This window comes from Semicossyphus pulcher, unplaced genomic scaffold (genome assembly GCF_022749685.1).
Source record: "Semicossyphus pulcher isolate SPU_LCO1_2020_fin unplaced genomic scaffold, fSemPul1.0.p SCAF_12, whole genome shotgun sequence".
Lineage (NCBI taxonomy): Eukaryota > Metazoa > Chordata > Actinopteri > Labriformes > Labridae > Semicossyphus > Semicossyphus pulcher.
In genome coordinates, this window is record NW_027211626.1 from 31,950,731 (window position 1) to 32,022,819 (window position 72,089).

Genomic DNA, 72,089 nt, shown 5'->3' on the forward strand with positions numbered 1-72,089 from the left:
TGTGCACTCAAAAGTGTTGGGTACATGAAATTGATTTGCTTTGCATTTTAATTGGGTAAATGTGTCTATAGCAACGTATATACTGTTGGCTTTGTAAATCTCAAGATCCAACTTGTAGTGGGAACAGTCCAGCACAGGGGTTGGGATTGCGTGGAACAACAGTAAAATATCCTTTTTCTTAATCCTGGGTTTCTCTTGGTCTAGAGTTCTTCCTGGTTTCACCGTGCCTCAAATGGGAGGACAGACTGGGAGACCGGTGTACCAAATAACCCAAAAGCAGCTGCAGATGTTGTTGTCATTTAACTTCTCTGCAAAACAGATTGCCAACATATTAGGTGTGTCAAGAAGCACAGTGAAGCGACGCTTAAGGTACGTGTCTATTGTTTGATTTATTTACAAAGTGTTTTATCATATGAGGGTCAAGAAACATTGCTGAATTGCCCTGTCTATGAATCAGATATAAAGAAAACAAAACTATTGTGTATTTGAAATCGCAAATCTGGAATGAAAAATAACTGTGATGCTCATTATACTGTATACCACATAGCAGACCTTGCCTATCTTTTTTTCCATAACTAAACTAAGTTTTGTTAAGCAAGCTCTGTAAAGCAATCATTATTGTGGTTTGTTGTTTATTACCACTAGGGATGTCCTGATCAAGTGTTTTCACCCCGAATCTGAGTCATTTAATATTGAATATCTGCTGATGCCGAGTCCTGGTTGTATTTCTCAAGGTGTTATAGCTGCACAGTGCACACTTCAAGCATATAAACCTGAGTAAAACCAATCCAATGTAGGTAAGATATGATTGGTAATCGAATAGCTCTGCTTAAAGAAAAAGTGTCAGAATTTGATTGGGAGTTATATGGCTGATACCCATCAATTGCTGTGATCAGCTCAGATTCTGATCAGGACATCCCTAATTACCACAAAGTTGATCTCAATTCTTATTTTTTATTTATTGTCTTCTATAGACAGTACAATCTTTCACTTAGGGGTCGCTACACAGATCTAACCAATGACGCACTTGATAACCTCTTGATGGAGATCGTCTCTGGCAATGACAATGCTTCGGGCTAGGTCCCACAGGCTTCGCAGGAGAACCTATCAAGTAGCAGGGCCAAATTCACTGTGGCATCTTGATGGCAACCACAAGCTCATTAGGTAAGTGGCAATTGAAGATGTTTTACTCTGCTCTATTTACTTGCCCTAACAGTGATCAGTGGGTCACCCTTGGGGGGTTGATAATAACAATGACAAGGTTTGTCTTCGTTGATTTTCAGTACATTAGACTGATAGAGTGCATTGTTTTATTTTTTGTCTTTTTTTAAAAAGAGGTGGGAAATCACTTGACTGGACAGTGATTAGGACTTTTTTTTGCTACGAAAGCCCAACATGTAGCACAGAAAAATATACAAATCACTGTAGCTGCATTCAAGCCATTTGTGTTCTTAGTGGATACCTTTAAAATGTAATTGAAATGTGTTTATTTTCTCTCCCTCCTTCACCCTCCCCCCCCCCCCCCCCTTCTTCTACTCCCTTTATTCATCTTTTTTTAGGTGGAGGATTGTGATCCATGGAGGAGTCGATGGTTACAGTCGACTTGTGGTATTTCTTCAAGCTTCTAACAACAACAGAAGTAACACTGTAATGGACCTGTTTGTGGAAGCTATCAGCCAGTATGGTGTCCCATCCAGAGTCAGATGTGACCATGGAGGGGAAAACAATGCTTGTCTCTTTATGGATGTGTTCCACGGCTCAACCCGGGGGAGTGCTTTAAGAGGGAGGAGCACTCATAACCAACGCATCGAGAGGCTGTGGGGCGATGTCTGGAGAGGTGTTACAAACGTCTACCATTTCTTGTTCACATACCTGGAGAGCGAAGGAAAAATTTACTTGGGCAACAAAATGCACTTCTGGGCTCTTCACTTTGTTTACCTGCCCCGGATAAACCGTGACCTGAGATTATTTCTCAATGGAACCACCACGGGCTAAGGACCGCCAGACACATGTCATCACATCAGATTTTTGTGCATGGTTGCCTTGCACAACAGTTGCAACATCACACCGGTCAATTTGGAGCGGATGAGCAGCCAATTCCAGGGGGAGATCAGGGTGCAGCTGCAGTGGAGGACCAAGGGGCGGCTGCAGCCGTTGGCTTGGTGGCGGCTGCAGTGGAGGACCAGGGTGCGGCTGCAGTGAGGGACAAGAGTACCTGCCTTTGACTGGTTTCAAACAGTTCAGGTTCCTGTCAACCAATTTCTACCCAGTGATGAATAGTTGCAGTTCAGACAGCACATAAATCCTTTTGGTGTTTTAAAACTCTTAGAGCAAGTCAACAACTTGTTGTGCGTCTTTTAAATGTTGTCTTGTGTGGATATTTTTTGAGTGCAGCTCTGTTGTTATGTGAGCAGATACCTTTTAATACAAAATAAAGTATAAATACAAATCTAATGTGCTGTGTTTTCATGTTTAAACTTAACGATGCATTATCCTATGAGTAATACTTTTAATTAGGCCATAAATCAATTACTCTATATAGCATATGAATTCTTATGTTTTAAGTTATGGCCAAAGTGTCTAAGTAGTGTGAATAAGAATGAGATGGACATCAGGTTTGAGGTTTTGATATTGATGACTTTAATATTGTTTTATTATCCCTGTCCAAACTGATGAGCTGAGCCTATTCCGAGCTCCATGTTTTCTTTGAAGTCAGTATAAGTCTGGCCCAAAGGTAGGTGGAGCACCAGCACACAAGTGTTTGCCCTGGGAAACTAGGCCAGTCCATCTTCAGGGTGCAAAAATGCCAGCTTCGATTCGGTGCTGGCCTGTGGCAAAAATGAGGACATGCTCAAGGGTCACTGGATGGGCAAGTCCACCTGTATAAAAAGGGACAAGGAAGCAAATTACATTACTAGGGCTACCGATCACACTTCAAGTACACTCAAGTTATTAAAATCAATCCATTGTATATGCTTGGCAACTGAATAGCTCTGCAATGAATTGGGGGGAAAGTTGCCTGCATCCAAGCTGTTCCTTAATTTTATTTTATCCTTATTCTAAACAAAATAAAATATTAAATAACAAACCCTCTCTGTGATCTTTTTGGCCATTTTGCTGTCTCAAGGAAATTTTTCTACCTTTTAAGAAGTATCCTCAAATGGTTGTTATCCAAATACATTTACCATTTAACTTGTAGAATAATACACAGACATTTTGTAACAATTGGCATAGGAACCCATACCTTCTACCTCCAGGAGAAAATCTTTCCAAAAGGCAATCGTCCTGGCTTCCAACCGCCTCCTATTTGATGCTGGCAGTGATCTACATTTGGCCTGGAAAAGCCCCACGGTGTCACTGGCCTTCAGGGATTTTGTGTCCTGGAGGAAGATTCCCTGGAAAGCTTGAGGGTGTGAGGTGACCTCCTCTAGGACACCAAGAGTGCCAAGTCCTTCTTTGAATCTGTCACAAAAAAGACAAACAGAAAAAAATCACAATGTGAATCAATAATGCCTGTACTGTTACTCTAAGACGGTCACGGTGTTCTTCAATCAGTGGAAGAAATAATAATTGGCATCATCAAGCATCTCTGCACAGTTTATCTGACATTATATAAAGAAAGAATTGCCAAGTAGACTGAAAATAATGGGTAAGAAGTGATTTCTTTTTATGCCAGTTACAGCATATCTTAACCTATATCAAATACTTAAAGTTCAGATTTGCTGATTTTCAACCTTATATCTATCTATCCACATTAGGGATATAGCGTGATGCATGCTGCAGTTGTTGCTGATGTTCTCCGTGTCTCTGGGGTGCATTTGACGTCCGGGTACAGGAGAACAACAGATTTGACATCTGTGCTAAACTGCACCTCAGAAAACATCAGCAACAACTGCAGTGTGTGTCACACTATATAACTAATGCAGATAAATACAGATAAGGTTGAAAGTCAGTAAAGCAATAATTACCACAAGACAGGTCTATACTGTAATTATGGGGATGTGACGTTTCCAGGGCCTCTCACCATTGATATTACTGAAGTAGCCATAATCGCAGTAAAAAAAGGTATTATAGCTATTATAATATTAACCTTAACGTATGCTAAATGTGTTTTTATTTTTGATATAGTAAGAATAAACTCCACAAGGAAGCAAGAACAATGTTAGATAGCTCCCTGGTAGTTAGCAAACAAGATACTTTTTCTAAATGCCCAGTTAAATGTCGATCATTGTATCACCATTTCACCAATCAAGAACTTAGATCTTCTATGCCAAAACTTTGACACTCTGTGTATTTAAAAACAAAAGATAACATGCTAGAGCTGTGTAAGGATTTCTAAACTTGCTTTCTCCAGTTTAGTCCTTAGACCATGGTTTCCTACTTCCTCAATGGTTGCTGGGCCAGATGGTATACCAGAGACTTGGCTGAAAAGCCTTTGTGAGAAAAAGGTAGGTGACACCCCCCCTTGGATCAGACAAACAGCCAACATTTGGCCCACAATTTTGTAGGTGGTATTGTGAAGGGCTACAATTGGAAAAGAAAAAATAAATTTGATAAGTGATCATAGTAATGTCAAAATCATGCTGTGAATAAATTCAACAAGCATCTTTTCTGACATTGTTGAAAAAAATAATCTTATTTGTACAGATTGTTTAATGAATAACACGTCAATTACAGTACTGTGCAAAAGTTTAAGGCAGGTGTGAAAAAATGCTGTACTAACTAAGAATGCTTTTAAAAATGGAAGTGTTAATTGTTTATTTTCATCAATGAACAAAATGCAGTGAATGAACAGAAGAGAAATCTAAATCAAATATCTATGGTCCACGTGTTTAAACATACCAATACTGTCAACAGCCAGGCTGCGTGCTTCTTCAGGACCTTCAAATATTTGATGCCTTTGGAGCTGTCCGATCAGGAGTCCAGCTTTGACTCTGGGTTAAAGGCTGGCCGTCTGAAGGCTCTTGAAGCACAATCAAACTCTTCACCACAAAGAACATTGATCTGGTTGGCTGTGAGAGCAAGATGGTGAACCCTTGACCTCAGAGTCTTCAGTTTGACAGTAATGTCTATAGGTCTGTATGGCGAGAGGAGGGAAAAAGGGAGGAGTAACTTTTTACCGTCATATGCACAAACACAAAGTTCTGCAATGTCAGGTTTTTGCACATGCTCCTGTAGGCTGTCATGTTTTTGCTATATTTAGATTTATTTTCAATCAACTAGGATTAACATTTAATTATGTTATAATTAAAGGATCTTAATTCGAGATTTTGAACATTAATATATTATTACTATTCTATTGATATCCTGGCACTCTGTTCTAAGGGCACTGGTTTTAAAGCCATACTTATAGAGCTTACAGAGAGAACACACTCAAACTTTTAGATTATGCGTTTTTTATGAAAAATGAGCCCGGATTCAGGAACTACATAGCTTATTTCTTACCTGAAATGCGTTGAATATCAGATTTCATTCTGCCATTGAGGAGAAAAGTTTACAAACCATCCATTTCCTCATTAAAAACTGGTGACAGAAGCTCTCCCTAAACAGTCTGCTGAAATCTGATTCTAAATGCATTTCAGGTGAAAAATAGGCGATGCAGTTGCCGAATCTTGACTCATTGTAGATCTAAAAGGCCAAATTGATCTTGTATTGTATTTGTATTTTTTGGTCTAAGGCAAGTGAAATAGTGACATCTAGTGGCTGAAAATCTCAAATTGAGCAGCCTTAATGTTTAATATATATTTTTACTACAGTTAGTTCCGACCAAGTAATCTGATTGGACAAGAGGCATTCCATGAGTGACAATATGACGAACAACATCAATGGAACTTTTCACTGTGTATCACTCCGCCTCAGCCAGCTGTTCTGAATACTGTTAATTAGCATTACAGCAGACCATGTATGTTTACATTAATCAAGCTGGTACCTTTGAATCACACAGCAGACTCTTATTTCACTGCTTGATGATAAATTAAAACAAACAGATAAATGAACATGACAAAAATAGCTGATCTGTAGTAACCTGTAGACACAGAGTGCAGGAGAATGTTTGGGTTGCTTGGAAACAAAAGTTCAGTTTCAGTTAAGTTGATGAACTTGTTCAGTTGGGGGAACAAAAATGATCTGTTGTTTACTGTTAATGTTTATTACTATTTGCTGCTTGTATAACTGTTGTATAAAAGCAATATCACACTCAAGGTTGCGATGTTGTACTGAATATCATCACGGCTGTGATTATCTACGACCAAATCACAGCTGTGATGATATTCAGTACAACATCACTCCCTCTCATGTGATATTACTTAAAAGTTGGATATTATTTGTATAATACAACTACAATGTCCCAAATAATGGCCTCGTCATAGATAATGTGTGCAGGTACTTGCCCTTCAATATCCTCCTGCTCTGGGCTTAATGGAATGGAGATATATGAGGGGCTGTGGGTTGGAGAGGGAGCAGGCGAAAAGGTGGGGATTGTTGTAGGTGGTTCAGCTGGAGTTTGGTCATCTACTATGGAGGAGTTTGACATAATATCCTGAAATTAATTGATAAACAATGTTAACATGCATGTGAAATCTCATTCAACTCCATCCACAATTTTACATCCAAATTGATGGCAAGATTTTGCCAAAGCAATTTTGAGGAAGTCAAGCCAAATTGACTAACCATCCCAGGGAAATGGCAAATTGTTTTCCTTGAGAAGCCTAACCAACTGAAAGCAACTTTCAAAGTTTCTTGGGTCACAGTGCAGAGCATATTTATACAATATTACAGTAATGATGCCCTCACAGAACAGCGCTGACACACACCAAAATCACTCACCTCCACTGCATCCCCGGACATCCAGTTAATGTACAGAGTACATGGTTCAGTGATGCCATTGTCGGCCAGTGAACTTCCTCGAGTGCTAAGGTGTGCAGTAGGGGACATAGCCTTTTGCAGTGAAAATATTTCACTGGCCATTTCTTCGCTGCCTGCAAAGGCAACTATATCCTAAAAAAGTGAAATGTAGATCAATACCTTAAAAAAGTGCAGATATCTGTGAACACTGATGAGAAGAAGAAGGTGGTACAGAAGTAACCTGGAAAGGTTGACTGGGCAAGAAGCATCTCCTTTTCAAGCCACCATCGGGATATTTGAAATTCAAGTCTACCCTATTTTCAGGTTCTGGCATAGATTTGACAACTTCCTTCCTTGTATTTATGACCTATAAACAAATCAAAATTGTCTCTTATGTGATTACAAAAGATTAAATTAAACTTTATTGTCATTGGTTTGCACCCAAATACAGTTAGGGGTCTAACCAGAAGTCAGAATCAAGTGCAGTGCAATGTATAAGGGTATATAAATAATTAAAATAGATTACTAAATCTTCTGGGGTGTCATCTTAGCAGCATATAAAACAAACACAAAAATATTCTTTATGCTTCCGACAATTGGTTCTCTATTTGGACTTTTGGACTTTTTTTTGTATAAAGCAATAAGTAAAGCCTGGGTGACTAACTAACTCCTGGACTTGCTTTTGTCTTCTCTCCTGATGTCACATGAAACATAATTTTAAGACATATTCAATTGATCAATCAGAACAACCAGAACAATAATGAGTTTAAAATTGAATCTTTTCTGCAAAGCAATATTTTGCTCAGTTAGTAGAGTGTGAGATGGCCATATGATATGTCTGCATTTTCTTACCCTTTCTCTGTCTATTGCCAGTGAACGCTCAAACTCCTCATACTGCTGGCTGCGTAGGGTTCGCCATTCCAGCAAGCCGGTCTCTCTTTCCGATGGTTGCACATCAGCCTGTTCAGCAAAAATGTCCTGAAATCACAGAAGCAGTGTTGGAAAGTAATACCTGCAACACGCAGGTGATCTTGTGTTGTGATCAACCATGGCGGGCAGAAAGATTTGTGATTTGTGACCTAATTTTCAGTTAAAATGGAATTGCGAGTCTGTATTATTTTTTTCCTACTGCATGCCCTACTCTGCCTCCGACTGGCCAGTCGTTGCCTTCGTTGGTTAGGTTGAGGCATGAAGAGTGAGATGGATATGTATGACTATGGGGCTGTTTCAGCCACGGTGGCAGGTGGCCATTTACATACTGACACTAAAGGTACAGCAGAAATATAGATATTAAGTTTAGTTAGTTTTAATGACTACCGATGGTCTCTGAATAAAAGAGAAATTACATTTTTAAAAGCCACTGTCATTGGTTGATGGAATCAGCATTGCCAGTGATGCCCAATAATCATTGTATTAATAAGAATTTGGATAGTGAAACCAATCTTGGCTTTCATTCAGTAAGCCACCTACTAGAACTTATTAAGGCAGTAGTAATTTTGAGAATCCTGACGAAGATAGCAAATATGCCTGGATAAGAGCATCCATAAGACACTTGAAACTTATAAATCATTATATTTCACATTTATTATCTTTTAAGACTGTTGATATAGGGCATCAGAAAGTATTATGTGTGTTTATGAGTGTAGTCATGAAGCATTATAAATTCATTATAATTAAAAATAAGTATAACATACAGGCATACAGGTTATTAGAGAGAGATTTCTGTTACTATGTATAAAGACACTCAACACCAAGAGAAATAAATCTCATTACCGTATGTTATTGACAAGCTAATGTGGAACAGTAATTAAGCTTGTCCCATGTTATATGAATCATTGGATCATTGTAACCCATTAAACAAGAATCAGGGCATTATCTTGTTTGTCTTTCTTCCAACAGCACAGCCTATAACCATTGTAATCCACTTTTAAACACTAAATACAAGACTCTACTTCAATTTTAATATAGTGCTATGAAGGCATACATTACCCAATATCTTACTAGCTTCTTTATTCTCAACTAGCTATATAGACTACGAGTTTCCATCTTTCAAACATAACTATTGATTTAAAACAGTGATTGATAGATTGAACAGTGGAAACATGGAAACTAGCGATTCCAACAAAAGTGTGATACAATGAGGATTTTGCACTAACCTGTCAACCAAAGTGCCAGAACTCGAAGGGTTGTCTCCGTTGCCTTTATTTTGGGTTGAGTTCTGACGATTGACAAGGTGCTGAAATCTACCAGCCAAAGCTTGCAGCCTCTGTTGCCGGTCCATAGCCTACGTAGTGAATATGCACATAGAGGTATTTGATAGAATAGTACTCTGATGAAAGTCAATGGCCCTCATTTATCAATCTAACATAGAAACCAGCGCAGATCCGAGCTAACATTTAGTTAGATATATCGGCCATAACAACATAATCGAGGTAACTAACCTACCGTACCAAAGTTAACGTTAAGTTAACTTAGCTAACATAACAATAAGTTCGGTGGGAATGGCGCCATAGCGTTGCATTCACTTAAACATCATATTGTATCCTCCAACAACAGTTAACATTTATAGCCAAGTCCCACACAAAAAAGTAATTGTGCAACACAACCGTGGCCCCAAAATAACAGTTTAATTTTCTGCTTTCAATAAGAATAGCTGTCTGTCTCTCCTCTTCATTTGCGATAGGCGGAATGTCACAGCATTTGAGACAATATACTCCATATCCATCCGCAGCAAGCTGAGAGCAAAGCAGTTTAATTTCTAATATTTTCTATAAAACGTTTTGTAGTGTGTCTGACGGTTATCGTGCAAGTGTAAAAAGAACTATTTTTTGCCGTGGAGGAATTTAGTTGTGAGGCCAGAATTTACCCGGTAACACGACTGGTTAGAGATGATTATTAAACCTCGCTACAGTAAGAGCCTTGCTTACTAGGCAAGTGACAATGCCCCTGAAAATTTTTAGATTTAAGTAATGCATTGATCCTTTGCAGAAAATGATTGGACACAATTGCAAAATGAGTGTTGGCGTTATTCTATTTAGATTACATTAAAGTGGCTTAAATTTGCCAGCTAGTATGAAATGAGTTGCTCTAATTGTGACTATCACCACAAATGTTATTGTAGCGTGGTATCAGGAAAGGCCTGATCCAGGCCTGACCTGGTCATTTGACCCCACCAGGAAGAGAGCTAGACCACTAGCTCTGCTCTGGGGACCAATAAATTAAAGATGTTATCCACAGGGGAAACTTTACTACTCTTCGTCTGCAGGACCAACATCCCACAGACACCAGATGAAGGACATCATCTGATAAATCATGGTATTACGGTCATTTAATGTTTGTCTCACAAGATTAGCTGTGGGGAAATAAGGAACCACATGCTTTGATCCAGGGACGGTGGATCAACAGAAACGACTCACACCCCAGAGCCCTGGGGAGAAGAAAGAGTTTTGGAGCATCCATTTGTTCTCCCCCCCCCCCCCAACACCCAACACCCAACACCCCTCTCTCTGCCAGACCTGCAGACAGGCAGGGGAAGGGGGGGTGAGACTGAGACAAAGGAATGTTAATTCAGTCAGGACATCTGTTAATGAATTTAGCAAGGTTGTGTGTCTGTGAATACATATATGCCCTACAAGTATATATGTATATATATATCTATATAGATCCAGGTATCACATTCACATGGAAGTGCATAAAGAGTGTGGAAGGTTGCTATGTGTTGATCTGGACATTCATCATTAATTTGTACTTTTATCCTCAGGAATCTGCCATGTAACCTCATTCTGTGTATTTTCATCCAGTGGTGTTTGGAGTCTATGAGCAGCTGAGAATCCAGAGGTATTACATGTGGGGAGGTTATATGGATTAGGATAACTACTTTGGGGTAGAAATAAATATTTTAATAAGTAGAGAAAGTCTCGGATATGAGGAGTGGTCAAACTCGCGCCGTTGCAGGGGACAGACTCCCGGTGCTCAAGCCCCGGTGCTCGGACAAAATCTCAGTCCCGAGCCCAGAAGACGAACTCAGCCTCCATCCGGCTCAGGCCGCAACGCGGGACTGACCGGGACGTCATCATCCAGAGAGACCGAACCGGCCGTGCGGCGCCGCTCCGAGGGATGCTACCCGGGTTAAAGCCCAGGGCACCTGAAGCTCCATGCCATGCCGACCTGACGCGCTCCACACGCCTCATCTGCAACGCGGTTGACCCTCCTCACCCTCCGAGTAGGTCTAACTTTGGTTTACTGTATAATGGGGTTGATGCTTTAGTCACAGATTTGTTAGGAAGGTTAGTATAAGGTTTTGGGCGATATACCTCCTAATATCTCAGCTGCTACACTTCACTCCTTTGAACAGGTTTCAATCCATCTTTCATCATATTCATCCTGTTATTAATCGTTTCACGTTCATCACCATATTTAGTTATCTCATGTATGTTTAGTTGTATTAGTCAATAAATTCTTCATTTATAAAGAACTGATTCAAGTGTCTTTGTGTGTGTGAAGAACTAAGCCTCTGTACACCGCGAAACGAACTCAATTTTAGACTGTAGCAACCTTCAGGTTATGAGACTGAATTAAAATAATTAGGTAACTAATTATATGTTTTCCCTGTTTTGTCAAAATAGGGTGGTGCCCCGTTAAATACCTATGATAGGTTAAGTGTTTTAATTAACGTTAAAGTTAACTTCTCGTCAATATAGAGTGCAGGCATTCTATGACGAGTCTAATTAATTATTAAATAATTAATCGACCGATTTACGCTACATTATCAAATATTGATTTATACAAAAAACTTGATAACTGAATGCTGAAAGAATGTAATTTTAAGAAAGCGGTAACTTAATCATTGTGGATGACCTAAATATAGATGAGGATAAACTTAATAAGAAAAACCTGAAATGGATTACAGACATACTAGACTTAGAACAGTTCATTCATTATTTTAGCAACAGATTTTTTTTTGAATAATTTAATATGCTAACAGTACTATGATCGCGACCCAATCGACAATTGGACAATTGACAATTTGAAAACTTCATTCCAACAGCTAAACTGGAATGAGTCAGGAGAATCTGGAACAGGATTATGCAATAGGTAGAAGCATAGCGCTTACACTGCCAGGAGTAGGGGTTCAACTCCCACTGTGGCCAACCACATTAAAAATGAATTGTACCATAAGGCACTTTGGATTAAAGCGTTTACCAAATGACATATTAAATGGCAAAGAAATGAATTCCACAAAATGTTATATATTAAAAATAAATTTGTATGAGTAATGCAATACAATTAGAATAAGTAATTGTATAAGTAACTTACTGCATGCACATTCAAACCTCTGCAGATGAATCAGGACGCAGCAGCGCGACTGGTCTTCAATCAACCCAAAACAGCACGTCACTCCACTGCTCATATCCTTACACTGGCCCCCAGTCGCTGCTCGCATCAAATTCGACCCTGTTGCTTGCTTACAAAACAGCGACAAAACCGGCTCCTAACTACCTGACCCAGCTCCTTCATGAACACTTCTGCACTTAATGATATTGATGCTGCTGTTCCTGCTGACTTTAAGGATCTGGATTATGTGGATTAGGATATTCACGATGATGATGACTATACTGACCTTGTTGATGTTGCTGACGATGATTATTATAAAAACAAACAAACAAAATAACGTACTTTGCTCTGCCTGTCGGCACCAGTGTCCGATCGCACTTGAAGCTGTTTGTTGGCACTAACTGACTTCGTTCCCTCCTGTCTGCACTGTCGCTTGTGTTCGATTAACTCTCAGATGTATGTCGCTCTGGACAAAAGCGTCTGCTAAATGAAATTGTAACATTGTAATAATTGACAATAACAAATCTAGTATAAATAAAATGTTTAATCCTTGATGTATTCTTTTTTATGAACTGATTGAAACCATTATCAAAAACAAAAACAAAAGTGCCATCGACACATCGTAGAAAATATAGTTTTATATGCATGTTATGACTGTAAATTAAAACAAGCATTACAGCCAAATATCTAATCAACTATAGGGCTGTAGAAAAAGTTCGAGGACAAAATAAAGCTCAAATGTGAAATGTTCCCTTAAAAAACTAAACTAAAACGGTATAGTAAAAAGGTATAGCGAACTGCTGGAGAAAATAACTAATTTATGCTCAATATATTACTCATTTCATTTTCTACGGATTTTTCAAATAGGCTAATAGAGAGTATTATGTCTATCATTTTGGACAACAAGCCATGGGTGGCTATAGGTCCACAGCTTCCAGTCTCCCTTGGATGGCTGCTGCTGCTATGGCCCTCCTCCGGTGGGACTTGTAATGAATACATACAATACATTTCCTCTGCCATTAAACTACTTTACAGCAGTGATACTATGTTCTCTGAGAATGCCCCATTACTTTCTGAAAGGCAGAAAAAGCTTCGACTTGGTTAATATTCTAATTAAGGCAAAAATTGCAGTGATAGACACTGTACTCCACATATTCTCCTATTTCTCATTCTGATCCAGAAGGTTAACAAGGTCTTTCTAAACACAAATGTGATGTCTGACACAAGAAAGCTGATACCTAATTAACAGTCAAAGATAAAAGTTAAATTAGATTATGTTTTACATAATAGTCACAATGTATCATTCACACGACCATAACATTAAAAACATACCCATTGGCTATACTTAAAATGTCGCCATTAATCAGAAAAGATCTTAACAAAGTGTACATCGGGCATGCAGAACATCAACCGCCTTCCAATGTATTTAATTCAACAGGTTGCCATTTGTGCTCCAATACTGCCATCTAGTGGGCGTGTAGGCGAGCACACCACATTAAATGAAAGTACACAAGCTACAGTTTTTCCTCGATAAGTAACCAGTACAAAAATGGCGATTTTAATAACTTCACTGTAAATACATATAATTTCTATACCCTAATTCAATAAATATTGTATCCTGACCTCAATTCATACCAAGTTTATTGAGCGGGGAACTGTTTTCTGTCTTCCAACGAGTATATGTAGGGATTCCCCTCAGAAACGGATGAAGTGGTATCACCCAATATTATACCTCTTAACAAGTTAAAAACGTACATGTTAACAGGTCATTTTCTAACGTCTTAAGGCGATTTTAGCGTGTTATGACGTCATATTCTTTCGTGTTAAGACATCAATATTTGACATATTAATGCAAACGGCGGGCTAGATGTTTTGACCCTTGTGGCTTTCTGTTAATAAGTGAGTTCTTAACTTGTTAACACGTATAATATTGGGTAATACCACTAATACCACTACCATCCGTTTCTGAGGGAAATCCCTACATGCTGTCGGTGGAAGACAGAAAGCAGTTCCCCGCTCAATAAACCTTGTATGGATTGAGGTCAGGATACAATATTTATTGAACTGGGGTTTAGAAATGATGTGAATTTACAGTGACGTTATTAAAAACACAATTTTTGTACTGGTTACCTATCGAGGAAAAATGTAGCTTGCGAACATTCATTTAATGTGGTGTGCTCGCCTACACGCCCACTAGATGGCAGTATTGGAGCACAATTGGCAACGTGTTGAATTTCGATACACAGGAATGGAGTTGATGTTCTGCATGCCTGATGTACACTTGTTAAGATCTTTTCTGATTAATGGTGACATTTTTAGTGCAGCCAATGGGTATGTTTTTAATGTAATGGTCGTGTGAATTATACATTGTGACTATTATTTAAAAAATAATCTAATTTAACTTTTATCTTTTCATGAAAGACTGTTAATTAGGAATCAGCTTTCTTGTGTCAGACATCACATTTGTGTTTACAAAGAAATTCTTGTATATTGGAGACTGGATGAAAATGTGTGCTGTTCACCTTCTGGATCAGAAGGAGAACCAGCAGAAAATGTGGAGTACAGTGTCTATCACAGCAATTTTTGCTTTAATCAGAATGTTAACCAAGTCAAAGCTTTTTCTGCCTTTCAGAAAGTAATGGGGCATTCTCAGAGAACATAGTATCACTGCTGTAAAGTAGTTTAATGGCAGAGGAAATGTATTGTATGTATTCATTACAGGTCCCACCTGAGGAGGGCCATAGCAGCAGCCATCAAAGGGAGACTGGAAGCTGTGGACCTAGCCACCCATGGCTTCTTGTCCAAAATGTTAGACATAATATCAATCAATCAATCAATCAAATTTTATTTGTAAAGAGCCAAATCATAACCAGAGTTATCTCGAGACACTTTACAAAAAGAGCAGGTCTAAACCGACTCTTTGTTATGTTATTTAAAGAGAGGCCCAACATGAATCACCATGAGTAGCACTTATCAATATTCGGCACATTGGCAAGGAAAAACTTCCTTTTAACAGGCAGAAACCTTGAGCAGAACCAGACTCATATTGAGCAGCCATCTGCCTCGACAGGATGGGCCTAAAATGGGATAGAAGGAGATGCAGGATAGAGACAGGCAAAGACAGCAACAACATGTGTTCTTGTTACAACAACAACAACATATGTCCTTGTTACATCAACAACAACAGGTAATACATACTTATGGTTACAATGCCAATAATAGTGGTACACTAGTGTGAAAATTAGCAAAAAATAAATTAGCGTGAGAAGCAGAGTAATGATAAAGGTTGTAGTAATCGTAATTGTAACAGTTGAAGTCAACAGGTCTACTATTAGCATTAGCAGCAACAATAATGATACTATGGAGGAGACTGATGTTAGTAGTTGTTGCAGTCGAGCAGGTCCACAGCAGCAGCAGCAGGTGGTCTGCAGCAACGATCCCCAGGAACCTACAAGACAAGGGAGCACAAGAACTCCCAGGAAGATATATGGTTAGTAACGTTAATGGGACCAGAAGATACAGAGTTAATGAGCTGCATTAAAAGGGACTTCGAAGCCTCGCGCAGTCGGGTTTTCAGAGCAAGTTGGACAAAAACCCGACTGTGCAAGGCTTTGAAGTCCAGCGGGAGTGAGGGGGCCACAGTTTTCAGGGCCAGGCAGTGCAGCTGCTCCCCACCGACTGCACAACTCCATGCATGATGGGAAAGGATTTGTTCTGGTTTGAATGAAGCGCCTATTGGCTGAAAAAAGCCTTGACACCCCCCCACAAGGAAGTGATGAGACTTCTATCTTATTCATCATTATTCATTAAACTTCATGAAGTGTCAGACAGACACCGAACGGTTTTCTCAAAGTACTGTCATTCACAATGTGATGCTTTACTCATTCCTCATTAACACTGTCTTAATAAACATAACTGCAATGACGTTTATATCGAAATACTCACTTGTTAACAGGTCATTTTCTTATGGAAAGCCACAAGGGTCAAAACGTGTAGTCCGACGTACGCATTTATATGTCAAATATGGACGTCTTAGCATGGAAAAATACTACGTCGTAACACGCCAAAAACGCTTTAAGACGTTAGAAAATGACCTGTGAACAAGTGAGTTTTTAACTTAAGCGGTTTGGACCATAAAGGCTTCCATGCTATTGGTTGGCTTCAAAATACCCACCCCTTTTTGATTTAGGTGCTGCGTTGGGCTGTACGGATGTCTACATTGTGGTCACGTGGGCTCTTGCTGGTGGGTACGTTTGGGCTACGTAGCTATCATGTGACTTACACGCAACTGTGCCATAGTATGTGGAACAGTCCATTGTGTGCGGGGTGGATCAGTTTGTGAAATAAGTAGTGTCTATTCCAACCAGTGTGACGCAGCAATGCGCTAAACGAGCCTAGTCTGCCACTCTGGTGGTTTAGAGAGCAAAGAATGGCGTCTAGAAACTTCGTCAGGAACTGTGGCAGGACATTTGCAGAATGTACCCAACGTTTATTATCTGATGACCATGATGATGATTTTTCAAATAGGCCTATAGAGAGTATTATGTCAAACATTTTGGACAAGAAGCCATGGGTGGCTAGGTCCACAGCTTCCAGTCTCCCTTTGATGGCTGCTGCTATGGCCCTCCTCAGGTGGGACCTGTAATGAATACATACAATACATTTCCTCTGCCATTAAACTACTTTACAGCAGTGATACTATGTTCTCTGAGAATGCCCCATTACTTTCTGAAAGGCAGAAAAAGCTTTGACTTGGTTAACATTCTGATTAAAGCAAAAATTGCTGTGATAGACACTGTACTCCACATTTTCTGCTGGTTCTCCTTCTGATCCAGAAGGTGAACAGCACACATTTTCATCCAGTCTCCAATATACAAGAATTTCTTTGTAAACACAAATGTGATGTCTGACACAAGAAAGCTGATTCCTAATTAACAGTCTGTTCATGAAAAGATAAAAGTTAAATTAGATTATTTTTTAAATAATAGTCACAATGTATAATTCACACGACCATTTCATTAAAAACATACCCATTGGCTGCACTAAAAATGTCACCATTAATCAGAAAAGATCTTAACAAGTGTACATCAGGCATGCAGAACATCAACCGCCTTCCAATACATTAAATTCAACAGGTTGCCACTTGTGCTCCAATACTGCTATCTAGTGGGCGTGTAGGCGAGCACACCACATTAAATGAAAGTACACAAGCTACATTTTTCCTCGATAGGTAACCAGTACAAAAAGGGCGATTTTAATAACATCACTGTAAATTCATATCATTTTCTAAAACCCAGTTCAATAAATATTGTATCCTGACCTCAATTCATACAAGGTTTATTGAGTGGGGAACTGCTTTCTGTCTTCCAATGGCAAGGGATATCCCTAAGAAACGGATGAAGTGGTATCACCCAACACACACATAATATAACACCAACATAACCACAACAATTAAATCACACTCATTAAACACACTAAAATAATGTGAACATCAACAGTCCCATAATGCTTTGTGCCTCACGCAACGGCCCCCCCTGGTCGCTACAATATTTTTTAACCGGCCATAAAAACTTTCTTAGATATAAGGTCAATAATAAACTGTGGTAGAAATAAACTAAGACATTTCCTTTAGTACTGAAGTTACAATGTATCTATACTTTTCACTGAATTTAGAGAAAAATATAAAGTACTTAAAAACAGCTCCATATTTAAAAAGTGGTGTAGGCCTACGCAGTAATGCTTTAATAATAATCCACTGATATTAAACATATTACTCTGCAATAGGCGCTCCTGCATAATGAGTAGGCTACCTTAAGTTATTGTACTGTAAGAATATCGGGATTAATACAGGTTTATCTTATTGCAGGGCTTTTGCTTGTAATGAGTATGTATACACTGATATTATTTTTTTCTTTAGTACATTTTTAATCACTGAAACAAAATAAACTTTTCATTATGGCAGCTCATTAATCCACTGCACAATGAAACTTGCAGTAGTTCTGATCAAGCACTCCGCTCTCTCCTTCATCGCTCATCCGGCTGTCATTTACAAGCTCTTCAGTTCCGCTAGTGACCATACTGTAGCTCAGCTGCTAGCGATAGCCTCTACAGTTTCCTGCTAGGTGTCTCAGGTGTTTAGCTTCTCCTCAGCCTCCCGTAGTGACAGTGGTACATGTATACTGTAGTTTATATGCAGTGAGTTGGAAATACATCTCCACAACATGGAAACTCAATAATTAGCTGCTGTAGCAAGTCCTCATTAGCCGGCTAATGTAGCGTCAGTTCCCCGTCCAGCAGCCCCTGAAGAGCCGACAACACTGGGTTGCTGGGGTGGCTATGTGACTGTCCAAAGGACGCATAGAAGTAAACAGAGAACGCCCACGGTCCCAGTGTTGCCAAATCCTCAGTAAGGAAAGTAGATGTTGGCTGCCCTAAAAGTCGCTAGAAGTTCCTAAATGACGTCATCGCCTAATTTGCATAACTGTCTATTTGCATGTCATTGTAATGGACGCTGTAGGAGAGAGGAATAACGTCGTGGGAGAGACAGAAAGTGAGTAAAAAACACCCTAAATATGTTTAGAACTATAAATGAACTTTCTTCTTTTGATTCTTAGTTTGTTTTTTTTTTTTATTATGCCATTGCACTAGGCCATCACTTCTCAAAATAACTTTATGACTCATGCTTTGTCTCGATCCACATTACATATATCGATTTTGTCATGTATTGTTAAATGTTAGAATACCAAATTTATAAAAAAAATCATTTACTCTTGCATCCCGCTCTGTAAGCCAGGGCGGGATCAGCGGCGGCTTTGCGCATGCGCGATTCATTGCAGTGTGGACGCGAAGCGGTGTGGGTCTCCTCTCCACTCTGACTGCAGCTGGGACTGCTGCATGCGCCAGGCTACTGTGAGACTGACCGCCTATGAGTGCTTTGGAACGGGGGAGGGGTTCACGGGTGCACCTGCTGATCGTTAAAGACAGTAACTTAAGAACGATACGTCAGATAAGTCAGAGTAAGTATAATAAGTCGATAAGTCAGAGTCTCCAAAACACCAGAAAAAGTCGCTAGATTTGTCGCTAGTCACTTTTGAAAAAAAAGTCGCCAAGACGATTTGTAAAGTCGCCAAGTTGGCAACATGCACGGTCCACCAACGACTAGTTCATGTTTCTAGCGCAAGCTAAATAACAGAAGCAACGTGCGGAGTCGTTGCAAAACAAAATTTAGTCAACAACTTAAAGTATGTTTTGAAGTAATGGGAGGACACCGCCCCTGATGCCCTGACCTCATTTATTTTAGTCGCCAAATTAGATTTTTACGCGCATTTGGCGAGTGGCGGGTGCTATTTTTGGACCCTGTGGTTGGGGCCTATGAGCAAAGAGCAAAGAGCAAAGAGGGCGACAAGATGACACACTACCTCTCTTTATATGGTGCCCTTAGGTGGCGATTGGCCAACAAGGACCCCTCGAAAGGAGTACAGATGAGGCATCTCAGTCTGCTACATTTATAATTTTTAGTCAAACAAGTCTTAAATTACAACTTTATTCTAAAAAATAACAACTTTATTCTCATAATATTACGACTTATAATATATTATATATATTATGATGATATAACAGACTCAGAACAGGCTGCCTTCTTCCAAAAACCCATAACCATCTCCACTGTCTTCAGAGCATTACGCTCCAGGTTGTTCTCACCACACCAGGTCACCAGATGGTCAATCTCCCACCTGTAGGCAGACTCGTCCCCACCAGAGATGAGTCCAATGAGGGTGGTGTCGTCCGCGAACTTCAGGAGCTTGACAGACTGATGACTAGGGTTGCAGCTGTTGGTGTACAGGGAGAAGAGCAGAGGGGAAAGAAAGCAGCCTTCAGGGGAGCCAGTGCTGATGGTCATGGAGTCAGAGATGTGTTTCCCCAGCTTCATGTGCTGCCTTCTGTCGGACAAGAAGTCAGTGATCCACCTGCAGGTGGAGTCGGGTACGTTCAGCTGGGAGAGCTTGTCCTAAAGCGGACCTGTTGGCAGTGGCGACCCCAGGATTTTTTCCTGGGGGTGGCCAGAGATGGTCACAGAAAATCTTGGGGTGGCACACCAAAACCAAAACTTACACTCGTTAGGCGAAAAAAGCACCATCTTGCCACAGCTATACATTTTTTTTTAATTTTCTTTCACACAAACTATAATGAAGAGTATAAGAAAAGTTATCATTTAAATGAATAGTACATAATTATTATAATTCTGATTATTCAGGGCTTTCTAACATCATATGGACTATTCAGCCATTGAGGAAAAGTAGACAGCTAGTGGCTGTAAAAGCTACATATGTTGGCTTCTGGCACATTTTAATGGCACTCCTCTATCATATATACTAGTGTTTATTATTACATATTTTCGTGATTTTGCTAACCCATCTCTAAACAGTAAGGGAATTATTTCAAAGGAGCATTAGGCCTCTTGTGCGTTTTAGCACACTCTGTGTCTGTTAACAAGTTTGGTACAAAGTAATTCCTATACCAACGCTGTTTAATTAATTAACTTATAATAATCAACAGCCTGCTTACAGTGTTCATGTCTGGATCTTTAATAAATGACAACATATAGAAAAAAAATAACTGTTGTATCCTGTCACATGCTCAGACTCTCTTTTTACATAAGAGGTTTTTGAACTGCCATTGTAAAAACCGTCCCTGCCTTCTCTCCCAATATAAGTATGTACCCACATGGCTGTGACTCAGTGAATTAAATGCCCTTGTATTCCAGCTCTGCTCGCATTTTGGGACTTTTAGGGTGTGTAATTATCGTCCCCGCTCCCGCGGACTCGCAAGTGTGATGTTTTGTCTCTGACCAGCAGCTTGGTGGAGGAGAGGACCACCACGGTGCAATTGAAGTTTAAATCTAGTAACTAGCAAAGCTGTCTGTTTCATTACTTCATATATGGCTATGCTACAAATGATATGGTAAGCCGCAAGAGAAATAAAGAAGAGGAAAACAATTCCGTGATAATAATCATTCCCTTGTGATTTTGACGCAGACAGATGTGTTCACTGCAGCACTTGCCACTGTAAAAGCAAGAGGTGTAGGCCTACAACTAGTAAAAATTACAAACACTATTTGTATTGCATCTATAGAGATTGTTTTGCTGTAAAAGTATAATTTAGGCTTTAAAGGTAATTCATTGATGGTTCTTTCATTGAGCCCATTAAAATCTGTGTGGCATGTTGGCGAAAACTTTTAAATGCTTACTGTGAGTCATCGCGCTGCTCTTCATTACCACAGAGGTCAAGGCGACGGGTCTGTAGTCATCAAGTCCTGTGGTCCTTGGCTTTTTGGGGACAGGAATGATGGTGGAGGCCTAGAAGCAGGCTGGCACGGGACAGGTCCTAGAGAGGTGTTGAAGATGTCAGTGAACACCGGAGACAGCTGATCGGCACAGTGCTTCAGGGTGGAGGGGGAGACAGAGTCACGGCGAGGAGGAAGGAAACAAGTGTTAGCTGTCCCCAGTTAGAAGCCCCTTAAATGAAACCGTTTGTGGCTCGAACTCACCTTGCCCTGCCCTGTTGCTGTCGGAGGAAGATTTGGGTCCTGGTAGGTCCGGGTATCATCGGATAATCCGTTCTGTGATCAAATCAAAACGTAACAGCTAAAAAAGGCTCGTTTTATCGTTTTAGACCAAAAACGAGAAAACGCTTTCTCGTTTTGTCACTCAGAATCCAAAATTGAAAAAACAACAAAACCAATTCAAAAGAAACGGTCCAGTTTTTGTCCATTTATTATTTTGATTTTATCGCAATGAATAAAGGAATACATTTGGGCTGTCACTTGACACGGAAGTAATAGTTAAAATGTCAAATTAAAAGCCCCTAAACAGTGCTAGCTGGCTGGCTGGCTGGCTGGCTGGCAGGCAGATAGATAGATGGACACAGAATGTAGATTTAAGTTAAATTGTAATCGATCTGATATAATTTCATAATTTTTTTATATCAAAGAGTCCAGAACATTTTTTGCAGGTCTTTAAATGAGTATTAGGTAGATAAAAAAGAAAATCTAATAATCAAATAATCAAACCTCGACATCACAGATTTTAGTTTCCTTATTTCCCGTTCATCAATTTTCTTTTCACAATTAAATATTTTTGTGATTTTTGTGATCTAATTTTCGGTTGTGTTTAGTTAACATAGTCCAGCTATCTTCAAAGTCACCAGCAGAGGTCCCCATCCTCCACCCTGAATGTTATAAACAGCAACATGGCTTAGGATAATCATGACAACAAGAAAATAATGATAACAATTATACAACATATTACAATTGAACTTATAAGAACATTGCTCTATCATTTCATTTGGCCTGAGTGACTCATTTTATATACTCATATTCCAAATGTGTATAATAACAGGCAACCGACAGTAACATGTCATTTTCAGCTGCCAAAGAATGATTGTGGTTTGTCTATGCCCAAAAAAAAATAGATCTAAATGTATAGACATGGCAATTTTCAACAATCAAATATACTTTGTTACCACACAACTATATAGAAATTAGAAAATAACACAAAATGAAAATAACAAAAATGTACTAAACCCTATTTGGCTCCAAAGAGAACTCTGTGAAGTCTGATACAAGCCTTTCTATTTCTCTCTCTCCATCAAACCATGGCGTCTTTGGTTACGGTGGGACACTTAAAAGATAAAAGTGAGAGTACCCGTAGAAATTACACAGTTGTTCCCATCATTGCAGGTGCAGAATGCAGTGGTCAGACTAAAACCAGGTCTTGCATGTATAGATGAGAAGCGCAGGGGCAATGATGGGACATAACAGAAGGTTGAGCTTTTACCCTGTAAGACCCAGTATTGCCTTTGCCCACTGTGGCACAAGAGCTGCCCCAAGAGGCCTCCAACACGCATAAAGAAAAACCATATTTGCAAAGCATGCCAGTGACATCTCTCACACCCCACTGCAAATTTAGATCCTCTGCTAAATTGTAAAGAGAAATATGTTCCTGTAGATCTATAATGTGCATTTGTCCACTGAAACAAGGAAGATGACACTTTAAGTGTTATTTTCTCATTTCTATATAGTTGTGTGGTAACAAAGTATATTTGATTGCTGGAAATGATAATTTCTATACATTTAGATCTAGTTATTTTGGGGCATAGACAAACCACAATCATTCTATGGCAGCTGGAAATTACATGTTACTGTTTGTTGCCTATTATTATACACATTTGGAATATATACCTAGGCGTAAAATGAGTCACTCAGGCCAAATGAAATGATAGAGCAATGTACATATAAGTTCAATTTTAATATGTTGTATAATTGTTATCATTATTTTCTGTTGTCATCTTAAGCCATGTTGCTGTTTATAACCTTCAGGGTGGAGGATAGGGACCTCTGCGGGTGACTATTATTATTATTATTATTACTATTATTATTATCAGTTTGTAATGGTCTACTAGAATTAATATTGGTGTATTAGTAGTAGTTGAGGCAATGATCAATGTTTGTCAAGGGAATATGAAGTATGAAATATGCACAATATGAACAAATGCCTTAAAGGCAGACAATTACCTTGGATCAGCTCACATCTTATAAGCTTTTTCAAACAAAGGGATAAAGCCAGGGCCAAATATCGCCTGTCAAAAGATTCTGCTGATTGGGAAAATTACAGAATCTTAATAAATGCATGGAAGACCAAAACAAGGAATGCAAAATCCAACTATTATAAAGATAGCTTCTCTCAGAATTTTCATAACCCCAGACACTTTTGGAATCTATTGAACCATATTCTTAATAAAACTAATAAAAGTGCCATAAACCGGTTACAAATTAATAATGAAACTATTTCTGAACCTATACTTATTTACCATTATTCCCATTTTAAGAAGCATTTCTCTTCTATTGGTGGATCTCAAAACTTTAAGGTTTCAGGTTTTAGACCCAATTTTTCCACCACCACTGCTCTTCTTAAATTTACTAACGATGTGTTTTCATCTTTTGATAAAGGCCAACTCACAGGGGCAATTTTTATTGATCTTTCGATCTTTCTATTCTATTGGTTTAAATCAAAATGCTCTCCTCTGGTTTAATGCCTATCTGCATAAGACACGTCAGTGTTTTGTTTTTGAATGGTCTCAGTCCGACTACAATATTGGCGAAAGGGGTGTTCCACAAGGTTCCACCTTCCACTTCTTTATTAATTATTCATGAATATGTTGAATATGTTCAAACTGTCTTGCTCATCTTTATGCTGACGACACTGTTCTCTACATTTCCAACTCAGATATGACACAAATTCAAAATTCTTTACGGTTTGATTTTAACTCGGTCCAAAAATGGTTTCATCATAACAGACTCTTACTGAATAAGAAGTCCTGCAGCATGGTGTTGGTATGCGACAAAATCGCTCATATCCTTTTGACACATTTATTTTGATGATGGGTCACCCCTTGAGAAAGTTGATACCTTCAAATATCTGGGACTTTGGGTTGACCCTGAACTCTCATTTAAACCCCACATTGATTTTATTACTAAAAAAGCATATGGCTGTCTGAACTCACTTTGTCGCTCAATTAATTGCTTTACATTTCAATTCAGAAAAAGAACATTTTCTTAGTTTTTACTGATTATTGATTATGTTGATATTGTTTATCAGAACACCTCAGACACTAATCTTAAGCCCCTTAATGTTTTTTATAATTCCCTGTGTAGATTTATCTTGAGGTGCCCATACAGAACTCAACAATGTTTCATGTATGAATCACTTAATTGGCTGCAGCCTATATCTAGAGGGCAATTTCACTGGGTCCAGTTCATTTTCAAATTTGTCCATTTCAATTGCCACTCCTATTTAAAACAGTTTCTGGTTCCATATAGGTCTTTACATTCACTCAGACATACGCAATATCCCTTTTTCTTTGTCCCAAGAATTCTCAAAGAAGTTGGTCGCCGCTCATTTCAATACAAAGCTCCATTTGACTGGAATAATCTTCCTTTATCTCTGAGATCCATTACCTCTTGCCGCTGCTTCAGGACATTTTTCTTTTCTTTTCTTAAAACCACACATTACTATCTCGCGGCCACGCATTATTATTTTTTCCCTCAGATGTCCCCAGGGGGGCTTCGTATTAAATTAAGAAATACGAATAAAGAATTAAGATTATTATGTATTATTAATATTTAAGATTTTTAATGATTGAATTAAGATTTTTTTCTTCTCTGAAACCACAATTCTGCCCTAATTATATGCTAAGTTTGGCAGTACATCTTGCAGTTAAATGGCAGTTTATTTTCTTAACATTCATTTTTGGCATTTTGATGTGTCTTTCACGTTTTTTTTCTCCACATATCCCCTTTTCTGGTCAGATCTCTTCTCTGATCTGTCGTTTGTCCACCAGCATGGAGCTATGTGTGGACTATGTTGTTGTTTTTTGGTTTCAGTTGCAGCCTCAAAAAATGGGATTCCATATGAGTGATCGTAGAAAGATTCTACAAGAATAAATATATTCTTAGTAATACTTCTAAAAGTCTTGATGTATTCTGATGCTAGTAACATACCATGTCATTAGGTTCAATTCACTTCTAACCAACAGATGGGAGTCTCACTGAAGTTTATGGCTTTGTGAATACATGTTTGAGATATCTTAACTTATTTCCAACAGTGAACCACCAAAAAAGTTTTTCGGCAAGACTGCTCAAAATTATTTTTTTTGTTTGTCCATCTGCCTTTGTCTGTCTATAGATTGAGCAATCTGTTGAATGGATCTTGGCCAGTAGACGGCTCACTAATATCGGCTTCTTTCTCACCATAGTCTGGTCAGCATTGATCGGCCCTTCTGTTCTAAGTCTCACTCTGATTGACTGCTATTATTGGCTCTAATGAGCTGCTAGTGATTGCCCAAACCCAGCTTCTAACATCCAGCAGGAACACTAGCTTTTTTAAACTCTTTGTCTACTTTTTAGCTTGCTCTAATTTCTCTTGCTTTAATCATTTGGTGAGAATATTGACTTGATGTGGGCATTATTTTCTGCAAGACAGTTTGAAATCTTTTCTTAAATTTTCTTTGATACAGCCTCTCTTTTACAGTAGATTTAAAGTGAGCAAAAGCTGAAAACTTGCCTCTAAATAGTGCTTATTTTAAGCGGCAAAAGTAATGATTATCAGCAAAAGAATTATACTGTGAGCACGTAGAGAGTCTGCTGAACATGTAGATGTGTTTTGTCTGTGATGCTAGAAATTCAGATCCCACAGCGAAATACAAAAGTGCCCCCAAGTGGTTCGCCCGAGGAAGTTGAAGTCAAATTTAACATTGCCGTAGATGGAGAGTTTTTGAGCACTCCTGTTGCTTTAGAGCTCATTGTGCCAAAACTGTTTAATTTGTTTGACTTTCAGTAGTAGAGGAGAAGATTTCCTACATTTTGAGGGTAAAATTATGTGTGTGGAGTGAAAATTGTGGGCTGAGGAGCAATTTGTTAGGAGGAATTTTGAGTTATTTTTAACCTGCTCTATACTGTACTGATGACATCACGCACTCTAGCCTGTGCCATCTGCACCCATTGTAAAATCTGAAAACTGCTGAAAACATTGCGTTACTTTGAGCTAAATTATTCATAAACGATAAAAGATAGCAAAAAGATTTGCCAACACTTTAAAGCAAAAATGAAGTCTGTGAGCGAAGTATGCTGAAGCAGTAGTATTTTAAAGTTATGAGTTGAATTTTTTCCATCTGTTTTAATTGAATGCTGAATCAGTGTAACCATTTGTGTTTTTCTGCTGGACTATCCTGGATGTGTCTCTGTGACCCTGGTGTTTATGGTGCAGGAGGGACGTCTGGCTCTTCTTTATTCTGGTGTGTAAAATCGTCAGCACACAGTCATAATGCTGCATATGCAACTGCAAGGACATATATCTGCAGCTCAGGAGACATTTCCTTTTTACAGAGTTACAATATCACATCATGAAATAATATCTGTAACATACAATCAGCAAACGTGATCGTATAGATGTTATCAGAGTACCAAGCATAAAGGGTATTTTTAAGCTTTAAGTTTTATGCACATTAAAAATATCAAAAAAATTTGAACAATCTTTTTAACCCAAGAGGAAAACCTCCTTGACTGTCATACAGCCGTTTTAAAGTTATCATTTACATCATCAATTTATAATATACAACTATAAATGCAACAACATCATATATAAACTAGACAATGCCTACCTGGTGTGTAAAATCATCAGCACACAGTCATAATGCTGCATATGCAACTGCAAGGACATGTATCTGTTCAATACAAAACAGGAGATCACGGTCAGTAACGTGAGGATACAGCCACGAAGGCAGCCGACACATGTTAAGCTAGCAAGCATTTGCTCCTCATGTTAGCAGATTGCAATTCGTGTATAAAGTTACCATTTCTACACCTAAGCGTCTGTAACTCTCACTATAAGTTCTATTCATGTTCATAGTTAGACTCCACGTTACTGACAGTTTCCAGGACAATTATAAATCATTAAACATTGTAACATTGAACGGAGCATTACATACACTCACCCGCCTGCAGCTCAGGAGACATTTCCTTTGCTGAGGTACGTACGGTGGCCAGCTAGGAGCCCTTACGCTGCAGTTGCGCTACGCAACCCACCAGGTGGCAACAAAGTCACATTAATAATACAAACACATACATTTGCTGAAATTCAACACAAAGAGTTACATCAGCATTCCCACTAATAACACACAATCAGTGATAAAAGTGGTCCTCTTCTTCTTCTCATCTTCTTCTTCTCTCTCCCAGTTCTGTAGTTATCAGTTGTCAGAAAGCTGCTGCAGAGTCGGCATGTTGCCAAGGCGACGGCAGTGCTGGAGGTGTGTGTGCTGCTGTAACTGAGCTACTCGACTTCCTGCTTCGCCCTGCTCGCCCTCCTGCTACCCGGCCTCATCTGTACGGCCTTGTAGACTCACAAAACGACGAAGGAGTATTAGGGCCACATTAAAGAAGAAAAAAAAAAGGTTTCGGGAAAAAAGACGTAATATTACGGGAATAAAGTCGTAATTTTACCAGAATAAAGTCATAATATTACGAGAATAAAATCGTAAAAATACGAGAATAAAGTCGTTATATTACGAGAATAAAGTGGTTACTTTATTAGTCGTAATTTTAGACTATTGTTAGCCTAAATGTTATAAATATCAGAAGAGCAGCAGCCGCCTTCACTAAAATGAGGAACGTGTTAAGTATAACTTCACAGCTGAACATCTTGTGAAGCTATGCTTATAAATGATTGCACAGGAGGCTTAACACAACTTGGGCCGGAGCTGTATTTATGTATTCGTTATTGAACACACCCGGTAGCATGGAAGCACAGCATACATGTACCTCGCGAGAACATTCGAGATCTCCTGCCTAGTAATGCGCAAGCACACTAAACAGCTATATCAATACATACGTATAGGTTTCACAAATACGAAATATTTAATCTTCCTGAACACCAGCACCACTTTGTCATATTTATCAGGACTCTGAAAAGTGATTTTATTTGAAAATGACTCTTGATCTTTTTAGCGCAGGCGACTGGCTGCCCTTCTGATATTACCCTTCAAAATAAGATACAGGCTAACCATGGCCTAAAATTACGACTTTATCGTATTCTCGTAATATTACGACTTCATTCTCGTAATATTATGACTTTCTTTCTTGTAAAATTACGACTTTATTCTCGAAATCTTAGAGTTTTTTTCCCCTCAATGCCCTAATACTCCGTTGTACAAAACACATAAGAAAGCACTTAAAAATGATGTCTGTGAAGAAAATAATGTGTAAAAATTTAGAATTATGAGTGAGTGTAATAAAGATTTTTCCTCATATTCTTCAGTTTGTTGTATTAACATTTTGAGGGATTGTCCTTTATACGCATAATTGATATGAAAAAAAGTTTATTTGTAAAGCATTTTTTAAATAATTATATAATAATTGCAAAATAGGCCATATATCTTTTTATTTTTTAATAATCTTTGTTTTATTATTTTTTGATTTAATGTTTTGATTATTCATTAAAATTGTAATCAATTTAAAATGTTATACATTAATATTGATCTTTTTAAATTTAATTGAATTTAATTTTATGTGGGTAACGCGTGAACCCATTTGTCCCGCCTTCTGTGCCTCAGAGAAACGAGCTCAGAGAGACTGACCTTAATGTCAATCATATTTCCGGCCAGTTGATTGAAGAAAAAAAAACGGTTGGAAGGCGCTAAAGTTACCGAAGCCGCTATCATAACATTTAGCTAACTTAACGGTAACTGCTATGCTAATTTGTAGCCCCTGTGGTGTAGTTTTGTCCATGTTATACTTTATAGATGAACGAGTGCAGTTTACACGAGCTAACGTCAGCATATTAAGGTTATTGTTGCCAAAAGGGGGTACCGGGGACTTTCAGGGGTCCTTGAACCGGTTACTTGAACCGGTTACAAGTGGTCTACAGAAAATAACAAATGAAGTCAGCTAACGTTAGCTTAACAACACATTTAAGGGGAGGCTAAGCTAACTTCATTTTCAACTATGCAATAATATTCGATGTATTGTATTAATTTGTTTCTGCAAGCTTTCTTTGCTTCTAATTGTTATTAGATTATTCATGATTACAAGTTAGATTGCGTTTTGATGATTTTCTATCAACGAAGTTGTATGTTGATCACCAGGTAAGTAATTCTTTCCTCCTGAGCTGACAGCATCAGTCCTGTGACCCGCCTGTCTAAAGCTGACTGTACTCTTTCAGACAGTCGTGGACAGAGAGTCAGGCGGAGACATGGCCGAAGACTCTGGGAAAGTGAGTCCTCTGTTGGGCGAGGACGAGTTCAAGGCATCCTGCGCCAAAGAGATGGCTCTGCTGGACCTGATGGAGAAGACGGGCTACGACATGGTGCAGGAGAACGGACAGAGGAAGTTCGGAGGACCCCCGCCAGGTCTGTGTGTCTTAAGACCATGAAAACACACGAAGAAGAGAATTAGTGTTGTGTTATATGAAAAGGGGCAGAAAATATTAAAAAGATGAGCAGTGTGCACATACAGAAGTCTTATGTCTGATTAAAGCTGTCTAAAGAAAAATCCAGGGATTAATAACTGAAATAATCTGTTTGTTCCTAATGTAAGCCCTCAGTGATCTGTGTAATATGTCAAAAAAAAACTCAAGATGTGAGGGTATTATGAAACATCTCCTTTTAACTTATGGACAGGTCAGTGTTTATCTTTTGTTCTCAGTCTGAAAAAATAGATTTAAAATAGTGATTTAAGTGAATGGAGTTTGGTTTGGCTGCAGCCTGTTGATGTAGCGACTCCACTGGTCTGAGATCAGCTCCAGTGAAAGTTCTGTCTGACCGTCGTTGTGTTTTCTTTTGTGCCTCAGGCTGGGAGGGTCCGGCCCCCCCGCGGGGCTGCGAGGTGTTTGTGGGGAAGATTCCCAGAGACATGTACGAGGACGAGCTGGTGCCGTTGTTTGAGAGCGCCGGAAGGATCTACGAGTTCAGACTGATGATGGAGTTCAGTGGAGAGAACCGCGGCTACGCCTTTGTCTTGTACACCAACAGGTGAGTGTGTCTATTTATATATTCAGTTTGACAACATAACAGAAATGATCCCTTTAACTACTAAATCTATCGTCTTATTATTTGTGGATTATAAATCACATTTATTTAGAAAGAGGAGAACCAGAATCAACTGAAGGCAGGGTAATAAAAAACAAAGATCCATGTTATGATAATTTATCCTGACCATTGGTTATGGGTGCAGAGAAGCAGCTCAGAGTGCGATCCAGATGTTGGACAACTACGAGATCCGTCCAGGGAAGTTCATCGGTGTGTGCATGAGTCTGAACAACTGCCGCCTCTTCATCGGCTCCATCCCAAAAGACAAGAGGAGGGATGAGATCATGGACGAGATGAAGAATGTACAAACACACACACACCTGAGCCACATGTGGACATCTGGAAAACTAAAAGTATTGTTTACATGTTTATGACTGACAGTTTAACCAGGCGTGTAGAGAAACAGAAGACGGAACAGCTGCGTAAAACACTTGATTGTAGCTATTTTTAATTAAGTGAAATAATTAAAGGTAGAGTGAACTAAATGTAAGTCAAAGTTCTTCCCCTGGATACCAAATTAAAGCTCATGGAGGAGCTTTAACACAGAGAATAAATTAATTTGTAAAATGTTTTTTGAAATGTCTTCAATTAACTCTAAGAAAAAGGTTAAAAAAAATCTTTGAAAACTTGGAAACAAAATGAACAAAACTAGCAAGAGCAGAGCCGTTTGGTTGTTATTGTAAAAGTTAGAAGAAGTAGAAGAAGCAGCAGCTGTTACTGTTTACATGTTAACCACCACCTTTGCTCCCTCCTGTGTGTGTGTGTGTGTGTGTGTGTGTGTGCGTGTGTGTCAGGTTACAGACGGCGTGGTGGATGTGATCGTGTATCCCAGCTCCACAGATAAGAACAAAAACCGAGGGTTCGCCTTCGTAGAGTACGAGTCGCACAAGGCTGCAGCCATGGCCAGGAGGAAGCTCATCCCGGGTACTCACTCTCTTTGCATCCTCCTCTGACTCCTTCATCACAGCTGTCCGTCTCTCCTTCTTTATTCCACCTGCTGACTCTGGGTCACTTGTGTTTGTCCAGCAGGGGGAGCTAGAACACAGAAAAATGCAGCAAAGAGTCTGAATGAGGATTTAACTTCCAGTCCAGTTTATTGAATTTATTTTTTTAAAGTTTAATAGCCTACAGTCCTGCATGAAGGTTTTTAATGTTTACTTTGTGTTCAATCATTTGTATTCAAACATATATTATTTTAAATGATGCAGTTTGTGCTTCTGTAACACTGACAGCTGTGTCTTTAACTTAGCCTCCCCTTACTATATAAGATACATATGCAAGAAAAAAAATCAAGAATCTAAGTGATCCATTCTTCATTTTTCAAGCATAAAACCCTCAAAGTTTTGGTTACAACAAGAGCCCGACCAATACTGGATTTTTGGGACTAATGAAAATTCCGATATCGATGTATCGGCCGATATATTCAGATATGTTCAAAGTGTATCTGAAATTAAAAGAACAAAATTCCAATTCTGAAATGTTATTGTTACATTTGCATGACATACAAAATTAAAATAAAAGTGTTTCTGTAGCAACTTAAATAGCACCAAAATAAATTATCAAATTAAATAGACGTGAGTATAACACAAAAACACACAAAAGTTGGAACAAAAAATGATTTTCTTCTTTTCCCACCTTCACACAGTGCTGCTACAGATAAAAGTCACCAAACACAGACCAGCTCATTTGACAGACAGATATTGTTAATAATAGGAATAAAAGGCTTAATAAGCAGGATTTTCCATATTAAATATTCCCTCTTAATCAACATCAATCCAGGAGAAGTGTGAGCTGATGTCTGTATCAGCAGAGGATCTGCCCTTTGTCTGTGTTTCTATTCTTATTATTGTGCTCTGTTTGGGACATTTTGGACTATCTATGGACTGTCTATCGTGGGGCAGTGGTCTGGAGCTCAGCCAACAGTCCGCAGGTCAGGTCTCAATCAAAACGTAGCATCACGGTGACATGGCTATCTCTCTACCTGTCTATCTGTAACTCCGTCGTAACTTTAGCATCTTTATGAGACATGAAAGGGACTTCACAAAACGTATTAATTTGCTGTTCTGTGAAGGAGAACAGTCCGCACGTGCGTGTCTTGCTGCTGTAAGGAGCGGCAGGTGTGACTGAGGGCGGAGTAGACAGACGCACAGTCTGCAGCATGGGGCGATGATGGCTTTTTAAAATAAAATCCTGTACCTTCCTGCTGGGTTGTACGGAGGTGTAGACGTGTAAGCTTGTTGTTTAGAGCATAACGGCTGTGAAACTAGCAGACAATTAAGCTTAAAGCTCCTGCACCTTTGTTACTAAAACTGAGAGCCAGACTGTACACTCGGGATCTCATGGGCAGTTTAGATGCGCAGAGAGTAGAAACAGTGGTGCTCTTAAAGCAAGCTTTCTTTGGCTGATTACTGTGATTTTAACATGAGTTTGTTGTTCACAATGTTTCGTTCTGTATGGGAAAGATAATGCTTCCCTTCGCTGTGTGTGCTGCTGTTGGAAAAAAATTTGAAAAAGTTAAAGTTATATAATCAAAAGTTTTATAATGAAATGTTTTAGGTGAAAATTTATAATCAAATGTTTTAAAAGTTAAAGTTTTTATGGTAAAAATGTCTTAAAGTTAACATTTCTATAGTCTAATGCCTTAAAGTCGAGATGAAACAGCATTTCGAGAGTATTTAGCTTCCGTATCGTGACGTATTTTTGAGTGAAACAGGACTTGCAGGCGGGACATATCATTAGAGGGATTTGATTTGATCGTTGAGAAGTGGGCGTAGACAGACGTTCTCCACAGCGCAGTAGCTAGCTAACTGACCGAGCGTTCTTGGTGCTCTGCGGCTAAATGTTGCAGATTGATTGGCAGGTGGATGTCATGATATTTCTTGTTGAAATTGGTTGGTCCTATCTTATGTAAGCACATGTGATATTTTGTTTTACAGGAAGAAAAAATGATTGGATTTTGATATAAGAATACAAAGAACTGGATTTTCTGTATTTTTTTTGGTCTGTATTGTCAAATAGATGCACAATATTACGGAGGATGTGATCTAAAAGGATTAAAATGACATTTTTCATTTCACCTCGACTTTAAAGTTAAAGTTTTACAGTCAAATGTTTTAAAGTAACTTCTTAAGTTAAAGCTCTAAAGTAGAATCCTAAGCTGAGAAACTCGCTGGGCTCATTATAGAAGCCAGGTGCAAATCAAAGGGTGGGAAACTGGCCGCCTTATCTGATCTAGAAAAAAAAAAACAGGTGTCCCCTGCCAACGAGCCCCTCCTTTATCTGTTGTACAGTGCATGGGCGTGCCTAATTGGCCAGAGTGAGGAAGAGTCCTGCGGAAAAGTTGGAAATGGGTCGGACGAAACTGAAGGGACACAAGCTGAGGGCAGAGAGCCAGAGTTTGGGGAAGGGGGGTAGCACAAGTCTGCCACTTGCGACACACTTTAACCAATTAGGCAGAGACCTAAAAAAGGGGAAAAAAACGTGCCGAAGCCCAGCGAGGGAGGGGTTTAAAGTATATAAGACCAAGCGGCTAACCTGTGGGCAGTCTCATCCGGATGGACTCGGGTTTATTTGTTTGTATTTATACGGAAATAAACTATTTTTGCATCAGATTCTGCCAGTCTCTAGTGTTTGCTTGTCTTGCTTGAGTTTTTTGAAGACTTTGATTATAGTTTTTCAACCAAGTTTTATCATCTATTGGTGAAATTAAGTGACAAGAGGGTTCGGGGAACTTTTTTGCCACAACACTGCCCTGCTCAGCTGTGACGCGCACTCAGGCAGCATTAGGGACCTCCTCATTTCCCATCATGCCTGCCGCCTAGTGTTGACTGAGTAGTAAGTTGTTAAGTTTCCTATTTATGTTCCAAAAAGCAAAAAATAATTATGTTTATTTTTTTTATGTCTGTTTGGAACATATGTCCTTTTTTTTAAATTATTATTCACCTCTCTTTTACGTTAACAGACAAGATTTTACCATTCCAGAACCAAGACAAAGTGTAAGCAAGAAACCAAAAACAGACCCCCCATAATAATAATAAACCACGTACATAAATAAATAAACACCAAAAACAAAAAAGATATATCTATCTTTATACACATACCCATACACACACACATACAGTTTATACATATATACAAATTTAATTACATATGTATACATAAACCCAATACACACAGCCTGTACATGCATACACACACACACATCCCTGCATATACACACACATTCAAAATAAATATTTTCAGAAGAATTTTGTAATTAATGAATCAAGTGTGGTGAACTAGTTAGGAGTTGGTTTGACAGGAGTCATTGAAAAGAGGTAGTTGATTCTGGCTAATATTGACATTTTGATAGTTGCAATTCGGCCTGCTAGGGAGAGTGGTAAATTATTCCAGCAGTTTAACTGCTCTTCAATGGATTTAAGGATGGGGGTAAAGTTGAGGTGGAACAGCTCTGGAAGCTTGGAGGAAATATCAATGCCTAGATAGCGAATGTTACCAGTTGGGATATTGGAGGGTAATTTGGGGTCTGTCGTCTTACATTGGTGGTGATTTAGTGGTAGGATGGTGGATTTGGACTAGTTAATGGATTAATCAGAGATGGAGGAGAATTCCTCCAAGAGTTTAAACAATGCCTATAAACTGACCTTATGGATAGTGTTGGCAACAGTGATTCCAGTGATTTGTGAATCTTGGCGAATGGCGGCTGCTAGTGGCTCAATGGGAATAATAGTGGAGAGAGTGGACATCCTTGCCTGATGCCGCGGTTTAGTGTCAAACATTGTGAGGTTATTCCATTGGGGATTACTGATGCTGTGGGTGAGTTGTAAAATATTTTAATCCAATTGATGAATGACTGTCCAAAACCAAACTTATCTAATGTTGCAAATAAAAAGTTCCAGTTTACACGGTCAAATGCTTTCTCTGCGTCTAATGATAGGATGGATGTGTTAATCTTTTGATTTGTGGATATATTTATTAGGTTGAATAGACGGCGCATGTTATTTGATGAGTGTCTACCTTTAATGAATCCTGTTTGGTCGGGGTGAATTAAGGTATGAATGGCTTTTTCCAGTCTCATAGCTAGTACTTTACTGATAATCTTGATGTCTGTGTTGATGAGTGATAAAGGGCGGTAGCTTGAGCAGAGAGTAGGATCCTTGTTAGGTTTGAAGAGAACTGAGATGATCAATCAATCAATCAAATTTATCAATCAAATTTTATTTGTATAGCGCCAAATCATAACCAGGGTTATCTCGAGACACTTTACAGAAAGAGCAGGTCTAGACTGACTCTTTGTTAAGTTATTTAAAGAGAGGCCCAACATCAATCCACCATGAGTAGCACTTAGCAATTCGGCACATTGGCAAGGAAAAACTTCCTTTTAACAGGCAGAAACCTCGAGCAGAACCAGACTCATGTTGAACAGCCATCTGCCTCGACTGGATGGGCCGAAAATGGGATAGAAGGAGATGCAGGATAGAGACAGGCAAAGAGAGCAACAACAACATATGTTCTTGTTACCACAACAACATATGTCCTTGTTACATGAACAACAACAGACACATACTTATGGTTACAATGCCAATAATAGTGGTAGACTAGGGTGAAGATTGGCTAAATAAATAAATAAATAAATAAATTAGCGAGAGAAGCAGAGTAATGATAAAGGCTGAGGTAATCGTAATTGTAACAGTTGAAGTCAACAGGTCTACTATTAGCATTAGCAGCAACAATAATGATACTATGGGGAAGGCTGATGTTAGTAGGTGTTGCAGTCGAGCAGGTCCACAGCAGCAGGTGGTCTGCAGCAACGATCCTCAGGAACCTTCAAGACAAGGGAGCACAAGAACTCCCGGGAAGATATGTGGTTAGTAATGTTAATGGGACCAGAAAATACAGAGTTAATGAGCTGCATTAATATGACAGATAGAGATAGAGAGAGACAGAGAGTCAGAGAGAGAGGAAGAGAGAGAGAGAGAGAGAGAGAGAGTCAGAGAGTCAGAGAGAGAGAGAGAGAGAGAGAGAGAAGCTTGGTGTGTCAGATCCCCCCGGCAGTCTAAACCTATAGCAGCATAACTATGGGCTAGTCCAAGCCTGAGCCAGCCCTAACTATAAGCTTTATCAAAGAGGAAAGTTTTAAGTCTACTCTTAAAAGAAGAGAGGGTGTCTGCCTCCCGGACCTTGACTGGTAGATTGTTCCAGAGGAGGGGGGCCTGGTAATTGAAGGCTCTACCTCCAACACTACTCTTAGAGACTTTAGGTACCACAAGCAGGCCTGCATCCTGGGAGCGCAATGTTCTAGAGGGGTAATATGGCACTATGAGCTCTTTAAGATATGATGGTGCCCGACCATTAAGAGCTTTGTAAGTAAGAAGAAGGATTTTAAATTCTATTCTATATTTTACAGGAAGCCAGTGCAGAGAGGCTAATACAGGAGAGATGTGCTCTCTCTTCCTAGTTCTTGTCAGCACACGTGCTGCAGCATTTTGTACCAGCTGCAGAGTTTTTAGTGACTTATTAGGGCAGCCTGATAGTAACGAGTTACAATAATCCAACCTGGAAGTAACGAATGCATGGACTAGTTTTTCTGCATCGTTTTGAGACAAGATGTGTCTGATTTTTGCTATGTTGCGAAGATGAAAGAAGGCTGTCCTTGATATTTGTTTTATGTGGGAGATGAAGGACATATCCTGATCAAATAGAACTCCCAGATTCCTAACAGTAGTGCTGGATGCCAGGCTGATGCCATCTAGGGCAGCTATATCATTAGAGAAAGAGTCTCTAAGGTGTTTTGGGCCGAGCACAATAACTTCAGTTTTGTCTGAATAAAGTAGCAGAAAGTTTCTAGTCATCCAGATCTTTATGTCCTTAAGGCATGCTTCTAGTTTAGATAGCTGATTGGTTTCATCTGGCTTCATAGATAAGTATAATTGAGTATCATCTGCATAACAATGAAAATTAATGGAGTGTTTCCTCATGATATTACCCAGAGGAAGCATATATAAGGTAAAAAGAATCGGTCCGAGCACAGAACCTTGTGGAACTCCATGACTAACTTTGGTTTGCATAGAGGACACATCATGAACATTAACAAACTGAGATCGATCTGATAGATAAGATTTAAACCAACTTAGTGCAGATCCTGTAATGCCAATTAAATGTTCTAATCTCTGTAACAGGATGTGATGGTCTATCGTGTCGAAAGCGGCACTAAGATCTAACAGGACGAGTACAGAGAGAAGTCCTCTGTCTGAAGCAGTAAGTAGATCATTTGAAACTCGCACAAGGGCTGTCTCAGTGCTATGGTGGACTCTAAATCCTGACTGAAAGTCCTCAAATAAACTGTTGTTATGAAGAAAGTCACATAATTGATTAGCGACTGCTTTCTCAAGGATCTTTGAGATAAAAGGAAGGTTAGATATAGGTCTATAGTTAGCTAAGGTGCCTGAATCTAGGGTAGGCTTTTTAAGAAGTGGCTTAATTACAGCTAGTTTAAAAGACTGGGGTACATAGCCCGTCGATAAAGACATATTGATCATATCTAGTAAAGAAGTGCTAATTGAGGGAAAGACTTCCTTAAGCAGCTTGGTTGGAATCGGGTCTAAAAGACAGGTTGATGGTTTAGACGCAGATATCAGAGAATTTAGCTCAGGAAGGTCAATTGGAGAAAAACAGTCAAGGTAAACATCAGGTTTTTGAGCAGTTTCCAAAGATACATCTGCACCAGTTAACGGCAGGAGGTTACAAATTTTGTCTCTTATCTTTAGGATTTTGTCATTAAAGAAGCTCATGAAATCATCACTGCTTCGGCCTATAGGAATACTTGGCTCAGTGGAGCTCTGACTCTCTGTCAGCCTGGCTACAGTGCTGAAAAGGTACCTGGGATTGTTTTTATGTTCTTCTATGAGGGAGGAGTAGTAAACACCTCGAGCATGCCGTAGGGCCTTCCTGTATTTATTAAGACTATTTTGCCAGAGTAAACGAGACTCTTCTGTTTTGGCGGATCGCCACATTCTTTCAAATTTACGCGACATTTGCTTCAAGTTACGGGTTTCTGAATCATACCATGGAGCTAGCCTCTGTCGTTTAATAATCTTCTTTTTTAAGGGGGCAATCGAGTCTAGAGTACTTCTCAGCAAACCTGCAGTACTATCAACAAACTGATCAAGCTGAGAGGGACTAACATTAGCATAAGAGCTTTCTGTAGTAAACAGATGTGGTAAAGAATTAAAAGCAGCTGGAATTGTTTCCTTAAATTTAGCTACAGTCCTATCAGACAAACATCTTGTGAGTACATTTTTGTTAACTGGAGAGTAGTCGGTTAATAGGACATCGAATGTTACTAAATAGTGATCTGATAAAAGAGGATTTTGTGGGAAGACAATTAAGTTTTCGGTTTCAAGGCCATAAGCTAGAACAAGGTCGAGGGTGTGGTTAAAGCAGTGAGTAGGCTGGTTTACACTTTGAGTGAAACCAATAGAGTCCAAAAGGGACATAAATGCCATGCTAAGACTATCATTATCAACATCTACATGAATATTGAAGTCCCCTACAATAATTATTTTATCTGAACTCAGGACTAAATCTGATAAAAACTCTGAGAATTCAGTTAGAAAATCAGAGTATGCGCCAGGAGGGCGGTATACTATCACAAATAAAACAGGCTGTAAAGTTTTCCAAGCTGGGTGTGAAAAACTCAGAACAAGGCTTTCAAAAGAGCGGAAACTAAGTTTTGGTCTAGGGTTGATTAGAAGACTAGAACTGAAAATAGCTGCCACTCCACCACCTCGACCAGTGTCTCGAGGAGTATGAGTATTAAGATGACTGGGAGGAGTGGATTCATTTAAGCTGACATATTCTTCCTGACACAGCCAAGTCTCAGTTAAAGAGAGTAAATCAATATGATAATCTGATATCAGATCGTTCACTAATAGAGCTTTAGATGACAGGGATCTGATATTTAACAGACCACATTTAATTCTCATATTTTTTGGCATAACTTTGGTTGTTGTTTTAATTTTTATTAAATTTTTTTGATTTACTCCTTTTTTATTTGAGTTTGAATTAACTGTAATAAAATGCCTGGGTTGGGGGGCAGACACAGTCTCTAGAACATTAACATTGTGGCTGGGAAACTGCTCACAGGGAAGCTCAGAGGAGTGTGTAGGACTACAGCTCTGCCTCCTGGTCTCAACTCTGGTTTGTCAGGTTTTACGACTAACAAACTTAGCCATATTACGAGACAAAAGAGCTGCACCATCCAAAGTGGGACGAATGCCGTCTCTTCCGATAAGACCAGGCTTTCCCCAGAATGTCTGCCAGTTATCTATGAAGCCCACATCGATGAGTGCTGAATTCATATGTGGTGAAAAGTTGGATGATTTGTACATTTCTGTTATCATCTCAACAAATACTGGTCCAGAATTTGTTCTACTGTTTGAAATGATTGCCACGGTCTGGTAGATTTGATGATATTTGATCTGTCAAGTTTTGGATAAATGGTTGCGTTGAAGTCACCTCCAATAAAAATGATTGTATCAGAGAAGGTTATTAGTTTTGTAAAGAATTCATGGAAAAATTCTGGGTTGTCCTCATTTGGGCCGTATTGATTGGTTATTGTTAACTTAACTTACCCAATGGATCCATTGATTATTATATATCGTCCCTCGAGATCTGTTATGGTTGAGTTATTGCTATATGGTATTTTTCTGTTGATCATCACTGCAACGCCTCTCTTCTTAGAGTTATAAGAAGCGGCGAATATCTGGTCTGCCCAATTTGGTTTAAATTGATATAGATTTGAATTGATGAGATGCGTTTCTTGGTAATTGTCATTTTTGTGCTGGTTTATAGTTGTAACATGAGTGAGGTCCTCTCCTCTGCTTGTCAGGAGGTGTCATGACTTTCTCTTGCAGCACTGCAAAAATTAAAGTTATTAATATCGGAGCATATTGGAGGACATATACGCCGACACCGATACATCTGCGAAATGCAAATATGGGCCGATAAAATCGTCTGACTGATAAATTGGTCGGGCTCTATTTCTAATTTTGAGGTTCTACTGTTTCGCTAAACACAGCAAGTCTTATTTTTAAAACAGTAATTTATTAGCTTGGACGCTGCCTCAGTGTAGCTGAACAGCCATCTGTAGCAGCTCCATGCTGCCTGAGGCAGGAGGAGGCTGCTGTCCTGTCACAGATCAGATGGATGAACCAGCAGAGAATCTGCTGAACTGTTGAACTTTTGCATTAATAAAATATTGTGCAATTATCGGTCAATTTCCCCGATCAGCCTCAAACATACTTCCTTCTGAATCCTGTAGAGAGGAAAAAACAACAGTTCAGCATGTTTCTTTCATAACTCCAACTGCTTCTACAACACTCAGCTCATTACATTGTCATTACAGACAATACATATGTATGAAACTATTGTCATACATGTTAGCATGTTGAGTATACAGATGTGATGTTGTCGTGTTCCTGTTGTGTCCCACAGGAACCTTCCAGCTGTGGGGTCACTCTATCCAGGTGGACTGGGCCAAGCCGGAGAAAGATGTGGACGAGGATGTGATGCAGCACGTCAGAGTCCTCTATGTGAGTTTGTGTGTGTGTGTGTGTGTGTGTGTGTGAGTTTGTGTGTGCGTGTGCGTGCATGTGCGTGTTTGTGTGTTTGATATGTCTGTGTGTGTGTCTGTTTGTCCCTTTAAAAAATAATAATAATCACTTACAAAAGAATCCCTTGTTATGAAAAGGATGCAGATGAGGTGAAATCAGGTGTAATGATTTCTCTTATTAAACGATCAGAAAGGATTCTACAAGTTTCAGAGTCTCTCACTTCAGCCCGCTGTAGAGAAATTTTTTAGAGCCTTTAAATCAGAAAGTCTCCAGCCCCCGCACTGCTGGACAGGCAGCATTTTAGGAAGAGAAGTCTGACATATTCGGCCAACTTGTTTAGATCAGAGGTGTGAAATAGGGAGAGAGAAGGAGGGAGGCTCACAGGAGCTGCACGTCCTCCAGGGGATCAATTAGGAGGCTTTTACTCTGAAACTCTGAAATGTAACCTGAGGGCGACAGATACAGACCTAAAATCACCTTACACATGTTGGAGAGCATTCAGCAGGTACAGAACACATCTGTCTCTCTGTGTGCACTTTTTATGCACTCAATTACAGCTTGTTTTTAATCTTCACAGTATTTTTCATCAGTATTAACATCGTTGTACTCACAGACATCGTGTAAGGCATCACTGAAAGGAGTCAGACATGTTGTGGCATATGGGACCTGTACTATCTGAACATCAGCAATGGGGTTGTAAGATGTACGATGTTTGTGTCCCTGCAGGTGCGTAACCTGATGCTGAGCACCACAGAGGAAACCCTCCGCCAGGAGTTCTCCCGCTTTACATCAGTAAGAGGACCTTTTTGCGACTGAGACCTTACAGATGCTGAATTAGCTTTGGGGTTTAGTGACAGCAGTGGGTGTTAAAGGAGAGGTTTGGTAATTTTGGACCCTTTTTTTTACAAATTTGAGTTTTGAAATGTCTCATAGAAACAAAAACTTTTAGTGGACGTATTTTGATCGGCTGTATCGTGGCTACAGCGGAGGCCATCTACTGGACCGATTCCCAAAGTTTTTAGCTCGTTCTTCCTCTTGGCCTTCATACACTCATCATACTGCACTTTGTGTCTGCTTGAACAAGTTAGTTGTGTTGCTTTGCGGCACAGACACAGGTCTCATGACCACTTTGCTGATTATTGTTTCTTCATCACATCACTCACCCTAAAAGTGAAATACCTACAAGCAAGCAATGACGAGCCGTTTCCGGGACCAGCTCTTCATCTTCTGTTCCAGACATTTGACTTTAGTTTCTCCGACCGTCTCTGTTGTTTACTCTTCCACTCTGTAAGATAGGCACATGACATGCCGGCTCCCCCAAAAGTGAAGTCCAAACCTCTCCATCACCCCCTGGGGGAGGGGCTTGATTTGATATGCAGTAGAGTTTTCTACAGGCGGAGCATTTTAAACGCCAATATCACCGTCATGTTTAATTAATTGTGGGAAGACAAAATGTGTGCGGGATTAATATTCCATTTATAGTGCAGCCCTGCTTCTGATGTTTAGGGTCGGTCGGGAATGTCTTATTGTATCCGCAGATGTTTAGCCCTCAGAGGTTTGAACAAGACATCTGCGACCGATCCCAGAGACAGTCGCAAATGTTTAGGGTCAGTTCAGGATGCCTTCTTTTGTTTGTGGATATTTGGGTCAGCTGTAAATTACTTTTGTGTCTGTTGTAATGACCCTAACTGATTATATTTCACATACTTTGGTAGGTGTGTCCTGATTTTTACTCCAAAATCAGACAAAGTTGGAGTATGAGCATCTAGGCTGTTTTTTGTTGTACACAAACTCTACTGGATTCTGTCAGACTTTAAATGTGACCTCCAGCCCTACCTTTAGTGTCAGACTTAAGACTGGCTCTTCTCTTTGATTCAAACTGGCGATCTTTCCTTCCAGCTTCCTGAGCTAGCTAGTAAGCTATACTTACATGATGGAGGGGGAGACGGATTTAAGATTGAGAAGGAGACTTAGAGAGGGAGAGCTGGACAGAGACGGGAGTGAGACAGGTGAAGGAGAGAGGACAGACGAAGACAGAGAGTGAAAGGAGAGAAGGAGATTCTTGAGTAGAAAAATTAGGTCAGGTATTTTGTTTACAATCACAGACTATACATATAAGAATGATCAGCAGGGTCTAACTCCCCTAGTAAGATTGTATAGAAGTCTATGAGAAAATGGTCCTCCTTCTCGATTTATTCCCTCAGTAAACATTCTCCTAATGAGTTTATGGTCTCAATCTCTAGTTTCAAGTCTTCTTCAACTCAGCATGATGTTCGTTGGCCAGCAGTTGGGGAAAAAAAGAAGCAGAACTGACTGCTGTGCATGTAAACATGCGTGCGACGCTTCTGCCGTCACAGATGAAGGCTACTTGGGGGATGATCGAGGCAGACGGGCAGTTACGTGAGGTGGCTATAAGTGGGTGTATTCCCGTTATCCTCGTCCCGTTGCAGGTTAACGCTGTGGCTCCATAAACGGACTGTTCACAGAGCGAACGTGGCGCAGAGTGTTTTAAAAGCTACACCTGCAGCACACATAAAGCGTGAGGTTGTGTGTGTGCCAACAGAAAGAAGGTGACGGTAAGATTTTGTTTCAAAACGTTACTGTCACAGGGATGATCACGCTAGTTGAACATACATTTGAACAGCGTCATTAATGTTACATACCGTTTAAGTAACGTAACTGCAGCTACTACAATTTATTCATGCGGGTGTCAGAGTTGCTGAACCAAGTGTGGTAAAAGAACCCTCTTTAAACCCTTATGATATTTTTGGTCTATTTTTACGAGTTTATAATAGTTGAACACATGTATTGAGTAATAAAAACACTTACAGAAGGAGAAATTTGATGTTAAAAAAATAACTGAAATAGGGCTTGCATTTCAGGGCCAGTGGTTTTAATGGCAGGCCTTCAAAACAGTAGTCAACAACCCAATGATTGACGTCACGTCGGCTACGACCATTTTTGTATACAGTCCATGATTAGAACAGAAAAGAGTCAGCATTTTGTTTGGTTAAATTCGCAGCTAGACCTTTAAAAACAAATGTATTGTGTTTTTTGTTTTTTGTCAAAGAAAAATCCCTCAATGTGACCCTTTAAAGGGGAAATGTTTTGTGTAGTTTACAGTAACATTAACACTGTAACATTTCTGTTGATGTGAGACAGAGGGCTTTCTATCATCTCAGCTGTTATTCACAGTAATAGTTAAAAGTACCACACATGTTGGACAGTGATTTATTGCTGTTACGTCCTCTGAAGCCTTTAATTTGCAAACAGTTTAAGTGTCAAACATGAAAATGATCATTAATGTCAAAAAACAGCCTTTGATTTGATTCATATTCATGACTCGAGTGTAAATAGGGTGTTTGAGACGTGTGTGTGACGTTGAGGAATGTGCTGGTGGATTCACTCGTCAGTGTAATAAGTGACATCGTTAGCACAAGTGGATTGTTTCATGTATCCTGGTGATTAAAGCAGCTAAGTGTTGTGTTTACTGACAGCGAGTGCTGCTCATACTTCATGCTGTCTAAAGAGTGACGGGCAGCTCAACTTGTTTCATTTTATATTCCGAAAATCTTCTTTTCCACAGCTTGACCCTTACACTGTTTTCACTGTTACTCCAACTACACTACACTGGTATCTTCTGACTACACTCATGTCTAATGAGCAGTAATGCTGATCCTGCCTCTGTGTGTGTGCGCGTGTGTGTGTGATCAGATGAGGCAGACCGGTGTGTGTTCCCCCTGTTCCCCGGCACCCCCCTCACCCCCACCAGCCTGCTGTCACTCAAACAGAGTCAGATCGGCTCGGCCGTCAGTCTGCTTGACTTCTACTGTCGCAAGAACCTGTGTTCACAGCCCGAGTACGAGCTGTTCTCCACGCCGGGGCAGGACGGGAGGCTGCTGCTCTAGAAGGTCTGCAGATACACGGCAGGCATACCTTCTCACCTTTACCTTTGTAAACTTCACTTTCCTGTCATTTATTCAAATGGAAATCTGCAGAATACATACATACAGAATAAGTACATAAATGTTTACATCGACTTAGCTGATAAGTCTAACCATATGAGCAACAAAAACAGAGTGTGCGTGTGTGTGTGTAGGTGGTGATCCCGTCCAGACGCAGCACCTACATCCCCGACAAGCAGTGTGCGCTGCTGGACGATGCCAAAGAGCTGGCTGCTCAAAACACCCTGTGGAACCTGGGTATTGTTATCTAAAATAATAAATGTCAAAAATAATTTGTTTATAGTCAGTATTATAAGTTATTAGTTATTAACGGTTAAATAATAATTTGTTAATAGTAATTATTATTAGTTATTAACGGTTAAATCATTTGTTAATAGTAATAACAAATAATAAACATTAAATAAAGTGTACTGATCCCCAGACCTCCAACATGATTCGTGTCTTGATTTATCGGCCCTGTCAGACACTCTTCATGTTTAATATGTTTATGCTGGTGCAGAGGGGCTGTGAACTAACCTGTTGTTGGTTTAATAAGAATGAGACACACTGTTTTATGAGATGTAAATAATCTACTGTTACACATACAGAGCAGTGAACAGAATTCATTGTTTTTAACAGTCCCTTTGTATTAATGCAGCTAGCACACAGGACTGGACTCAGAGCTGAAGCTGTGTTTACATTATTAAATTTACACAGTCTCAATATAACCGTCATCATTTATTTACATCCACAGTACTGTTTCCTCCTCTTTTCTTTAACATTTACACCGTGCAGAGAAAGATAATTAAACTGGGTTAAAGTAAAACTTCAGTTTTCAGGAGTTCAGAGTCTGCAGTGTCTTTACTTCCAGCCCACCTGAGCGCTGCATGAGAATCTCAGGGAAGAAAATTCTGCTTTGGCAACCTGACATGCTGCGTTATTGTCTGAATTGTGTGGTAGCAGCTGTCAGTGTGTGGAACTGGTGCCATCTGTAGCTCTGAGCCCAGCACAGGAGTTCTGTTTAAAGGTGTAAAAACTTTCCTGCAAAGTAAAAGAGAGCCAACTGCATATAAATCAAACCCCTCACATGTGGAAAATCTGAGTGGTTAAACGCTGAGCGGAGAACATGAATGTCTGGAGCTGTCAGAGGAAAAAAATAGAAACATGCCAACATCAGAATAAAGGCATATAAAGGAACACATATAATGAGAGCCATCAGGAGAGCCATCAGGAGAGCAAAGCCCTGTTAAAGCTCATCATATATGCTGTTGTATTCTTGAAATCTGGTGGTTTTGCACCAATAAAAGTAAAAGACTTAATCACTGATTACTTTGACACTGAAGAAAACTTTAAAACATAAGATCTTAACCTTGTTAAGCCCTAAGGTGCTAGCAGGTGATTTTCGCCTAAACAGACTTGGTTTGGTCTCTATGGATAGGTAAGACCTCAGAAAATGTACTCCCAGTGTCTGTAAATTGTGACTATAATATGCATGAGTAAACTGTGATCAAACAAAGGGAAAAAAAGTTACATTTTTTCCTTGGCTAAAATTTAATCTAGATTACACAGAGGATAACACCATGATAGCAATGTTTCTCTGCAAAAAGATGACAGTGAATTGATTCAGCAACTCCTTGACTACAACTGTCAAAGTATATAGAAATATTACAAAGCATATAGATTCTACAAAGGTTTTAGTAAGGATAGGACCATGTAGACTCTCCATTTGGCCATTTGGATACCTAAAGTACACAAAGTGTGCCAAATGGGTTGTTTTACCTCTTTAAAGGGATTCTGACAACAACTACTGATTTCCACTACAAGAGGCTATGTGCACATAATGCAGTCTTTGGCTCTGACATTTATCCTGTGCATCATCACACTCTACCATTATGCACAGCATAAAATCAATAGAAAACAACTAAATTGTATTATTTTGTCTCCAAATGGAATAGTTTTATTCTACAAGTAAGAAGATCAATGTGCAATATTTACAAAAGCACAGGTAACTGGTAAACATTCAACATTTCAACAACATGTTAATATTCAACATATCAAAAATCAAATCTGACTGTCAAGAGCTTGAGTAATATAATACTGAATGAGGGCAACTGACAGGTCCACCCCGCCCATGTGGCTGTTGTAATCCTTGATGGCATCAGGAACAGGAATGTTTTTTGGCGACACTGTCCAGCCTCTTTCACTCTCCTGTGTGTGGAGCCTTCACTGTAAGCCTTGTGGAAAGTGCTGCACATTGTCACCTCCTTGGTGTCCTTACACTTCACAAAGAGCCTGTCGTATTGTGTTCCTTTCTTTTTCTGATTCTCCTCGTGTTTTAATCACTATTTGTAGTGATGAAACATTTTACCTCTTTGACATCAGACAGTTGAAGGGACCAAAAAATTGCCTTAAATCTGTCCCTTGTCATGCAGTTCCATGGAAAGTGAAAGTTGTAGGACCACTCTCTTCACATGTCTACCCTGGTATGATCTTGAACCATCCCAGAAAAGATGACAATAGCCAGAAAAATGTAGAAGTCCTCAACTGAGAGGGGAGACCACTTAAATTGCATCACTGATGCTTTTCTTCTGTCTGCTTTTTCATTTGTGCTCTTGATGATTGTGTGAATCACGCTGGAGCTGAAGAACAGTTTGAATGAGCTCAGTGGTGACCATGTCACACTGGTGTCAATCCTGGGCCCTACTGGATTTCTTGGCTCAAAATTTAACATTGGTGGTTCCACATCCAGCTCTTCAGGGTTACACCACCTCTCCTGCCCATCGCCGCCATCATGTCCAGAGGAAGCCTGCTTTAGTTTCTTACTGGCAGGCCCACGACATCTCTGCTGACCCCTCTTCGACTGTGTTGATGGCCCTGGGGCGGGGGAGGAGGACTTAGCTGAAGTTGAACGCAGCTTACGTGAAGGTGGCACAAACTCCTCGTCTCCCCTTTTATCATCCTCACTATGGAAACAGAGAGATAGATGTTGAAAACTCAATATGTGTCACAACTGAACTAGGACTTGAACCCAACTGCACCACTCAGAAACAAAGTGCCAAATAAAAATCACTCTACAGAGGAAAAACACTACAACAATGAAGAAACAAAAAATCACTCTGAGGATAAAAAACTTCTGTGACAAAAAAAAGGATAGACAAAGTATCAAAATAATACAAAACCTGTTTTGACATAGAGCATAGCATGGACAAGGCGTTGGTTCTCTGACTTGCGGGACAAGGCAAACTGGCACAGAACAAAGACAAACGCAGACAATATATAGACAAGGTAATGGGGAACAGGTGGAAACAATCAGGGCAGTGAAGACCATCAGACCAGCTGGGAACACACAAGGGGAAGGGGCAAGTTACCTGGGTGTCATAACACGCTAAAAACGCCTTAAGACGTTAGAAACTGACCTGTTAACATGTACGTTTTTAACTTGTTAAGGGGTATAATATTGGGTGATACCACTTCATCCGTTTCTGAGGGGAATCCCTACATACAGTCGTTGGAAGACAGAAAACAGTTCCCCGCTCAATAAACCTTGTATGAATTGAGGTCAGGATACAATATTTATTGAATTGGGGTTTAGAAATGATATGTATTTACAGTGAAGTTATTAAAATCAGAATTTTGTACTGGTTACTTATCGAGGAAAAACTGTAGCTTGTGTACTTTCATTTAATGTGGTGTGCTCACCTACATGCCCACTAGATGGCAGTATTGGAGCACAAATGGCAACCTGTTGAATTAAATACATCGGAAGGGGGTTGATGTTCTGCATGCCCGATGTACATTTGTTAAGATCTTTTCTGATTAATGGCGACATTTTTCGTGCAGCCAATGGATATGTTTTTAATGTAATGGTAGTGTGAATGATACATTGTGACTATTATGTAAAAAATAATCTAATTTAACTTTTATCTTTTCATGAACAGACTGTTCATTATGAATCAGCTTTCTTGTGTCAGACATCACATTTGTGTTTAGAAAGAAATTATTGTATAGCCTAATGGAGACTGGATGAAAACGTGTGTTGTTAACCTTCTGGATCAGAATGAAAAAAAAAAAAAAAAATCAAATGAGCAATATATTGAGCATATGAGTTAATTTTTCCAGCAGTTCGCTATGCCTTTTTACAATACCGTTTGTTCGTTTTTTGAGGGAGCATTTCACATTTGAGCTTTATTTCGTCCTCAAACTTGCTACAGCCCTATAGTTGATTAGATATTTGGCTGAAAGGCTTTGTTTTAATTTACAGTCATAACATGCATATAAAACTATTTTCCACAATGTGTCGATGGCACTTGGTTTTCATAATGGTTTCAAGCAGTACATAAAAAATAAAAAAAAATACATCAAGGATTAAACGTTTTTATACTAGATTTGTTATTGTCAATTATTACAATGTTACATTTTCATTTAGCAGACGCTTTTGTCCAAAGCGAGGGAGTTAATACAACACAAGCAACGATTAAGACAGGAGGAAACGAAGTCAGTAAGTGCCAACAAACAGCTTCAAGTGCGATAGGACACTGGTGCCAACAGGCAGAGCAAAGTACGTCATTTTGTTTGTTTTTATAATAATCATCGTCAGCAGCATCAACAAGGTCAGTACAGTCATCATCGTGAATATCCTAATCCACATCCTTAATGTCATCATCATCAGCAGCATCAATATCATTAAGTGCAGAAGTGTTCATGAAGGAGCTGGGTCAGGTAGGCAGGAGCCGGTTTCGTCCCCATTTTGTAAGCAAGCAACAGGGTTTTGAATTTGATGCGAGCTATGACTGGGAGCCAGTGGAGGGATATGAGCAGTGGAGTGACGTGTTTTGGGTTGATTGAAGACCACTGGCTATAAATGTTAACTGTTGTTGGAGGATGCGATATGATGTTTTAGTGAATGCAACGCTATGGCGCCATTCCCACTGACCTAGCTAACCAATTGTTATGTTAGCTAATGTGGCAATGTTAGGATTGGAGGATGCGGCAACATCACCTGGGGAATCTCACCCCAGGAAATATATTAACAAAACTATTTCCAAATTAAACCAAGGCACACAAGGTTCGAAAAAAAAAAAAAAAAAAAAACTCCACGGGGCAGAGAGCGTGATTCCAGTAGAAGATAATTTATTAACAAAATGCACTTAAATGGAATTAACATTAAACCATATAAAAATAATCAGAACTTTAAATCAACAGTGGGAATGAGGGCCCAATGTTCTGCCTAGATGGCAGTCGAGGAGCAGGTCAGGGCTGGGGCTTACCATGACAGCGGCTAACTCAAAAAGGAAGGGATCCACACTACACCGCACCCGTGACACAGCAAACCAAAAGAAAAGTGAAGGCACCACCACAAGGGAGCCGCTGCCGCACACTTGGCCCACAGCACCTAGGTAAAAGAAAGACAAGTTAAAAATATGCAACGTGACAGACCCTCATAACCACTGTTTAACACAAAGGAACCACTCAGTCACACACACTCAACCAAGGGAAACAATAACCCTAGACAAACAAACAATCTATATGCAATAACTAAAGATAAACAAATTATACATCAATCACAAAATCAAAAATAGCAGAAAAGAATTAAACAGAACAGTTGACAGTTACTCAGTCTACTCAATTAAAACTACGCGCCCGGCTCGGCGTGCTGGGCTGGTTAATGACAAAAGACAGCCGGGACCAGCGCACACAGCCGTGCAAATTCACTATCTTCCGACCAGAGCGGGAGGAATCCACGGAGAAGTCCGAACACGGAGCCAATCAGAGAGCCGACACAGAGCCAATCTGCATTGGCTCTGTGTCGGAAACAGCAGCTTCACCCAGAGGTGGTGGCCGATGACAGGCCACGCACTGCGAAACATAGTAAATCAACTACTAAATAATAATTACAATTTACATGAGAGCCAGTTCTTAAAATAGACAGTTCCTAATAATAATAGCTGTTAACTTTTCACGAGAACAACCAACAGCTGAAGGGAAAAAGGCAGACCACGCCGCGTCTTACCGTCCAGAACGCACACCGCGCACCAGCCGCGAGTCCAAGGGAGCAGCCCAACTCCTAGTCACGTCGAGTCTTTAGTTAACGTGGCGGGATGCCAGGACACCAGGATGCTGTCACGCCACCGCCAAATGCTCCCACGCCACACCGTCGGCTCCACGCAGGAAGAAGAGGAAGAGGAGAAGACCGCGGGGATATATATATATATATATAGATATATGTATATAAGGGCGAACGGCGCCGCCCCGCAAACTATGTGCCCTGCTTTTTTTCAGAGAAGAAACAAGTTAGGAACTAATAAGGCAACAAAAAGCAAGTTCACTTCATTGCAAAATACAAAATGATTTGGCCGAGAGCATGGCTACCACTGAAGGTTGAACGAAAATCTGGCAATGAGTGACTGAAGAACCAGGGTTGAAATACTGCAGGCTTGATGAATTGATGAGAGGAAGGTGTGCAGACTGGGAGGAGTGATGAGCCGATTGAGAGCAGGTGTGCAGGAGGGTAAGGGAAGTGGGGAAGCCACGCCCATGCCAGGTACACACACACAACCAGACACAGAGACAACGAGGGACAGACAGGGGAACATTGGGAACACAAGGAAAGGGGAAACACAGAGAAACACTAGGAGATAAGCTGTGGCACTGCCACAGCCATACCACATTGTATCACACTTTTGTTGGAATCACTAGTTTCCATGTTTCCACTGTTCGATCTTTCAATCACTGTTTTAAATCAATAGTTATGTTTGAAAGATGGAAACTCTTAGTCTATATAGCTAGTTGAGAATAAAGAAGCTAGTAAGATATTGGGTAATTTATGCCTTCATAGCACTGTATTAAAATTGAAGTAGAGTCTTGTATTTAGTGTTTAAAAGTGGATTACAATGGGTTACAATGATCCAATGATTCATATAACATGGGACAAGCTTAATTACTGTTCCACATTAGCTTGTCAATAACATACGGTAATGAGATTTGTTTCTCTTGGTGTTGAGTGTCTTGATACATAGTAACAGAAATCCCATAACCTGTATGCCTGTATGTTATACTTATTTTTCATTAAGACTTAGAGGGTTTAGGAGAGGTCAGGTGCCCAGGAGAACAGAACCAGCCAGACAGCGGCTCACCACCATAAGACTGGCTGTTCTTCCAAATTGCCGTGACACTGTATTCATACTAAGGCGCAAGTTGGAAGGTCAGGACAGCGTCAAAGACAAGATTGCTTATAACTTCTGTTCACTTAGGCCACCCATCACAAAGACACAGAACCAAAGATAAAGGCAGAATTCCCAGATTTACAAGGGGACCTCTGCCTTTACAGAGTCGACAGACAGAGGAGAATCCACCGCCTGGTCCTCTCCTCTGTCTGTCCCTCGGCTATAAAAGCATGTCCTCTGCTGAGAAGATCAGCTGTTTACATCAGACCAAAGGTAGGCTACTATCAATTGAATCAACTTCCAGGGTCTCTCAAAAATCACATAAGCGTTAACATTTTACGAGTAAATGAAACATGGAATCTCTCACATGGAGAGGTCAGTTGCAGAATCTTGTAATTTTTAAAACATATTTTTAAATTGCATTGTCCTCTTGTTACAGTTTGAAGAGGCATGTATGGTGTGACTTTTGTCAATAACATAGGAAAACGGGGAGGAAGAGGTCGGGAATGTGCAAGGTGTGGGGGAAGGAAATGGAATGGAAGAGGAAAACCATGAGATGTTGGAGGAAAGAACTGGGTTGGAGGATGAGGAACAAACCAGGTTGGAGGAGGAGGAGAAACAAACCGGGTTGGGGGAGGAAGTATGAGATGGGTCTTTTGTTGGTATCCATACTATGACAGTCAGTAGGATCTTAGGCAACTTACCTTATGGGACTGCTCATTACCCAGGGTGCCCTTTCAAGGGTAAAGAGCTTCCAAATGATCTATTCGGTTCTTGTTCGGGAGCAGCACATTGTTGGAATTAAGTACGCTATACATAGAGGGAGGCCAATGGGTTGCCTGTAAAGCCGACAGCAGAATGTTTGGTAACACTTTCTATGAAGACCACATGTATAGTGCGTTATGAGGGCATTCATAGTGAATTATAATGCATTGATAATGCTTCATGACTACACTCATAAACACACATAATGCTTTCTGATGCCCTGTAACAATTATATCTATTGTCTTACAAGATAATAGATGTGAAATTTAATGATTTATAAGTTTCAAGTGTCTTATGGATGCTCTTATCCAGGCATATTTGCTATCTTCGTCAGGATTCTCAAAATTACTGCTGCCTTAATAAGTTCTAGTAGGTGGCTAACTAAATAAAAGCCAAGATTGGTTTCACTATCCAAATTCTTATTAATACAATGATTATTGGGCATCACTATACAATAACTAACAATAGCAATGCTGATATATTCCTCTGATTCCATCAACCAATGACAGTGGCTTTTAAAGATGTAATTTCTCATTTCCCAAAGCACTCATTGCATCAACCTCCTCTTTTATTCAGAGACCATCGGTAGTCATTAAAACTAACTAAACTTAATATCTATATTCCTGCTGTACCTTTAGTGTCAGTATGTAAATGACCACCTGCCACTGTGGCTGAAACAAGCAGCCCCGTCATACATATCCATCTCACTTTTCATGCCTCAACCTAACCAACGAAGGCAAGACTGGCCAGTCGGAGGCAGAGTAGGGCATGCAATAGGAAAAAAATAATACAGACTCGCAATTCCATTTTAATTGAAAATTAGGTCACAAATCACAAATCTTTCTGCCCGCCATGGTTGATCACAACACAAGATCACCTGCGTGTTGCAGGTGCTACTTCCTACACCGATTCTGTGATTTCAGGACATGTTTGCTGAACAGGCTGATGTGCAACCATCGGAAAGAGAGACCGGCTTGCTGGAATGGCGAACCCTACGCAGCCAGCAGTATGAGGAGTTTGAGCGTTCACTGGCAATAGACAGAGAAAGGGTAAGAAAATGCAGACACATCATATGGCCTTCTCACACTCTACTAACTGAGCAAAATATTGCTTTGCAGAAAAGATTCCACTTTAAGCTCATTATTGTTCTGGTTGTTCTGATTGCTCAATTTAATATGTCTTAAAATTATGTTTCATATGACATCAGGAGAGAAGACGAAGACAAGTCCAGGAGCGTGAACTTAGAAGAGTACAGGTTAGTTAGTCACCCAGTGTAGGTGGAAGTAGACCAAAAGGAGCAACACACATGCAACAAACTATCCCCATATCATTAAACAATAGGCAGCCATTCTCAACTGATGATTCTCAACAGGGCAAAAGGAATCACTGCAGAAATTGGTACATTTATAGCCATGCATTGAGACCGTACTCTGGAAAACGCAGGCTTTACACAAAAAAAAGTCCAAATAGAGAACCAATTGTCGGAAGCATAAAGAATATTTTTGTGTTTGTTTTATATGCTGCTAAGATGACACCCCAGAAGATTTAGTAATTTATTTTATTTATTTATATACCCTTATCTACATACAGTGCACTGCACTTGATTCTGACTTCTTGTTAGACCGCTAACTGTAATAGGGTGCAAACCAATGACAATAAAGTTGAATTTCGTCTTCTGTAATCACATATAAAAACAATATTGACTTGTTTATAGGTCATAAATACAAGGAAGGAACTGGTCAAATCTATGCGTTCATCAGCGTTCACAGATATCTGCACTTTTTTAAGGTATTGATCTACATTTCACTTTTCAGGATATAGTTGCCTTTGCAGGCAGCGAAGAAGTGGCCAGTGAAATATTTTCACTGCAAAAGGCTATGTTCCCTACTGCACTCCTTAGCACTCGAGGGAGTTCACTGGCCGACAATGGCATCACTGAACCATGTACTCTGTACATTAACTGGATGTCCGGGAATTCAGTGGAGGTGAGTGATTTTGGTGTGCATCAGCGCTGTTCTGTGAGGGCATTATTACTGTAATATTGTATAAATATGCTCTGCATTGTGACCCAAGAAACTTCGAACGTTGCTTTCAGTTTGGTTAGGCTTCTCAAGGAAAACAATTTGCCATTTCCCTGGGATGGTTAGTCAATTTGGGTTGACTTCCTCAAAATTGCTTTGGCAAAATCTTGCCATCAATTCGGATGTAAAATTGTGGGTGGAGTTGAATGAGATATCACATGCATGTTAACATTGTTTATCAATTAATTTCAGGATATTATGTCAAACTCCTCCATAGTAGATGACCAATCTCCAGCTGAACCACCTACAACAATCTCCACCTTTTCGCCTGCTCCCTCTCCAACCCACAGCCCCTCATATATCTCCATTCCATCGAGCCCAGAGCAGGAGGATATTGAAGGGCAAGTACCTGCACACATTATTTATGACGAGGCCATTATTTGGGACATTGTAGTTGTATTATACAAATAATATCACCCTACTTTTAAGTAATATCACATGAGAGGGAGTTATGTTGTATTGAATATCATCACAGCTGTGATTTGGTCGTAGATAATCACAGCCATGATGATATTCAGTACAACATCGCAACCTTGAGTGTGATATTGCTTTTATACAACAGATTATTTTTGTTCCCCCAACTGAACAAGTTCATCAATTTAACTGAAACTGAACTTTTGTTTCCAAGCATCCCAAACATTCTCAAGCACTCTGTGTCTACAGGTTACTACAGATCAGCTGTTTATCATGTACATTAATCTGTTTGTTTTAATTTATCACCAAGCAGTGAAATAAGAGTCTGCTGTGTGATTCAGAGGTACCAGCTTGATTAATGTACACATACAGGGTCTGCTGTAATGTTAATTAACAGTATTCAGAACAGCTGGCTGAGGCGGAGTGATACACAGTGAAAAGTCCCATTGATGTTGTTCGTCATATCGTCACTCATGGAATGCCTCTTGTCCAATCAGATTACTTGGTCGGAACTAACTGTAGTATAATCATATATAACACATTAAGGCTGCTCAATTTGAGATTTTCAGCCACTAGATGTCACTATTTCACTTGCCTTAGACCAAAAAATACAAATACAACACAAGATCAATTTGGCCTTTTAGATCTACAATGAGTCAAGATTCGGCAACTGCGTTCCCTTTTTTTCACCTGAAATGCATTCAGAATCAGATTTCAGTGGACTGTTTAGGGAGAACTTCTGTCACCAGTATTTAATGAGGAAATGGATGGTTTGTAAACTTTTCTCCTCAATGGCAGAATGAAATCTGATATTCAACGCATTTCAGGTAAGAAATAGGCTATGCAGTTACTGAATCCGGGCTTATTTTTCATGAAAAACGCATAATCTAAAAGTTTGAGTGTGTTCTCTCTGTGAGCTCTATAAGTATGGCTTTAAAACCAATAGTGCCCTTGGAACAGAGTGCCAGGATATCAATAGAATAGTAATAATATATTAATGTTCAAAATCTCGAATTAAGATCCTTTAATTATAACATAATTAAATGTTAATCCTAGATGTATTGAAATTAAATCTAAATATAGCAAAAACATGACAGCCTACAGGAGCATATGTAATAACCTGACATTGCAGAACTTTGTGTTTGTGCATATGACATTAAAAAAGTTACTCCTCCCTTTTTCCCTCCTCTCGCCATACAGACGTATAGACATTACTGTCAAACTGAAGACTCTGAGGTCAAGGGTTGACCATCTTGCTCCAGCAGCCAACCAGATCAATGTTCTTTGGTGTGGTGAAGAGTTTGATTGTGCTTCAAGATCCTTCAGACGGCCAGCCTTTGACCCAGAGTCGAAGCTGGACATAGTTTTTATTGATGAGGATGGTCATGGAGTTTTGCAGACTCCTGATGGGACAGCTCCAAAGGCATCAAATATTTGAAGGTCCTGAAGAAGCACGCAGCCTGGCTGTTGACAGTATTGGTATGTTTAAACACGTGGACCATAGATATTTGATTTAGATTTCTCTTCTGTTCATTCACTGCATTTTGTTCATTGATGAAAATAAACAATTAACATTTCCATTTTTGAAAGCATTCTTAGTTTACAGCATTTTTTCACACCTGCCTAAAACTTTTGCACGGTACTGTAATTGATGTGTTATTCATTAAACAAGACCTGTCTTGTGGTAATTATTGCTTTATTATAAGGCTTACTGACTTTCAACCTTATCTCTATTGATCTGCATTAGTTATATAGTGTGTGACAAACTGCAGTTGTTGCTGATGTTCAGCATGTATCACACTATATCCCTAATGTGGATAGATAGATAAAAGGTTGAAAATCAGCAAATCTGTCCTTTAAGTATTTGATATAGTTTAAGATATGCTGTAACTGGCATAAAAAGAAACCACTTCTACCATTATTTTCAGTCTACTTGGCAATTCTTTTTTTATATAATGTCAGATAAACTGTGCAGAGACGCTTGACGATGCCAGACAGGCCGTTAGTGAAACTGCTGAAGAGTTGGCTTGGATGGGAGCATTACGGTAGCTCCGGTCCTTGGAGCACAGGAAGGAGGTGATGGAGGCTGTGCTCCAGTTTTACTGCGAGCGGCGAATACTCGCAGCCCTATAACAGTAAGTTGTCTGTGCTTGTATTACAAACAGAAAGTAAGTTGACAGCAACTGCAGAAAACTTAATGTGACCCTTGGTGCTGTACCTATACTTGGAGGACTTTCTTCTTGAATGTGTTTCAGCTTCATGTGATCTTTACAAATGATTCCAATTATTATTTATTCCACTGATTGAAGAACACCATGACCGTCTTAGAGTATCAGTACAGGCATTATTGATTCACATTGTGATTCCTTCCTGTTTGTCTTTTTTGTGACAGATTCAAAGAAGGACTTGGCACTCTTGGTGTCCTAGAGGAGGTCACCTCATACCCTCAAGCTTTCCAGGGAATTTTCCTCCAGGACACAACATCCCTGAAGGCCAGTGACATCGTGGGGCTTTTCTAGGCCAAATGAAGATCACTGCCAGCATCAAATAGGAGGCGGTTGGAAGCCAGGACAATTGCCTTTTGGAAAGATTGGCTCCTGGAGGCAGAAGGTATGGGTCCCTATGCTAATTGTTACAAAATGTCTGTGTATTATTCTACAAGTTAAATGGTAAATGTATTTTGATAACAACCATTTGAGGATACTTTTTAAAAAGATGGACTGGCCAGGTTTCCCAGGGCAAACACTTGTGCGCTGGTGCTCCACCCACCTTTGGGCCAGAATTATACTGACTTCAAATAAAACATGGAGCTCGAAATAGGCTCAGCTCATCAGTTTGGACAGGGATAATAAAATAATATTTAAGTCAAACCTCAAACCTGATGTCCATCTCATTCTTATCCACAATACTTGGACACTTTGGCCATAACTTAAAACATAAGAATTCATATGCTATATAGAGTAATTGATTTATGGCCTAATTACTCAAGCGATAATGCATCGTTAAGTTTAAACATGAAAACAGAGCACATTAGATTTGTATTTATACTTTATTTTGTATTAAAAGGTATCTGCTCACATAACAACAGAGCTGCACTCAAAAAATATCCACACAAGACAGCATTCAAAAGACGCACGACAAGTTGTTGACTTGTCGCTTGAGAGAGAGAGAGAGCTCTAAGAGTTTTAAAACACTCTAAGACAGGAAGTTGAGGACCTGTTCCAAAATATCAGTTCCCAAACTGTCTCTAGCGCCACCTAAAGGATTTATGTGCTATCTGAGGTGTTCCAACTGTTCATCATTGGTTAGAAATTGGTTGACAGGAACCTGAACTGTTTGAAACCAGTCAAAGGCAGGTACTTCAGTCCTCCACTGCAGCCGCCACCAAGCCAACTGCTGCAGCCGCCCCCCCTTGGTTCTCCACTGCAGCTGCACCCTGATCTCCCCCTGGAATTGGCTGCTCATCCGCTCCAAATAGACCTTGGATGCCGGTGTGATGTTGCAACTGTTGTGCCAGGCAACCACGCACAAAAATCTGATGTGGTGACATGTGTCTGGCAGTCCTCAGCCCGTGGTGGTTCCATTGATTGAGAAATAATCTCAGGTCACGGATTATCCGGGGAAGGTAAACAAAGTGAAGAGCCCAGAGGTGCATTTCGTTGCCCAAGTTAATTTTTCCTTCGCTCTCCAATTATGTGAACAAGGAATGGTAGACGTTTGTAACGCCTCTCCAGACATCGCCCCACAGCCTCTCGATGCGTTGGTTATGAGTGCTCCTCCCTCTTAAAGCACCCCCCCGGGTTGAGCCGCGGAACACATCCATAAAGAGACAAATGGCATTGTTTTCCCCTCCATGGTCACATCTGACTCTGGATGGGACACCATACTGGCTGATAGCTTCCACAAACAGGTCCATTTTACAGTGTTACTTCTGTTGTTGTTGGAAGCTTGAAGAAATACCACAAGTCGACTGTAACCATCGACTCCTCCATGGATCACAATCCTCCACCTAAAAAAAGATGAATTAAGGGATTAGAAGAAGGGGGTGGGAGAGAGAGGGCGAAGGAGGGAGAGAAAATAAACACATTTCAATTACATTTTAAAGGTATCCACCCAAAAGACAGTGGGGGAAAAAAATGCTGTTGGCTGCAGTAGCACAACATGATCTAGTAGGCCATTAATAATTTAAGAACAGAAATGGCTTGAATGCAGCTACAGAAATTTGTATATTTTTCTGTGCTACATGTTGGGCTTTCGTAGCAAAAAAAAGTCCTAATCACTGTCAAGTCAAATGAATTCCCACCTCTTTATAAAAAAAGACAAAAAAATAAAACAATGCACTCTATCAGTCTAATGTACTGAAAATCAACATAGACAAACCTTGTCAGTTATTATCAACCCCCCAAGGTTTGCCACCGATCACTGTTAGGGCAAATAAATAAACCAGAGTAAAACATCTTCAATTGCCCCTTACCTAATGAGCTTGTGGTTGCCATCAAAATGCCACAGTGAATTTGGCCCTGCCATTTGAAAGGTTCTCCTGCGAAGCCTGTGGGACCTAGCCCGAAGAGCAGCACCTTCAGGATTCGTCCTAATGAGACTTTGCCGCACATGCTGTCTCTAGACTATGATGCCCTCACCCACGAGCCATGCCCTCACAGCTTCTGGTCCTATTTCGTCATTGCCAGAGACGATCTCCATCACGTGGTTATCAAGTGCGTCATTTGTCAGATCTGTGTAGCGACCACTAAATGAAGGATTGTACTGTCTATAGAAGACAATGAATAAAATATAAGAATTGAGATCAATTTTGTGGTAATTAGGCACGTCTCGATCGAATCTGAGCTGATCACAGCAATTGATGGGTATCAGCCATATAAAGCCCAATCAAATTCTGACACTTTTCCTTTAAACAGAGCTATTCGATTACCAATCATATCTTACCTACATTGGATTGGTTTTACCCAAGTTTATATGCTTGAAGTGTGCACTGTGCAGCTATAACACCTTGGGAAATACAAGCAGTGTCACTTTCAGACAGACAACAGGACCCAACTGAGCAGACCTGAGACAGAGCAGATTTGTTTAACCGTTTAATGGCAGAGTTTGGTATACAGGAGATCAGTCAATGTCAGCAGAACAAAAATCGGCAGGCAAAGTCGTAGTCCTAACTGATCATACACTGGGAAACAAACACGAGGAATAAACGCCGGAAAACTACTCACAAAGGATGCAGACAATCTGACAAAGACACACTGGGGAAGACAGGCTAATATACACAAGTGGGGAGGAGACAACGAGACACAGGTGAAAACAATAAGCAATCACACACACAGGGAGTAAAGAAACCTCAAATGAATGCAAACTGGAAGTGGGGAGATTAACAAAATAAAACAGGAAGTATAGACAAAAACTCAGGACCTGACAATCAGGACTCGGCATCAGCAGATATTCAATATTAAATGACTCAGATTCGGGGTGAAACCACTTGATCAGGACATCCCTAGTGGTAATAAACAACAAACCACGATAATGATTGCTTTACAGAGAACAAAACGTAGTTTAGTTATGGAAATTAAGATAGGCAAGATAGGCTCTGTGGTATACAGTATAATGAGCATCACAGTTATTTTTCATTCCAGATTTGCGATTTCAAATACACAATAGTTTAGTTTTCTTTATATGATTCGTAGACAGGGCAATTCAGCAATGTTTCTCGACCCTCATATGATAAAACGTTTTGTAAATAAAGCAAACAATAGCCACGTCCCTTAAGCGGCGCTTCACTGTGCTTCTTGACACACCTAATATGTCTGCAATCTGTTTTTGTTAAATGACAACAACATCTGCAACTGCTCTTGGGTTATTTGGTACACCGGTCTCCCAGTCTGTCTTCCCATTTGAGGCACGGTGAAACCAGGAAGAACTGTAGACCAAGAGAAACCCAGGATTAAGAAAAAGGATATTTTGCTGTTCTTCCATGCAATCCCAACCCCTGTGCTGGACTGTTCCCACTGCAAGTTGGATCTTGAGCTTTACAAAGCCAACAGTATATGCGTTGCTATAGACACATTTACCCTTTTTTTTCATTACAATGTTAGAAGCATTGTGTTTTGAATCTCTCATGTTCAAATTCTGTCTAAGGGCAGAGGGGCATGGGATGCCATTCCCAAGCTCAATTTAGGTTTCTGTACCAAATTTTGGTCACCAGAGTGTGCAGGTAGACAGTATCATTCAGAAATTGTTAGAATGACATATTTTGGCTACACATTAAAGAGCTATTTAAATAACACAGCTGTTCAATATGACAAACATACTTACCAGGTTGTTGTTGGTCATGATTGTTGGCTTCCTGAATTAACTCGCTGATGAGCCCGAGCATTTCATCGGCCATTTCAGGTTCAACCAGTCGCCCTCTGGCCCAGGGAACACTTGTCGCCATTGTCTCCAAGCTGTTAGCGTTACACAATATAAAGAGTCAACTAAATTAAATAGTTTGTCTAACTGCCGCTAACATGAGGACTTGTAAATAAGCAAACTAGCCATCAAACTATGTCCTGTATCTTTACTACAAAACATAAAACCAAGCTAGGGTTAGTATAACTACTGCAAGCAAGTTCAACCGGGGGTATCGGTTGCTCAGTAACCTAACAACCACATACAGGCATGCCATTTCACAAAGTTAGCTAACGCTTAGCTCGCTGGCGTTAAGCCAAAACCCAGCTTCGTAATTAATAATAGCTAATCACTCATCAGCACAGACACATGTACAGCCAACTACACCGAAGATTACTTGAAAACCATGCAAATTACTAATATGCTGGCATATCCGGCGTTACCTTTAGCTTTGAGATGGGTTGGTGTTGTGATGCCAGGAGATAACGCCCAGATGCCGCTACTACGTAAGGATGATCCGAGTGAAGATGAGGAGGAAGTAGCGATAGAAGGCGAAATGATTGAGAAATATCCATTTTGAAAATCTAACTTTATTATAATCTCGACATTTATTTTTGATGTATTATCTTATAACTTTTTGTTGTTGAGTGTTTGATGTATGGGGATCAGTATGGTTAAAGGGGGGAAATGAAAAAGTGAATCATAAATTGAAATAGTGAAAATGAATTACAATATACTGCATTTGATGTTTTTTGCAAGATACTGGCTGGTATTTTCTTTTTTCCCAGGACAACATGTGGGAGATCAATTTGAGGGTGACTTCTTGTCCCGAGATCCTCACAGCCTAAATGGACTCAAACATTCAAACATTCAAAAATGGACAGAGGACCCTGAACAAGGACTATAACAACAACACACCCTCATTTAAAAATGACATTGAGAGTACATTAAACTAAAAGAAGATGTTGCTGAGGAGCAACAGTCTGATGTGGTAACATGATTTTTCTACGCATTTTTACAGAACTGGATGTTGTTTTATTATATTGTAATCTGTGATATTGATAGATACTTTGTAGTTTTTATTATACACTAGTGCATGCGAAATGGAAAATTGGACATTTATGTTAGTGATAATCCTAGTAATATAAAATGCTTGGGTTTTAGTTTTTGAGTTTGCTATAACTGTATGAGAAATATCTAGGGGTTTATAACAGGGGCATATGAGGAGTGAAAAGTATGGGGTTTTCTTTATTTTGATTGTGGTCCCAATGTATTTGCAGTATAACAGAAAACATCATTCTCAAAGCAGATGTTTTCCTTTTTTTCTCGAGTGTTTAGGGATAGAGGTGTTAGGTAGGGAAAGGTCCACAGGAAGGTTCGATGGGTTGACCAGCCTCACTCTGGACATCTTCTGATTTTTATTTCTGAGGTTCTTACATGTATTTGCTTACAATTTGCCCACATACAAAGTTTTAGAACCGTCCTTTTCAATTGGCTTGGAGTACCATATGTGGTTGCCTGGGGCAGAGGGACTGTGAGAGAATTTTCCTGTCTAGATTGTTTGATGGATATTATAGAAGAGATAGCTGCCTGATGGGTTTTTAGCTCTCACACTCCAAAAAAGTATACCATATTGCTAAAGTTATGCTATAGCAAGCACGGACAGAAGGAATGTCATAAACATTCTGAGTGTGTCAATTTCTCTTTTTCAAGACTCTGTGTAGTCTCGAAGGGGGGAAATATGTAGTATCTGACTTGAGATGTGAGTTGCTTACACAAGTGTCTTTGGAATGTGTTAAGTAGGCAGAAGTAAAACAATGGTATATATCCTGTTTTTAAAGATGTATCAGCGCTTTTCAACCTGAAGGACGAGGGGTCCCCGCCTAGTCTAAACAATAGGATGAGAGAAACATGCACTCACTTCCGCCATATATAAGTGCATGTTGAACTGTGTTTCGGGGAGACACTATTTGGCTGAGGATGATCTCCCAGGTATTCATGAAACCTGTCTGATGCTGATTCTTTGTAATAAACCTATGCTTATATACAAACAAGTCGGTGTCATCAGTTGGTTGGTCAGCAGATAATAAACTCAGGGTACATTCAGCAAATGTCCTGCCACAGTTCCTGCCGAAGTTTCCGGATGCCATTCTTCGCTCTCGAAACCATCAGAGTGAAGTTCTAGCTCTAAATTGCCCGCACAATTTTAGAAAGTGTCGTCCTCTTCTTTATGGGTTTTTATGGCAGACTAGGCGCGTTTAGCGTATTGCTGCCTCACTCTGGTTGGAATAGACACTACTTATTTTAGAAAGTGATCTACCCCCGCATACAATGGACTGTTCCACATACTATGTCACAGTTGCGTGTAAGTCATGTGATAGCTACATAGCCCAAACGTACCCACCGGCAAGAGCCCACATAACCACAACGTACAGCCCAACGCAGCATCTACGTCAAAAAGGGGTGGGTATGTTGAAGCCAACCAATAGCATGGAAGCCTTTATGGTCCAAACCTCTTAACAAGTTAAAAACGTACTTGTTAACAGGTCATATTTTTTCGTGTTAAGACATAAATATTTGACATATTAATGCAAACGTCGGGCTAGACGTTTTGACCCTTGACCCATACGGACTCTCAGGGACTGAGGCAAACTCAGATGAACAGAAGAGGAGCCAAGGACCTTGGACACAGGAAATGGACCCACGGACCATGGAGCCGGTTTTCTGGAGACAACATGGAGAGGCAAGTCCCACGCTGAGAGCCAGACCTTCTGGCCAGGCAGGTACGCCGGAGCAGGTCGGCGCCTCCGAACTGTAGCCCTCTTCATGCGGTCTACACATGGTAGGAGGACCTTGTGGGCTCCATGACAGTGACATGTCCACGCTTCATGGAGGGCCACCAAAATGGTTCTTTTGACTCCCGGATGGCAGGTGAGCAGCGATGTGTGAGCCCAATGGATCACCTGTGGATGCACAGCAACAGGGACAAACAAGCAATTTACCAGACAACCACTAGGTGTCGGGTTCTCACCATTAGCTCGCTTAACCTCAGATTCTATTTGACAAGTCACCGCTCCAACCACATGGTTCAGTGGTAGGATGGGCTCGATTCCTTGTTAGTAGGCTCGGGGTCGAATAGACGGGACAAGGCGTCGGGCTTGGTGTTCTGGGACTGTTGTGGCAAAAAAGTTCCCCGAACCCTCTTGTCAGCCACTTTCAATCTCCAATAGATAATAAAACATGGTTGAAAAACTCTTAAAACTAGGTAATAAACTTGGTTGAAAAACTCTTAAAAATATAATCAAAGTCTTCAAAAACTAGAGCAAACACTAGTGACTGGCAGAATCTGATGCAAAAAGAGTTTATTTCTGTATAAATACAAACAAATAAACCCGAGTCCATCCGGATGAGACTGCCCACAGGTCAGTCGCTCGGGTCTTATATACTCTAAACCCCTCCCTCGCTGGGCTTCAGCATGTTTTTTTTATTTTTCAGGTCTGCCTAATTAGTCAAAGTGTGTCGCAAGTATCACCACCTGTCGGAGACCCCCCCCCCTCGCTCTGGCTCTCTGCCCTCAGCTTGTTTCCTTTCAGTTTTGCCCGACCCATTTCCAACTGTTCCGCAGGACTCTTCCTCACTCCGGCCAATTAGGTACGCTCGTGCACTGTACAACAGATAAGGGAGGGGCTCGTGGGGGGGACACCTGTTTTCACGGCCAGCTGCCCACCCTTTGATCTGCACCTGGCTTTTATAATGAGCCCAGCGAGTTTCTCAGCTTAGGATTCTATTTTAGAGCTTTAATGCTTTGGATTATAAAAACTTATTTTAAAACATTTGACTATAAAACTTTAACTTTAAGGCTTTAGACCATAGAAACGTTAACTTTAAGACATTTTAACTGTAAAAACTTTAAGGCATTACACTATAAGACCTTTAACTTTTAAAACATTTATTTTATAAAACTTATGGATATATAACTTTAACTCTAAAACATTTGATTATAAAGTTTCAACTAAAACATATCATTATAAAACTTAGAAACTTATAAAACGATTAAAAAACAGTGTCCACCTGGCTTGACAGGAGTTCAGTCTTCTTGCTTTGCGAATATATTCCAGATTTCGATGATCGGTCCATACAATGAAAGGATGCTGCGCACCCTCTAACCAATGTCTCCACTCATCCAGAGCTATTTTGACAGCCAACAACTCACGGTTCCCGACATCGTAGTTCCTCTCAGCCAGCGAGAGCTCCTGAGACAGGAAGGCACAGGGATGAAGCTTGTGGTCCTTTTCGGAGCGTAGGGAGAGGACCGCTCCCACCCCGTCATTGGCGGCGTCCACCTCCACCATGAACTGCCGGCTGGGATCAGGAACTGTGAGGATGGGGGCGGTAGTGAAGCGTGCTTTGAACTGCTGGAAAGCCTCCTCAGCTTGAGAGGACCACAGGAACAGAGTCTGTGTAGATGTGCGTGCATGGAGATGTGCAACTATGACAGGATCGTCGCCATTTTGTGGCTTTACATTAGCAGTCAAACTGACAAACATTTACTGCAAAGTTATTCAAAATGCCCAAAATGCGAAAGAAATACAATAACTTACTCATAAACTGGATCAATATTCCTCAGGATATTTTCGTCCTCCTCTGAATCAAATTCGCCGTCTGTACTGTCTGAAGAATCTTGAACTTGAACATCACTTGAGGCAATGATCTGTTCCAGGGCTTCCAGTGCGCTGTATGACTTCTTCTGCGTCGTCTTGGACATCGTGAAAGTGAATATAAATGTTAAATGCAGATAAAAGCTAAATGGGGTGTGTGTCATGCGTAACATTGCCTAGCGGAGTAAGCGGTTGCTGTTGTTTACCGATCTGTTCCATGCATGCATCGCTCGACTCAAGAGAGTTGTGTGTGCTGGTGGTAAAATTGGCGTGTTATATTAGATTAGAGAGTCGTGTCATTTTGTTGGCTCTCAAATTAGCTCGTTTTAGTATGTATGATACAGAGTTCTACAAAGCCCTCCGGCTATATTTACAGAACAGGAAGACACACACACAACAAATTGACATTGTGGGTGCTACTGATTGAACTGAGACAAAAGTAAAACATTATAGAGCAGGTGCATCTTGTCCCCTCCTTGACCCCACTCGTGTTCAGAGTTCAAAGAGTTTGCAGGTAAAATAAATGAGATTTCAGACAATATAAACCTTTCTTCAAACCAATGGAGAATACCATCAAAGTGGTGTCATCTACTCTAAGTGGAGCTCATGAGAGTACATCCAGTTCTCTCTTTGCTAAAGCCATGCCTACAGATTTCAATGTCACACTCACAGAGAAGATATCACCGAGAAGAAAATGTTAAGAAAATGTTATCTATCTACTTTCTTTCCAGTGAGGTAAACATGACTACTCAGTCAGAAACATCTTTCTCGAGACATTGATTAAAGTAAGCTTTATTTTAAAGAAAGTTCTCATTATTCTTGTCAGTTTAGTGTTGAGAAGATTGCTGAAACCAGAGGGACACACTAGTGTAAAGCTCTACCAACCTAAGGTCTCAGGTCTCATCAGCTATCAAGTTATCAAGGTTCAAGGTTCTTTATTGTCATGTACTTTATTGTCATGTAGGCTACATGTCATGAATTTCATTACTGGTCATTCTTGGTACTCAGTGCCAACAGCATAATACAACATAAAATCAATAAAAAAAATAAAATAAGATATGTACAAAAATAGAATAAAATAGAAATAGACTAAAAAACTAGAATAAAGACAGAATAAAAACTCTAGTGCAAGGGTGCATTGTGGTGGCTGTGTGCATGAAAGTCATTCACATTCTAAACTAGGGGGGTCCTTCAGGCAGTTTTGTATTTGTTGGATGTAAAGCTGCATCCAGTGTTTAAAAAAGTGATTCTTCTTATACTCTATTTACTAATTTATTGACATTGTTGGTCCTGTCTGCCCTCACGTGGGGGTCAAGGGTTAATGTCTTTTTAAAAAAATCTAATTCTATTAAAGTTCCCTGACAGTAGGAGTACTACTGTTTAATAGCTTTTACTTATTTATTTATTTTTTTTCCAAATTTCTTTATTCAATTTCTGCAGACAATACAAAGAAGTACACCAGTTTCACATTATGTCCGAGTGTCTGCATTGGAGTGAAAGAAAACCCCAACATGTATCCCACTATCCCTCCCGACAATCCAAGTCAGATGTAGTCACAATAAACAACTAAACAACAAATATTACAATAAGGAAGAAGAATAAATAAATAAATAAATAAATGAGTAAAATTAAAATTAAAAATTAAAATAAATAAATAAGATGGGGGGGGGGTGTTCCTCTCTCTTTCCACCTTTTAAGAAGCGTCTTCGGCATCATCAGGAATAATAGTAAGACTATTGCTAATATAAGCCAGCAGTGGGTCCCAAGTTTTATGGAATGCTGTCAAAGATCCCTTCTGTGAAAACCTCAACTTCTCTAACTGTAGACATTGTAAAATATCACGTATCCAGCTGTTGTGAGTCGGGGGAGAAACATGTTTCCATTTGAGGAGAATGGTACGCCTGGCCAGTAGGGTGGTAAAGGCCATGACACGCTGTGTAGTAATGGGCAAAGTCTTAGTCGGAGGGTGACCAAAAAGAGCAGTCAGGGGGTTTGGTTCTAAATTTGTGTTGAGAGCCTGTTTGAGGGTTTGGAATATATCGGACCAAAAGTTGGTCAGCTTCGGGCACGTCCAGAACATGTGTGCATGGTCGGCTGGGGACTGTTTACAGCGGTTACAAGCATCACTGTGACTGGGATATATCTTTGCCAATTTAGCATTGGTGAAATGGGCTCTATGAAGCACCTTCCACTGCAATAGACCGTGCCTGGCACATATAGACGAAGAATGGATCAGTTTTAAAATGTCCCTCCATTGGACCTCGGTAATGTCTACCCCCAAATCTTTTTCCCATGCATTTTTAGGTGATACAGTGGGGGCTGGATTCAGAAATGCAATCTTATTGTAAATGATGGATATCAGTCGTTTTTGTTGCAAGTTAAGAGACAGGAGTTGGTCCATTTCAGCTTCAGGGGGGCGGTTTGGGAAGTGTGGGAACTGCTTTTGGATAAAGTGTCTCATTTGAAGGTACCGAAAAAAGTGGCTATTGGGGAAGCTGTATTTCTCTGATAGAGATGCAAAGGACATGAAAACACCTTCATCATATAGGTCATTAAGTGTTCTGAGGCCCTTATCTGACCATACGCGAAAAGTAGGGTCAGAGCAGGAAGGGAGAAATGTATGGTTATTTAAGACTGGAGCAAGAATCGAAGCCCTATGTAAGCCGTGCTGTTTCCTGAACTGGATCCAAATTTTAATTGTATTGGTGACGACCGGATTAGGTGAGACCTTATGGGCACTTATGGGGAGCTGTGAGCAAATCATAGAATGCAGAGAACAGGAAGAAGATGATATCTCAGTATGAGCCCAGGGTGGACAGGCGTCTGTACTTCCATCGTCGAGCCAGTATAGAAGTTTGTTAATGTTGCAGGCCCAAAAAAAATGACGAAAATTTGGCAATGCCAGTCCCCCTTCAAGTTTAGAAAGTTGAAGAATATGTTTCTTAATACGGGCGGGTTTATTATGCCAAATGAAAGCATTAAATTGTTGGTCGAGATTAGCAAAAAAGGATTTATTAAGACAAATTGGGATGTGTTGAAAAAGATACAGAAATTTCGGAAGAATAACCATCTTAATAAGATTAACTCGGCCTGCAAGGGACAGGGGGAGGGCAGCCCATCTGGACAAGTCTGACTTGCACTTATCTAATAACGGCTGAAAGTTCTTCAGGAAAAGTTCCCTGAAGGAGCTGGTAATAAACACCCCCAGATACCTGAATCCCTCTTCCGCTATTTTAAAAGGAAATATGGATTGTGGGAGTGACCTCGCCAAACTGTTAACAAAAAATAGCTCGCTTTTCTGAATGTTCAATTTATACCCTGATAGGTGCCCAAACTGATCAAGAATTGACAAAACTGAGGGGAGGGAGGATGTGGGGTTTGAAATAAATAAGAGAAGATCATCAGCATATAAGGAGAGTTTGTGGACTAGACCGAAACGAGTAATGCCTTCAAACTTATCCTGATTCCTAAGCCAAATGGCTAGTGGCTAGATGGCTATATTGAACAACAAGGGTGAGAGTGGACATCCCTGCCGGGTCCCACGTTTGAGAGGGAAGTATGCTGAATGGACGCCGTTAGTATTAACAGAAGCGGATGGGGTTGCATACAGAAGTTTAACCCATGAAATGAAGTGAGAATCAAAGCCAAATTTCTCTAAAATAAAAAATAGAAAGCCCCACTCCACCCGGTCGAATGCTTTCTCTGCGTCAAGCGCCACTATGATTTCAGGAGTATTAGACGCGGGTGAGAATATGATATTCAGCAGCCTTCTGGTGTTGAAGAATGAATGTCTCCCTAATGTGAAGCCTGTCTGGTCCAATGAAATTATTGATGACATCACATTTTGAAGGCGGAGGGCAAGAACCTTAGCCAGAATCTTACAATCTACGTTTAAAAGCGAGACTGGTCTATAGTTACCACAGGAAGTAGGATCCCTGTCTTTCTTCAGAAGCAGTGAAATAGATGCCTCATACAAGGTCGGTGGCAGTCTGCCTTCAGTAAAAGAATCGTTGAACATTCTCACAAGGATGGGGGCTAATAACATCGAGTATGCCTTAAAGAACTCGACTGTAAAACCATCGGGACCAGGAGATTTCCTGTTTTGCATAGAATTGATTGCTTCATGCACCTCTAACAAAGAGATGGGTCTACCCAGTTCTCTGGCGATATTTATGTCAATTTGAGGATATGTTAACCGGTCTAAAAGGTTAGGGGTCGTTGCAGTAATTGGGGCGCATTCAGAGGTATACAGTGTAGAATAAAAATCAGCAAAAGACCTATTGATCACTACTGGATCAGAAGTGTGGCTACCATCAGGTAGCTTAATTTGAGAAATCAATCTAGAAGCGCTAGCTGCGCGGGCCTGCTGTGCCAAGAGTCTCCCTGCCTTATCTCCCTGCTCAAAAAAGCTTTGTTTCGATTGTCGCAGCTGTCTCTCCACTACGCGTGTCATTAACTGGTCATGTTCCGAATGTAGTAGTAGCCGTTTCTTATAGAGGGTGGGGGATGGAGAGGTGGAGTAAGTTTCATCAAGTTTCAGAAGTTCATCTGTAATTTCCACCAGTCTAGCCCGTTCAGCCCTTCTCATTTGGGAAATATAAGATATCGCCTGTCCCCGAATGGTAGCTTTAAGCGCTTCCCACAGAATGCTACTGCTGACCTCAGGGGTGTCGTTAAACTCTATGTAGGAGCGGATTTGAGTCGCAACAAAATCTTTAAACTTATTATCCGACAGTAAGTGCGAACTGAACCTCCATAATGCACGTGGAATTGTATCTTGTGGAAAACTAATGTCGACTGTGGTAGGAGCATGGTCAGAAGTGGTTATTGGGTGATACTCGCATGTATTCACGCAGTCTAGGAGACTGTTATCAAGTAGAAAGAAATCAATTCGGGAGAATGTGTGGTGTGGATGGGAAAAAAAAGAGAAAGCTCTACCATGGGGATTTTTAAACCTCCAGGGATCCGAAATGCCCAACTGCGATGCGTACGTTTTTACTATGTTCGCTGATTTGGATAATGTGGTTTGTGTAGGGGAAGATCTGTCGAGAATCACATCCTGCACTAGATTGAAGTCCCCACCTATGATAATGCGGTGACTGTCAGCGTTTGGAATTTTTGCAAAAAGCCGCACAAAAAACTGGTCATTGTCCCAGGTGGGTGCATAAACTGAAACTAAGACCACTGGTATACTCTGAAGCGTGCCCGAAACTATGACATAGCGACCGTCAGTATCTAGAAT

At 40.1% G+C, this 72,089-nt stretch overlaps 1 protein-coding gene, 1 long non-coding RNA gene and 1 pseudogene across 2 annotated transcripts; 1 reads left to right on the forward strand and 2 right to left on the reverse strand.

Annotated features, from left to right (window-relative positions):
• Positions 1-3,395: 3,395 nt before the first annotated feature.
• LOC138588226 (uncharacterized) lies at positions 3,396-8,210 on the reverse strand. Its single transcript, XM_069658187.1, has 7 exons — positions 8,190-8,210; positions 7,985-8,107; positions 7,696-7,821; positions 6,826-6,996; positions 6,390-6,538; positions 4,843-5,077; positions 3,396-3,462 (listed from the first exon to the last, which is right to left on the reverse strand). The coding sequence occupies exons 1-6, from the start codon at positions 8,208-8,210 to the stop codon at positions 4,915-4,917; spliced, it is 753 nt and encodes a 250-aa protein (XP_069514288.1). The 3' UTR covers positions 3,396-3,462; positions 4,843-4,914.
• An 11,546-nt stretch (positions 8,211-19,756) lies between these two features.
• LOC138589035 (uncharacterized) lies at positions 19,757-27,457 on the reverse strand. Its single transcript, XR_011307833.1, has 4 exons — positions 27,394-27,457; positions 21,725-21,796; positions 21,425-21,616; positions 19,757-20,227 (listed from the first exon to the last, which is right to left on the reverse strand). It is a non-coding gene; the product is annotated as an uncharacterized lncRNA (long non-coding RNA).
• A 2,521-nt stretch (positions 27,458-29,978) lies between these two features.
• Positions 29,979-45,642, forward strand: LOC138588227 (probable RNA-binding protein 46; annotated as a pseudogene).
• The last annotated feature ends 26,447 nt before the right edge of the window (positions 45,643-72,089 follow it).

Excerpts from the sequence above, each read along its gene's own strand:
- LOC138588226 (XM_069658187.1), bottom strand. The coding sequence starts at position 8,210 with ATGACAGTGGCTTTTAAAAAT. Across the intron at positions 7,822-7,984 it reads ACTGGCCAGTCGGAGGCAGA|GACATTTTTGCTGAACAGGC; the intron begins GTAGGGCATGCA and ends CTGTGATTTCAG. Across the intron at positions 6,997-7,695 it reads TGGCAATAGACAGAGAAAGG|GATATAGTTGCCTTTGCAGG; the intron begins GTAAGAAAATGC and ends TCACTTTTTTAG.